At 40.8% G+C, this 58,297-nt stretch overlaps 1 protein-coding gene and 1 long non-coding RNA gene across 3 annotated transcripts; one reads left to right on the forward strand and one right to left on the reverse strand.

Annotated features, from left to right (window-relative positions):
- Window positions 1-5,289: 5,289 nt before the first annotated feature.
- Window positions 5,290-24,887, reverse strand: COLEC10 (collectin subfamily member 10). Of its 2 annotated transcripts, XM_068182351.1 has the most exons (6): window positions 24,438-24,887; window positions 14,303-14,374; window positions 12,862-12,933; window positions 10,738-10,791; window positions 9,742-9,837; window positions 5,290-8,254 (listed from the first exon to the last, which is right to left on the reverse strand). In XM_068182351.1, exons 1-6 carry the CDS (start codon window positions 24,583-24,585, stop codon window positions 7,863-7,865), a joined length of 834 nt encoding a protein of 277 aa, XP_068038452.1. In that variant the 5' UTR covers window positions 24,586-24,887; the 3' UTR covers window positions 5,290-7,862. The 2 variants fall into 2 exon arrangements, with proteins under 2 accessions (XP_068038452.1, XP_068038463.1); XM_068182362.1 differs by lacking the exon at window positions 14,303-14,374 and having other exon boundaries at window positions 24,438-24,758.
- On the forward strand, window positions 17,016-30,283 carry LOC137469534 (uncharacterized). Its single transcript, XR_010996576.1, has 2 exons — window positions 17,016-17,439; window positions 30,127-30,283. It is a non-coding gene; the product is annotated as an uncharacterized lncRNA (long non-coding RNA).
- The last annotated feature ends 28,014 nt before the right edge of the window (window positions 30,284-58,297 follow it).

Genomic DNA, 58,297 nt, shown 5'->3' on the forward strand with positions numbered 1-58,297 from the left:
TCACTTGTGTCTGCTTTGTCCTTGGTTTTGCAGAAAATGTATTTCTGCTTCAGGTTCTGAGAAAGTTCTCTCTCTCCTGCAAACATGGACTTGCAGAAAGCTCTGGTATTTCTGAGCCATTGAATTGAAATTTCTTGTTGGCCCTACTGACAACATTTTAGATTTCCTCTGACAAACTTTAAAGCCTTTCCAAGACCTAGAAATTAGCTCAGAGTGGGAAATAAATCCATCAGCTCACATGGTAAGCATCTGCTAACTCTGTATTCACATTTTTCTGCAATGTTTCACTTAATCTTCTACTGACTAACTGATCATCATTGTGACTCCTTCCACCCTCCACATAGTAGAGTGTTCCATGCAGTCTGTGAATGTTGTGGGAAACTGGTATAAAGATTTCTGTTGTATGAAGTTGGGAAAATTAGCATCTCTTGCTAGACAATTTACTGCTGAGAAGTTAACAAGACAGCAAAACTTGCAGCATCTAGTAAGAGGAAAAAAAAAGAACAGGGGATTCATCACTGAAATCTGCTTTCAAAAAGATATTACTTATACTTTTCAGGACTCTTTAGGTTTGAACTATGTCAACATCAATAAAACCAAAGCAATGATAGACATCCGGCTACTTTTTAAAAGTTATGTTTGTTTTGCAAAACACATAAGTAAAGAAAAATGTGACAAAAAAGAGCACATATAATGAAATAGCATCATTTGAGTTTGTGGCCCTGCATGCATACTTGATGTACTGCCTCATACTAATGAGAAGCTACAGTTCCTTGACTCCCCCAGCATCTGCAGGTCTGCACTTGATAAAGCACAGGACCTTGGTGGGATTTAAACACAGATATGGCACTGGGGATGCTGGTACAGCACTGAGGGCCTTAGGGATTCAGAACTCAAAATGCACACGTTCACACACAGTGCCCAGGCACTGACAGCTCTGTGTGGTTAGCCGCTGTGCTTCAGCAGGCTGCTGCTGCTGTCTGCAAACGGAGTGATGTGACTTCCTGGTCCCACCCACCTAAAAATCAATTGAAACTTTTTCACCCTATGTTGAAAGATCTGCATGGAGCACCCTTTCCAGGCCAGGAGTGGGTGGGGCCCGAAGCTTTAGCTGGGCACGCTGTACACAGCAGGTAGGCAAAAATTCTTTTACAATTTGCTGTTCTCCCTTGCTACAAAAGCATAAAACAAACACAGATTAAGCCACTACTTTGATCTTGCTCATTCTTTTTTTCCCCATGTTGAGTAGTTTATGTATGACTTTAATAAATAAGAAAAGGAGGAAAAAAAAGAAATAGTAATTTATGGCTTCTGTACACATGAAAACCTATTAAATCAAGACAATCTAGAGCAATGCTTTCCAAATAATGATGTTAATCCCTCCTCTGACACATTTGCTATATTTGTCATCACATGGTGTCAAATTCCATCTCAGCTGAACTACAGTTGCAATGTACTTTTAAAGACTCTATGTAAAACTACATAGAGATGCCTACATATTCTTGTGGCTGTGGTCATGAATCTGGCAATCTATTGCTCTAGGCGCTTTTTTTTTTTTTAAGAGTTATTAAAAGCAGTAAAAGAAGTAGAAAGAAAGAAATCGATCAGCTGAACGCCTATGTGAGACTGTTTGAAATGCTTGAGGAAAATGTATTCTAATGGGATATATTGATTCTGTGATCATTTTTATTAGAGTTAGTTTCTAAAACATCATATTTACCATAAATATCTGTGCCTTATATATGTTATGAGCCTGAGGAGAACAGACTGATAATGCTTGTGCTGAGTGACATTCCTCAGAATACGGAAGATCATAAAATCTTGGTTGTCCAAGAGCAGAAAGCATGCTGAAATATTCTTGCTATCTTAGGCAGCGTTCTTGTTTTCACTGCACATCTACAAGTAGCTTTGTCAGGAGGTTGGTGTGGCTGAACAGGGAGCTTGGTGGAGCTCCAATGTGAAAAGGTAGTATAGAGGAGATGGAAGCAGGGACAGGCTACAATGGACTAATTTGGAATAATTAGAAATATTACCTGAGTTTGTAGGAGTAGCAGTAGACACTGATAAAATGGAGGCACTCTAAGGTTTATTTCCTATCTCTACCACCAAACTATCCCATGCATCATCTGTGCTTAGGGAAAGGGTCCAAAAACTGCTACCAGCAGTGGATGAGTGTTTAGCTGGGGGTGACTTGAGAGAGTTTGACCAGAAAACACCATGGGAGCAGACAGACCACATCCAAGGTGCCAAAAAACCCCAAGATTAGATGTCTCTGCAAGACCACTCTATCACATCAGAAGGGTTATGGAAATCACGGAAGTTTCCTTAATAACTGGTAATAGGTTAATGTTGCACCATTTCCTCAGGAAGGCCAAAGACAATCTGAGGAGCTATAAACTGATCAGCACTGCATTGGTCCCAGTGGAGCCTAAATGGGACCAATCTTGGATCTTCTTGGAACACATTTCTGGGCATATGAGGAGAAGGTGATCAGAAACAATCAGCATGGATCTACCAAATGTAAATCAGGTCTGACTGCCTGATTGTATTTATGATTCTATGACTGGATTTGTAGATGAGGGGAGAGAAGTGGCTATCATTTTCCTCAAATTTAGCAAGGCTTTTGACATTGTCTCCAACAACATTCTTGTACCCCAGTTGGGATGGATGTTATGGTCTGTATGGCTAAAAATTAATTGATTTGGCTCAGAGGAGAATGGTTGAATGAGTTGTTCTCTACCCAGACATTTTCCTGTTTACCTAGTAGAGTGCCACAGGAATCTAGAGACTGGAACAGTCCTGTTTAACATCTTTACCAGGTGCTTCAAGGAGGTCATAAAATCCACTTTCCTCAGATTTGCAGATGATACCAAATTGGAAGGAACAGTGAATATGCTGTGGGCAGTGCTACCATACAGAAGAACCTAGGCAGGCTGGAGGAATGGACTAAGAGGAACCTGATGAAATTCAGCAAGGACAAATGCAAAGTTCCTGTCACCTGGGAATGCTGAGCCCTTCCATCAATACATGATGGGGGTGACTGTCTTTACTGCAAGGGCTCTGGAGAGTCCTGGCAGACAGCACACAGCCTGTGCATCAGGAGTGTGCCCTGTCAGCAAAGAAGGTAATGGCATCCTGATTGTGCTGGAGAGAGCACAGCCAGGAGCTTGTGGGAAGGGATTATGCTCCTGCTCGGCACCTGTCAGACCACATCTAGCCACTGTGTCCCTTTGAGCCCCTCCAGGAAAGGCAATGAGAAATTGGAGCCAATTTTAGCTGAGATTCCCCAGAATGGCTGGAGTCAGAGCCACTGAGGAGGAGATAAAGGAACTGGATTTATGCAGCCTGGAGAAGAGGTGGCTTCAGCTGAATCTGAGAGCAGCCTGCCAGCACCTATGAGGGTATCTTCAAGAAGACAAAGCCAGTGGTAAGTCAAGTAGTGGGAGGACAAGAAACAGCAAGCATAAATTGAAACAAGAACATTCTAGCCTGGGAATAATGGAAAGAAAATCATGTGAAAAAGTTATACTGGGATTGGGTAAAATGGTTTAGGTGTCATACATTAATGGACCATAAATCGTGAATAGTCAGGCACCATTTCCTATGTTCCTGGCTCCATACACCTAATGTATGAAAGATACTTTACCCACCACAGTGAATTTCCATTGGCTAGCAGTGGGAACCTTTGATGTAGCCCAAATTCTTAATTATAGCAAGCATATTTCTTCTGTAAAACATGGCAATACTATTTCAGTTAGTTAAGGCTCAAGCCTGTGTCCACAAGGCATGGGGCAGGCACCTGCCTGCCAGGTTTCCTCTGTGGTATGGGCTTTTTTATTTGGCCTGGCCTAGGAGTTCAGCTTCTTGGCAGAATTTTTTAACTGGGACTAGTGCTGCAGGAATGGGCTGCACAAGCACCTGCTCACACTTATTCCTGGCTGGCTGGAACATTGGACATCTCCTGTGCTCCTCTGCTGTCCCTCTTCGCTAGTTAGCAAAAGAACAGCCATCCCAAGTCTGCTTGTTTCAGCTGGCATAGCTCTCCCCAGTGTTCCAATAGTACATAGTGGGTAAAAGGGTTGGTTTTGTTTATTTTTTTCTATTTAAGAAAGGATGAAGCTGGTGTGGTAGTAGAGTATGAGGATGGAAGAACTGGGCAGTCCCAGCCTTTCCATTGTAGAAATCCAGCACAAGTTCCTCACTCACTTCATCATTCAGCCATGGAGCCAGAGGCTGTGATAGTCATTCCTTCCTGTACATGGAGCATAGTCCAGGATTACTCATGACTCATAGTCACCTAAAAAAACCCTAAAGTTTCAATTTAGACATGTATTTCCTGATTTTGAATGTCTTGGAGAGCAGCTGGTCTAATCTAAGGCAGAGCTTGATCCTGCAGCAAAGTACTGCTCCACTTTCACCTTCTCCCAGCTCTGAGTTTTCTCCTAAAGAACAGGAAAATGGTCCATCTATGATGGATGTAGCATTAAGGGCACCTCTAAATTTTGTCAGCCAGTGGTCTCAGTATGGCCAGAGGGTTTCAGAATATGGACCTCCAATCTGGGAAGCATGTTTTGGTGGTTTCTTGGGTCAGAAATAAAGATGAAGTGTGGAGAAGTGATTGTGCCTACCCACAGGGATATTACTATGCCACTTCTGCATGACTGGTAGGAACTGACTTGCTGTGAATGAGGCCAGCAGCCTTGGACTTGAACTTCTAAAAGCATTATTTTTTCTCAAGAAGCTTTTTCTTGAATTAATCATTAATTCATTATCATTACCCGTTAATGCTTCTAAAACCAAAGTGTTCAGCTTAATGAGTTTATTACAATAGATCCTAAAAAGTGCAATTCTGCCTAGTTTTGAGGAATATCAATTCCCAGAGAGGGAACAATTCAGGCTGAGTTACATCATGCAAAGTGAACTTGTTTGCCCAAATACTCTCATAGCATAGAAGGGGAGCAATGAAAAGAAATGTGGTCCTACCCCTTTATTCACAGGTCTGAATAGTTTACTGGAGGGTGTGTAGCAACACAGATAATTTACTGCTGGTAGCAACAGGATGTTTCCTGGAGGAACAAGTGTCAGGGAAACCAGATTACAAGAGTGGTTCTGAGTCACAGAGTTACCTGGGATGCTCCTGTGTTGGTCAATGCTCAGAGGTGAACTTGGAGTCAAACAACCAGGCAAATGGTTTGAAGAATTTTCCTGTTCAGAGTGAGGTTGAGGACATATGATTGTTTTGTTGTCTTTGCAGAAGGGAGACTTGGAGCTGATCCTCCATATGATGGCAGCTGATGGCATGTCCAGCTCTTTGTATACCCAGAGGAGGACTGTGTGCACCTGGTGCTTGTGACCTACAGGGAATGTTGCTGTGTGGTGCTGAGCATCTAGCATGCTCCTTAGCTTCCAGATATCTTTCCTTAATTTTTAGTGTTAGGTGGAAAGGAAAACCTACAGACTTGCATTGTAATGACCCTCTGGTTTCTCTTCATCTCCTGCTGTGAGGAAAGGCAAACCATGACTAAGCACTTGCTGTGTCTTAAGAAAAAAAGCTCTGTCAGTATTCTCAAAGATATGAAAATGTGATTCTTTGCAGGCATTCTGACATGGAGATCTAAGTAGCTAGACAGTGACAGCAGAGCCTTCATGTTCAGTGCTCATCATTTTTAGTGAGTCCCTCTGAACTGCATGACTAAGTTGTTCAACCACACCTGGAATCTGGGTTCTTGGGGGATGAAACCTGTTCTATAGCTTCTTCCTGTGTTACAAAGGCATGGGTGATTTTAACATTAAGCATCAAACGTCACTGGTTTCTGAATTAGGGAGTTAATATGTTCCTAGAATCACTTGTTAAACCAGCAATGCACATGGTATAGCTTATATTACATGTACCTGTTTACAGCCTACAGGAATGGTGTTGCTTCCTTTACACTGTTCTCTTTGTGATAGACTTCTGTATGCTTAGCACAGATTTTGGGGACTTCAGACACTAGAACTACTGCATCTGTTTTTAGCTTGCCTACAAGCTGTGCAGGCTTGTGTGCCTATGTACAATTAATTCCTCACATTTCAGGCCAGCCTGATGGCCGGAAACAGAGATAAGCGAGATCTCTTCTGCGTAGAATCATAGAATGGTTTGGGTAGGAAGGAGCCTTAAATACCATCTAGTTCAAATCCCCATACTGTGATCAGGGTCTCTTGCCACTAGACCAGGTTGCTCAGTGCTCCATCCAGCCTGGCCTTGAACACTTCCAGGGATGGGGGATTCACAATTTCTCTGGGTTCACCATCCTCATAGTATGGAATTTATTTCTAATATCTAATCTAAATCAACTTTCCTTCAGTTAAACTCATTCCCCCTTGTCCTATCACTACATGTCCTTGTAAGAAGTCTCTCTCCATCTTTCTTGTAGGCTCCCTTCAGGTACTGGAAGGCTGCAATTAGGTCACCCCAAAGCCTTTTTTTTCCCAGGCTGAACAAAACCAAATCTCTCAGCCTTTCCTCGCAGGAGAGGTGCTTCATCCTGCTAATCATCTTGGTGGCCTCCTCTAGACTTGCTCCAACAGGTCCATAGCCTTTCTCTGACCTCAGAGCTGACAGAGCACTGCAGGTGGGGCCTCACCAGAGTGAAGTAGAGGGGCAGAATCACAGGGCTTTGGATGCAGCCCAGGACTGGTTTGGCTTTCTGGCCTGTGAGTGCACATTGCTGGGTCATGTCCAGCCTCCCATCCACCAGCACCCCCAAGTCCTGCTGGGCAGGGCTGCTCTCAGTCTGTTCATCCCTCACCTGGACTGGTTCCAGGAGGTGCCCCAACTCAAGTGCAGCACATTGCACTTGGTCTTGTTAAAACTCATAATGTTCCCATGGGCCACTTCCCTCATGGCATCCAGATCCCTCTGAATGGCATCCCATCCTTCAGGTGTGTCAATTGCACCACCCAGCTTGGTGCCATCTGTAAATGTGCTGAGGTACTTCATGCCTTTCTCTATATCATTAATGAAGATATTAAACAGTGCTGGTCCCACTGCAGATCCCTGAGGGACATCCCTTGTCACTAATGTCCATTGGGACTCTGAGCCATTGACCCTCTGGATCATCCATCCCTCTGGATGCAACCATCTAACCAATTGTTTATCCACCTAACAGTCCACCCATTGAATCCATCTCTCCAATTTGAAAAGAATGATATTGTAGGGGACTGTGTCAAAAGCTTTACAGAAGACCAGATAAGTGCCTATCGGGCAATATAATTGCACAGACAAATCAAGGAGAGTATAACAACTTCTAAGTTTGAAGTTGGTCCTACTTTGCATGCAAGATTTAACCAAATTACCTCCAGAGATACCTTCCACCTTAAATTAGGATTCTATCAAAAGAAGGATTTTTTTCAAGAGATACTTAAAATCTTTACTATGAGCTCTGAAGTCATAAGGGAAATTACTGGGACTCCCTGTGCAAGTCAGAGATTAATGAAGGTCATGCTCTTTCCATCTGTGGACTTTGCAAACCACATCAGTACTTCATATACCAATGATTTTACTATTTCTGGAACTGGTGAAATTATATTAATTTCTGCATGCTGTAAATTTTCCCCCAAAATTACACATAGAAATGCCAACCCTAAAATGCATGTAGAAATGAAATAAAGATTCACAACTGGCTGGATGTCCCCTGCAGACCTGTGCTGGCTTTATGGTCAATGATGACTAAACAGTAGTTACTCTTGCTTAGCCAAGTGATGGGAAGGCTGGATTGAGCCCTGACCCTGGTTTCCTATCCCTGATTTGCTCTCCTTACCATAAATGAATGAGGATGGGTTACTGTATGTACAGCAGGTGCCAGGCACATTCTCTGACACTTTTATTTCTTCTTCTTGAGGAATTCACAGACAAAGTAGATGGTGACTTGGCACTCAGAGTCGTTCCACTCTCCTGTGCTGAGCATTTCCACACAGTCCTCATGACCAGCTGGGTCATGTGGCTCCCCTTGCTTCCAGTTACTGTAGTTCTGCAGTGGGCTGTTGTCTGCATACACAAACTGTCCTTCTCTTTCCATGTCATTCAGCCCAATGAAGGCTCGGAACAGGCCACTGCTGGAGATGTAGTCAGCAATCAAAGCATTGGTTGCCTCATCTTTAGGCATGGCCAGTGATCCTCCTCTGTCCCTGCAGTGGATCAAAGCTTCTCTGTAATTCTTCTCTTCTTTCACAATGTAATAGAATTTCTCATCTGTCTCCCTGATACCTGCTATAACTTTGAAGAAGAAAAATTGCTTAATGGCATGTCAACAGATGCAGAAGGTTATTCTATTCCAATATGACAATGAGATGATTTTTACATTAGAATTAATAAAAGGGAAGGAGGAAAAGTATTCCCACTACTGTATTTATGATGAATGATAAGGACATGATCAGAGATTGATGTGACTAATGGGATTGTCAAGCACTTAGCACACATTAGGACAAGAACTATTCAGTCCTGATTGGCGTGTCTCCTGTGACAGTTCAGTTTTGTTTCCTGGATGTCTAGTATTAATCAACTTAAGGCATGCTAAATTGTCAAATGGCAATGTCTAATTCTGGATCATCCTATTGCTTTGTATGCTCTTGAATATAGATTGTGAAAGAGTGCCCAGGGGTAGAAACACAGGGGTATAGATAGCTTTTCAGGCCCTTTCCATGTAGATGAAAATGAATGTGACTGCTAAGATAAGACATTTTAGATATGGCCTGATATTCAGAGCTGCTGTAGCACTGTGGCATTGACTCGAAAGAAAACTGTGGTTGCTCAGCAACTTTTAAAGGCAGACCTCTCAACCAGTGAGTTTATAGCCTAGTGAATTAAGCAGTGCCAAGGAGCATGCCTGGGTTGCTGGAAATTGATTGTCTCTGCTAATGGATTGCTGGAGTGGTCCTGAGCAGAGTTTGGCCCAGGAAAATTAATACTCTCCCAAACAATTCAAGAGTTACCCCAGGCACAGCTTAGAATGTAGTAGAGGGACACCCTTTGATAATACATCATTCAGTTTTGTAGTATTTTTGAAATGGATGGGTGTTGTTCTGTGCTGGATGCCCACAGTGACAAAGACTAGTCTCAAATTCATTTAATTTACTGAGACAACACTAGTCCTGGAAGCAGTGGTAGAGCTGTCTCAAAATCACTTTTATGCCAGGAATCTCCCTTCCTTTCAGTGGGGCAGTTTGCACTGCCCACCCAACAGCACTGCCTGCAAACGTGCCTTCTTATAACCCATATCCTCGAGTGCTGCTCCCTCCTTACAGGAGAATTGTGTGTGCACTGAGGGGAGCACTAGGAGTACTGAGTCTGCAGCCTTCCTGGGCAGCAGAAAGATCAAGAGGTTCTTATTGCTCTTCCTGCCTCTCTGGAGCAGACTGGCACAAACTTCTGCCTTATATTGCCTGACTGGCCACCAAACCTGAGCAGAATGACAGTGCAGAGGTGGTTAGCAAATAATTCCTTTTGCTTTTCATTATGTGTTCTCTTGTGCTGTTGATAACTTCTGTATATTTTTTTTTTTTTTTTGCTTTAGTCATCTTGTCCTTTTATCCTTATAGATGTAAAGACTGTCTCTCCTTTTAGGTTTTCAGAGTGCCTGAAACAGAGGACCCTCTCTCTGGGTCATCTGTGGACACTTCCATAGAGCAACAATGGTAGAAGAATAGCAATGATAACTGTTATTGGAGTCAAATAAATCCCATCAAATACATAAGGATCCTTACCATTTTTCACAAACTTGATGGATGTGTTAAGACGAGCAACATTGATATTCAGTTGTCCAACAAATCTGCGGTACCTTCCACAGTCACAGACCGTGCCTGATGCAACACAAAGGATAGATGATTTACCTATTTAGAAGCATTTGGGAGTGTGTGTGCATGGAGAGTCACCTGTAGCCCTTCTGAAGACCTGGGCTCCACTTATGGAGAGCCAGTCTCACCTTACCCCACTGGCTACACTTCTGTTGATCAAAGTGTTTAATGTTTTGACTCTGTACACTCCCTTGCTAACTGGCTTAAGCAAGTTAATACCAACCCAAATAATCAATAGCTTTCAAGCACTGAAGTCTCAGTTAATCATTTTTTTTAAACTGGAATTTGGCTTGCTAGAGGTTTTGTTTGTTCTTTTATTTTTCTCAGAAAGAAAATAAGTTGCTGATGGTTTCCCAATAAGCACCAAATGGTCATTTTATATGCAATCTCTTAAAAATAAACACAAGTATACAAGTTCAAGGTGGGTAGCCATTCAAGGTTACTAGGTTTCTAGTTAGTTCATCAGAATCAAATTCTCCTCCTGTAAGCAAATACATTTCATTAATTTGACAAAAGATTATGTTTCTGTCTAAAATCACTTCCTTTTTCATCCCCATGCACCTATTAGAAAACTGTTAAAGGGCTTAATTCCTTTGATACTAACAAACTTTCTTCTAGTATCCAGTTTAAATGTATACTGCTTGTCTGTGTGTTAGTTTTTATGATACCAAATATTGCCCATGAATTTGGGTGGCTTCATATTTTGTGTATGCTGGTCTATTCATAGGAATCAGTCATGTCCCTACACTATCCTTTATTTTGTTCAACAGAACATTTTCAGTTTCTTCCTTACATTTCATCTATTTTCCTTGGGCCTCAACATTTCATGGAATTCCATACAAACCAACCCTGAAATCAAAGATCCATCAGATTTGACCATTCTGCACAGAAGGATGCATAGCATACCTGCTTTTCCTTTTTTTCCTGAAACCCCTGGTAAGCCTTTGGCTCCTTTGTCACCTGAATAAAGAGGGAAATGTATTCTCAGATCTCAGACAGTGCATATGTCAGGGAAGCATATTCAAAAACCCATTTAATAATATATTAACAGTGTGCTTTTGATAGGAAGCTCTGATGGACTGTACTGGAAGATGTGCCAAGTTAAACAAACCACTATTAATTCTGTTGCATGGAAATGAGAACCCTTTAATAGCTAACTCACTGATAACACAGGCATCTTGTGTGCTGCTGGTTCCTGGTACCACTTACTTTAAATATAAACTGCAAAATTATCCTGAGAGGCTGAAAGCAATCAAGAAATCTTGAAAAGGTGAAGTCTGGGTTCTCTCAGGGGCTGCAGGACAGAGCCCTTCCCCAGGTTCAGTGGCTCCATGGTGAGACGAGGCAGCAGATGTGCTCTAAGCCACTGAATTCATGCATGCAAGAGACTGCATGTGCGGGCAGCAGTTGGCACCTGCATGGAGGGAGGTCATTAAGGAGCAGAATTTCAATTCAGTTTATGGAAATGTGATTTATTTGCATCCAACTGCTTTCCCTCTCTTTTGTAAATTATAAAACTGATAAAAATACTTCTCCAAATGCTCTGCTACTGTATAACTGGAGGTGACCTGTTCTTTAAAAAAATCTCAGCTGTAATTTGGATCAGGATGAGCTGGACTTTATCTGAAATTCATGTCAGCTCTTTCATGAATAAAACCTTCAGAGGTCAAAACATAATAATACTTGCTCTGCCTTACTGATGACTGTGTTTTTATGTACTTTTTACTTTACATGGTTATGTTTTTTTAAAGAATTTAGAAGTTATCTGTCATTTTAATTAGCAGTGTTTGACACTGCACACTTGCAAGCTGGAATTTCAGGCTTGCTTCATTAAGAACTCCAATGTTTAGTCATAGATTTTAATACTGACTTTTGCTTCCACAGATAAAGAAAATGAGAAAAAACTGTAAGGGGGCAATAAACTGTGCATTCAGATTGAGAGCTTGATTTAAAGGCTCAGAATATTGGTTTACTTTCAGATAAAGAAAAGCAACTTGTGAGATAGTTAATTTTTGTCTCCTTTGGGGATTGAAGACATTTTAGGAGATAACTCTGAGTTTTCAGTTTTCTAGGTACTTCTGAAAATTAATCCCTCAGATCAAAATATTTTCTTCTTGCCTGATACTGAGGCTGGCTGGAGGCCATGAAAGGTTTATTAAAAACAGTGGTTTGAGAAGCTCTCCAGAGAGACTGTTCCACCCACTCAACAGTATATCCAAGTTGATGTGCTGGTTTGAGACACCAGAGTTCTCGTGGCAATGGTGGTGTCCCTGATCAGATTTCAAGGCAGGTCTCCTTGTGGCAGAAGTAATATTCCTTCTTAAGTACTTCTTTAGGAATATCAGAAAGGAATGCCTGAGCTTCTTCTCGAGATAAATAGAGCACAATTCTGTGAAATTATTGTCCAGGCGGATTTGGAGTCTACACTGGTTTGCAAGTAGATGCCATCCCTGCTTATGTGAGTGCCTTCTTAAAATTCCTGAATTCGTTCCTTACCAGGGCAGGGATGTCCTGTGCATTGCTTGCCGACGTGACCCACAGCACTGCAGGTGACAAGGTGTGGCATCCTCAGCAGCAGCAGGACATTGACTTAGGCCTTCAGCATCCAAATCAAAGGCAAAAATTTGTCTCAGAGTGTTTAGAGGATTTTCTTCACAGGAACTGGATTTCTCCCATTCTCTTTTACCACAGAATCATAGAATAGTTTGGGGTGAAAGTGACCTTTAAAGGTCATCTAGTCAAGCCCCCATGCAATGAGCAGAATCACTTTCAACTAGATCCATCAAAGAGGATTGATGTCTTAAGTCATAAAAGAAATTATTTTACCCAAATTACTTGGATATATTGCATGAAGAAAATAAAACTAGGGTATTTCAGTTCACTCTCATCACCAATCTTTATGCATAACTTTATTTGGAGAGCATTGGTCATACCAGTATCTAATATTGCTCCATATCTGGAGCTCTCACAAAGCACATATTTACCTTGAGGGAAAAAAAATCCCAAGAAAATTCCCAGACCAGAACTTACCCTTTCCACCAATTGGACCAATTTTACCAAGCATTCCCTGGTCACCAACATCACCCACCAGTCCTTTGTTTCCTAAGAGAAGAAATGAAGAGGAAATGAGTATGGATGGTTGCTGTAATTTCTTTTCTGAGGCACCATGTACGTCTCTACTGCTACTGTTTTTCATGAGTGTGGCCAGTCTGCCTGTGTAGCAAAGTGAAGTGAGCACAGCCCTGAGGATATTTGGAAGAGTACAGCCAGATCTCTGCTCCTGTAGGGTATGACAGTAGGACATTGCACAGAACCTTCATAAAATTGCCTGTTCAAACATCATATTGTCTTAGAGAAAATAGAAACTAAAACTGCTAGTGATGTATTTCACAGTCAAACCCAGCTGATGCCTTTTAGTTTTCTCCATCCCAGGCAAAACACTTTCCTAAGTCCTTACGGCTTTGCTGGCAGTCTTTCTCAAAGCAGGACTGCAAGTAGGGAGCTACTAATTTTGCTGTATGTGTTTTCCCAGTCTTCAGAGCATCAAAAAAACAGGTGTCCTTTTTAATTGATTAATAAATAGTGTAAGTTCTGAAATAGCTGTCTAATGATGACAGGCCAATCTAGGGAATCTCAATTTGCAAAAGGACTTTAACATCAATAGGATGCTTTTTAAATGGTTGATTCCCTGAATTCCTTGTATCTTAGCTGATGTTCATTTTAAGGTAAGAATCAAAATCATAAGAATATATTTATAAACAGAAGAAATTTTTTATTATAACAATAAAACCAGAGTGATTTTAAAGTTTCTATAAAGGTAAAAACTTTACTGATTAGTCTGAAGCTACAGTCAAGGAAGGAAGGTCTTGGATATGCATTGTCATTAAACTCTAAAGATAAATTAAGCTTTCAAATTAGAGTATGGAAACAAGGCTGACATGGTCACATCTGGTGCCTCCAAATGATATGCCCAGGTCACACTGTGGATATGGGACATATTTAATTGAGCCAAGTCCTGAAACATCTGCAACTACTTGTTCTCATCTTGGATGCTGTTTGATTAGAGGAACTTTTTATTTGTGTGTGTATGGCTTTGTTTGCTTTGTCTGCAGAATACAGCCAACTGAAACCAAATTTTATTGAGCACCCTGATGTATTGCTAGGCAATAATGCCCAAAATTCAATTTCAACTAAAGGCTAATTTCAGTAAGAGTAATCTTTCTGATTATGTATATGATCTAGGTTTTCTGAATCACACTCATGACAGCCATATATATTTGTCTTAAGTATCAGTAGGAATTGAACCAAGCTGTCTAAGTATTGTTATGTTTACCAATCAATGTTTGACAGGATTGTGAAATCCACTGGTCAAACAGGAATGAAAAGCATTAAACACCAATTATATGCATCAGTACAGTTGTGTATAATGATATTGATATGCCAGCAATAGCCAAAAAAACATCATAAATACCTTTTGGTCCTTTTGGTCCAACCTTTCCTTGTTTGCCTACTTCTCCTCTGTCTCCTTTTTCACCTTCATCCCCTTCCAAAAAAAAAACCAAAAAAATAAAACATCTTGGTCTTTTTTCTCAGTCCAGTAAGTGCAACTATTCATACAGAAAGAAAAATTTGTTTATTTTTCCCCTACTGACTTCTTTTTATTTCACATTGAAGGCACAGTAGCCATGGGATAAGTTTTCAGAAAAGAGATCAGGAATCTGACCATCATCAGGTAAAACCAAAAACTTTCAGAGAGGCTGTTACAACATTAAGATTATACAACAGCAATTTCTACTACACTTTAAGCATTATTAGCTATAAAGCAGATAAATAAACCAGTCTTTTGGTATTGGGAAACTTGAGCACACAGGGGCAAACTGCCAAGGGAGGCAACAGGTGTTTATTAATTGTTCCTAGTGATTCCATTCCTAATGACTCTGTGTTCAGGGTATGCAGATGCGTTCGGAATGAGAGGAATGTAAATATGTTGAAATAGATCTTGACATAGACCTTGGCACTTAATATGACACAATTCTTGCCTTCATTTTTTGACAGATGGCATTTGTATGTTGATACAAGAAACTTGTTTTGCAATTACTCCAACACTTGATTTTGAAAGGTCATACGCAAAGTATCTGTAAGAGGCAAAATCATTGCATTTATTATGGTAGTGCAGAGATTTCTCTAAATGCAATTGAGACCCTCTTACACAGGTTCCTGTATAGTTCTGTATAAGCACTTTCCCTGTTGGAAGACAGTCTCTCACTGTGCAGCATATAGTGTAAAAGGTGCAAGGCAGCAATTAGTCAGAAATGTTACTTCCTTCCACAAGTAGCCTACAATGTTGCTGTGTATGGAAGGTAGGAAGGAAGGACTAAAGATGATTTTGTCATCTCCTTAGTTTGGAGCCAAATCATAAGAGGAAGATTTTTTTTCTCCCCCCAGCTGAGGTGGCGAGGAGACACACAACTCGCCTGCACCAAAGGGTCATCCCTGAACATGGGCAGCCTTCCAGAGCCTCTCCCATTGTTCCCTGGCCGTGCTGGCAATGAGCCTTGCTGTGCAGTGGGAAGCAGTGCCACAGCCTCTTGGCTCAGCCAGGATCTCACGTGGTAGTGGCAGCCAGTTGTGTCTGTGCCTGCTGCCCAGAAGGGGAGAAGGCTGTCGTTCAGGGTATGGAGAGCCAAGGGAGGGAAGTGTGTCTGGATGTCAGCCAGAGAGGTGAGGACAGAACAGCAGTATGTGACAAGACCAATAACCTGTCTCACCAAGGGTGGTGCCTGCAGCCCCAGCAGAAAGTGTGCAGGGAACTGAGGTGTACTAAGGGTGACTACGACCCAGCCAGCCACTTCCAGCCTCTCATAGCAATGGTTTCAGTGCTTACCTGAGCCAAGCACTGCATCCCCTCCCCTCGTGAACAGCCACTAGTGATTCTTCCCTCCACCAATTAACCTTGTGCCTTTTAAACCAATTTATACCTTTGGCCCTCATAATAAATATCCTGTGGCAAATAGATCAATGACTTTTTTAATGTGTTGGGGAGAAAGTACCTTCCCATGGTTGCTTTAAGACTGATCATTATGTTGGTCTCATTTTTTTCTGAAAAATACTGCCCACTCATTCCTGATTTGCCTCGCCTCTCCTCTCCTCTCCTCTCCTCTCCTCTCCTCTCCTCTCCTCTCCTCTCCTCTCCTCTCCTCTCCTCTCCTCTCCTCTCCTCTCCTCTCCTCTCCTCTCCTCTCCTCGCCCTCGCCCTCGCCCTCGCCCTCGCCCTCGCCCTCTCTTCTAATTTCTGAAACAGTTAATCCTAAAAATAGAACCCAGGAAAGAAAGTCAATATACAAGTCGAGTAGCTGTGATTACTTTCTAAAGATGTGTTATTCCTGTCTCAGTTTCAACATTCTGAGCCACTGAAAGATCCAGTGACTTTTCCTGAGGGACTTTGGAACAAGATTTTCCAACCTAGGGCTGCTGGAGTTGAAGCTACCTTATCCTGTATGGACCATCAGCCTGAGAGCTGACAGGTGAGAGGAGTGAAAGGTGCAGCACAGTTTGTTCCGGAGATTTCCAGAGGCCAGGGAGCGCCTCAACTTTTATTAAAACCTTATGTGATCCAAATTTTTGCTTAAGACCTCTAAAAATCTAAGGCAGAGGGAAATAAGTTAAGTTCCATCACCTGTTTTATCTTGGTGTAAAGAAGCCTGCCACACTCGCTCTTACTTTTCATATCCAGGAAAATGGAAAGGACCATAATTTTTAAGAGAGGGTAATCCTGCTTTTCTCCCCAGCTGTCATCTGAGAATAGGTAGGCCATTACAAAACAAAGGCAGAAACAAACGGTATTAGTTAGTGATACCATTTTATTGTTAATTCGGGACTAGATTAAGCCCAGTGCCTGCTCATATGGTACGTGCTGTGTCCTCCTTTAGCTGCTGTGTGCTGCGATCTCAAATTTTGGCATGGAATGTGAACTCTTGGGTTATGCTTCCCTCTTGTGGTCCTGCTGTGATTTGCAACCAGGTAGGAGAGCCTGTGAGAGGTTGGCTGACTGTTTTGGGCAGAGGTTGAGTTGGCTTTATTTCTAGTTTACCATAAGCATCCTTCCCTTTCCTCTGAGACGTCATGAGGACTAGCCATGCCACTGCATTAGCCACCTTTTTTTTTAAATCTTCCAGGACAAAAATCTGTCCTGCTAGTACTACGGACTGGGTTTTTGGGTTCTGCAGTAGTGTGCTTTGTGCAACATGAATTTTCTGATCCCCGACCTCAAATGCTTGTTTTCTCTGCCTAGAGGTTAACCTCTCCTTTGTGCTGCTTTGCACCTGGGGCAGTGTCAGGTTAAATTTTAACCTAATTAGCAGACTGTGGTCTCAGGGATGTCAGATAATATACTGCACTGGCATTTGAAGCATGGGTGAAGAAGCACTTGGAGTCATTAACTGAAGGAAGACTTTTTCTCAGCCTTGTTATTATTTCCTCAAATTGATTGGCTTCTTGTGTGTCACAGATATGAAATACCAGATTGCTAAAAGAAACATCTGAAATAGTAAATTACTAGACTCTTCCAGCTTGAAACTGTGCAAGGCAGAAGAGCAGAAGCCATAAGAAGTAAGTAAATTTTGCAGCCATTAGAGAATTTTAATTGTAATTGAGAGGGAACCACAGACCTTCTGTAAACAAGCTCAGGAAAATGCTGAAGATCTAATTACCAGCAGGATTTTTAGGCAGTTGAAAGGGACTCTGTCTTTTTTGGAGTTTGACTAAAAACCACTAAATAACTAAATGTTGAGAGGTTACCTTTGGTAAGAATTTAATTAGTAAGAATTTACTGACCTTCAAGTGACTTAGATTTCCCTGCTGAATCTTTTGTAGGCAGTTTATCTGGTTTGTATTCTTGAACATAGGATGTTTTCAAGTTCATAAATATTGTTTATAGATATTTAATCACTCTCCAAGTTTTGTAATCAAGGGCTGACCATAGCTCTTGGAGAACCTGGGTGTAATTCCTGGGGGTTTCAGAGCCCATGTTTATCTGCATCAGGCTGAGAGCATGTCTGCAGGCTGTCTGAAGGCTAAAGCTGAGAGGAGACTCTGAACTGAGCTTATGCATGAATACCTCTCAGAACATTTGGAACTGTCCTAAGAGACCCCCTGGGACCACTTTGTCAGGTGTGCTGGTGTGCCAGGGCCACAGGTCAGCTCCAGTTCCCATCTCCTGAGCAAAAATACTACAGAAATGTTAATGCTCTCTCATCCTCTCTTTTGCAGGTATGTCTCCCTCCAGAATCCAGGACATGCCCACCCTTTCAAATGATAGAAACATCACTTATGCTGGGCTACAGCACAGTTGTCCTCCTACACCAGATACTCTAAATTGAAAAAAATCCCACTACCAGCCAAAGACCCTTTGAAAAGCCCTGGGCCTAATGACTAATTTGCTTTACATACAAAGGCTTTGTATGGAATTTGTTACATGTGTGACACAGTTCTGCTGAGCTCCATTTTTCATGCTCTTAGTCCCACCTGAGGTGGCAGATGGACCCTCCCCACCTCCTGAGACTGAATGTGAAGAGTATAGGTGATTTCTGCCTCTCCTGGGTATTCTGCCTCCCCTTATCCAAACTAAATGGATAAGGAGCTGAGCATAATTCTGAAGCCTTGAGAACCCTACAGGAACAACTGAATGCCTGCCCTCCTGGAAGAACCCCACAGCTAGCCACAGGATTAGCTGTGTAGCTTGGGACACTGAGTGACTGAGCAGGAAGAACCTTTGCAGCACTTGGGCATGCACAATACCTACCGAGAGGGTTTGTCACTAGAGGGAGTCACAGACTTTAAGAAATAAGCAACCACAGCCCAGTTTGTATTTCCAATGTATGAGCACGTCACAGTTACGTCAATGGAAAGACTCAAAATTTCCTCTGATTTCACTTTCAGTGTCTTTTAGGTTCTTAGCAAATTTCCCATAAGAGTGTTCATTCTTGCTTTCATGCTGCATTTGGCTAGTGAGGACAGGATTTCTTGACATCAGCTGCCTATCTGATGTGATGCTTCCTTCCCTGTCCTTTCTGCTCCCCTCAGTTCCCAGCACTGTCCTGTATGCCTCCCTTCCCTCTGCCCGATGTTGTTCACCATATTTTGAAGAAATTACTCTCCCTAAACAGAGGAATATCAATGAGGCCGATACACAAATTTACTGAGTGGGCTGAAGCAGCTCAGTGAAGAGCCTGGTTTGGCCAGAGCCCTGTGCCGACAATGCTGAGATGGTGGGTTCAATCCCTAGATGGGCCATTCACGTAAGAGCTGGATTCAGTGATCCTTGTGGGTCCCTTCCAACTCAGAATATTCTGTGAGTCTGTGAAATAGCTGAGCCAGCACAAGGTGAAGTGGGGACCACGTGGTCAGAGTGGAAGAAAAAGAAGATTTTTGGCCTCCCTTTTTTGTCAGAAAACCTGAGAGTTGAGTAGTATGTTCAGCTGCAGTGTGAAACTGCACTCATGGTCACCTTCCCAGGTGTCCTGCAGGAACATGCAGGGCTCTTACATACGCACCATTCTTACGCAGATTATCTTTCTTCACCCAGGTTCAAATTAGAAAATACAAGCCCTTCCCTTGTAAAATAAAAAGAATCTTTGAGAAAAAAAAATTAATTCTCCGATTGCTTTTCTACTTATAAATTTGACTTCATTAGAAATACCCTCCTCTCTTATTGCATTGCATGTGGCATGCCCAAGCTGTCAGTAGGCTCAGTGAACCTCTGCTGACTTGTATTATTTGAAAGTGTGGACTTTTGTGCATGAATGGAATATACATTATTTCTTTAATAACACAGAAATAATTTCAATCATTCTTCATTCTCCTTTTACTTGGCCTGCCTGATTTGATTTTCCCAGCCTCTTGCGCTGCCATTCTGATATGATCTCAGAGACCCATGAATTATGGTGGCTTTAGTGAGGAATCAGACTGCCATAGGTAAGAAATACACACCCACTATCTCTTGAATTTATGTATTTAAGTCCCCTGAGCCTTGTAGCTCAGGCTGATAATTTCCAGAAATTTACTGTCTGCTAAAATGAGGAATTCTAGAAGCCATGAAAAACAGAATTATGTATTGAAATGAAAGGACTCTTTAGATCAAAAACGAGGCACTAAGAGGGAAATTTAGTTCTAGATTTGAACAGCTATAGGATGTGGTAAGGCATTTTATATTTTTGGAAGGCAACGTGGATAGCAGCATATCTGGTTTCTGAAAGAGTGAGATTTTCCAGGAGTGGAACTGCGTAAGCACAATTAAAGCTGAGAGATGGACAGCTATACTGGTGACCACAGTAAATGCTATTTTGAGGTACCAGCCAATGTCACAGAGTTTATAAGCAACATTTGTCAGAAATAATGATAAGGGAACATTTTGCATCTAAACTGCTATGGGAAACTCCCAGTGCTCTTCAGATTTCATCTCATTCCAGTCTATCAACCTGGATCTGATTCAAGACTTTCAAAGTTCTTGTGTCTGGATTTCAAAGAAAATGAACTGGGATCAGGGACAGATAGCAAGATCTAGAGCCAGTCTTCTGAAATGCCGAGATCCCATGAATCCACATGAAACCAGCTTCTGCAGTGCCAGGCCCTGCTCACATATTTAATGGGAGTTCAGAAGTCCGAGTTTTGGGTCATCCCCTGCTTATTTCTACCCTCATGTTGTTGCTTACTGATTTACTCGGAGCAGGTCCACTCCTGTCTCATCTATGTCAACACTTAAAACTTCCTCAGAGCTTGCAGTCTCCAGGGGAGAGCAGGCTGGAGGAAAGGACAGAGCTGAGACACCCCTCAAATGCAGAGTCCAGGGGGGCAGAGCCTGATCCTCCTGATGCTGCCAGGGTGCCTTTGCTCTCACTGTGTTAGCTGCTGCCTCCCCACAGTCCCAGACCCTTTCTCAGCAGCAGCACCAGCCAGCCTGCTTTGCTTCCAGGCTTGGAAGGGTAGAAAGTAAGCAACAGGGCCATGACTGCTTTTGCTAGGCCAATAACCTGGCTGCCCTGGAAAATTCATTGTTTCATTTATGCTTCATTTCTTGGTTCTCTTTGGACTCAAGTCAATGAAGTACAAAACATGGTCATTACTACCCCAGTTACTCAGCTGTGAATCAGTGTTAGCTGATGTAAGATGTAAGATGTAAGTTTTCAGAGTTCCTGTGCCGCAACAGCCCAGATAGGACCAAGTTGTTCCTAACATCTCAGGTCAAACATCAAAAATCACTAGTTACGAACACTGAAAATCTCTACTTTTTTTTCTTTTTTTTTTCTTTTTTTTTTTCTTTTTTTTTTTTTGGTGGGGGGGTGGGGGGAGGGCAGGTGATAAGAGGGGTAGGGGTGCTCCTAGGTATTTCAATAAGAATCCTAGAAAATGCCTCACACATTTCTGTTCTTAACTGCCATATAAGCCAGCTGGCTGTAACTCAAATATTTTTTCAGGAAGGCAGTGGGCTCTTTTCATTGAAAATAATCCCCTCCCCTCTTTTTGAGAAGAGACCTGAGTGTTGCTTAGAAAAGGAAATGGAGAAGAGTGCCAACTTTTGCCTCTTCTTTTTAATTTTCCATTTTTCTGGAGTGCCCATTTTGCAAATTTCTTCACATAATTCTTGATAAACAGTCTTCAGGTTTTATTTGCTTGCCCCAGTGAGGGGAATCAGCAGCTGGTGGGTACAGCAGCACCTGGTGAGCACTGTGTGAGCCACCAGAGGTGGGGCTGGAACCCACGGGGTTCGCTGCACCGGGCACTGGAGCTCAGACACACTGCTGTCCTTGCAGCACAACCTACAAACCTGACAGGACATTCACTGCATTCCTTCTCTTCCTGGGAGACTGCAGTCTTCCAGAGTATTTTCTAGCTCTTACTGTTGTACACAATGGCCTCTGGTTTTGTCTCAGGCTTTCTGGAAGTTGGTGGGGCTGTCACAGGCGGTTTGAAGACTTTTCTGGTAATCAGCCTGCCACTATCCTTTTTCTTTTTTCCTTCCACTGCTCTTGTCATACTTCTATTGTGACATCTCAGGTTTGAGCATAACAAAGAGATGTTTTTGAAGGGGAAGAATATGGCATACACAAAGTAACTTGGACAAGTTACATGTGGATTGTGTTAGTGGCCTATCTTCACAACTGTTCTTGAACAGGTGATTTTCAGGGTGAGCATGTGAAGAGGTTGAGAGCTTGCTCCTGTAGCAACTGTGAATGCCTAGAGGATTGAGTCATGCAGCCTCCACTAGTGCAGGCAATAAAGGGTTATAAATTCTGAACTCTCCAAACCCCCCCACTTCTCCCTCAGTGCTCTCCTCTCCGCTGTACTGTGTGATGGAAACAGCAGTATCTATCTCTGCTGCATGGGACCAGGGTCCATCCCACTCGTAGCACACAGATTGGATCTAGACTATAGGAGAATTTATGCCTTGCAGTGGGGTAGGCGAGGTTGGACAGTGTAGGAAGTCTTACGGCTATTGAATACCTTTTAATTCCTTGCACTTCTGGTTGCTTTGGCCCATTAGACCACTTCCATGTTCTCATGGAAGGAGGAAGTTGTCACAAGAGGAATGTAGCCTGTGGTGGTAGAAACAGCTGGTCAACATAGTGTGTGAGATCAGCACCTCTGTCTTCTGCGAGCACCACCGTGTTTTACCATAGCTAAGATGCTGAGCAGGTGGAGCATAGCAGGAGATGCTGAGGGGGTAAAACTTGTTCAGGATGAGTCAAAACCCATTTTTAAGAGAACAGCAAACAAAGGGACACGAGAGATGTAGCGCAGGGAATAAAAACTACAGCAGCAAAAGTCAGAGGCTTGTCTGTTATCACACTTAGAGTTTAAACAGCAAAGTTCTGCCTGTGGCTGTGGTCATGAGCTTGGGATCATGTGCTCTGAGTCATAGACATAAGAGGGATGAAGGAAAACTGACAGAAGGACAGACTTTCTTCAGGCATATTAGGTAAGCATGTTTCATCCTTGGCTACAAGGGATGCCTGAGAAGTAACAGAATAGTTCATACACTCATCCTGCTTGGTCTTTAATTGCCCAGATGACTGGAAGTTAAAACAACCAGTGCCATTAAGGACTACTTGTAACTGTCCTGGATGAGCTCAGCTCTGGTAGGAACTGAAATTAGTCTTATAGGATCATATAACATAGTCTCCAAAATGTATTTGATGACCTGCAGTGGATATGAGCTAGTAATTTGGAGGTGATTTATACTCAATACTCCTTCTACCAATCATAGATCTCGGGGATGGTGATCTAAAGCAGTAGATTGGGCTGTGCCAATAAACTGCTGGTCTTGTCTTGATGTCAGCCAGGAAGCATAGGACTGGTAATGATTAAATCCTGATTTTCTCAGTACTGCACTTACACAGAATAATAATATCTACCCTTCAAATGCTCCCTATACAAGGTAGACCACAAAAACCAGCTGGCATCCCAGCTACTCTGTGTTGTCACGAGACCCCCTCATTAGCCTTGTGACTTGTTAAACACAATTCTGTCAAACTTTGTTCTCCAGCCTGCCATTACTTAGATACTAACTAAACCAACACCCACTAGTTCCTTTGGGGATCATTACATCTCTGCATATATGATGTGGCAGCAAAAATTTAAGCTTGGATTGTAATCATAAAGAAATTAATTTCCTGATTAAAAATGGTCCTTTAAGCAACATGCATTTGAATAATCCATCATAAAAACAAATGAGTCTCTAGCAGTGCTCTTGACTTGATAATATTTTTCTGCTTTAAATTTAAATCAGCTGCATTTTTTTCCTCTCAGTCTGTAGCCTATAGAAAAACACAATGAATTACTAAAAATAAAGCAATAGTTTGAAACTGCAATAGCCATGGTGTGGAATATATATTTTAGATCCGTCACTGCAAAATAGATTTGTATGTCATGGACCTAAGAAGATACCCTTCAGGCAATTCCACTGACGTTAGTTGTCTTACAGAAAAAAAGTAAGTTAATGCAGAAAATTTGGTTTCAGATACTTGCAAAGTGTTTTGAAGATAAAAGACCTGTATATGCCAGAGTTGATCTAATTCTTGTTGAAATCTGTAGCAAAGGTCCTGTTTAATTCAACAAAAGCTACTGGATCAGGTCTGATGAATGTAGCAGAGATGTATTTACAAATAAACATTTGAAAATAATGGCAGTTTGGTAATTTTAAATATTGTATATTTCTCCCTATCTATAGATGCAAAGCAGACCATTAACAGTTCACAATAGGTAATTTTAAACAAGTCCCTCAGTTTGTATCTGTTAGCTGTTTCATTGTGTGATGAGCATAAGAATTAACAGATTTGTGTATCTGAAGAAAGATGCAAAAAGACACCTCTAACTTATATGAAAACATGAGACACTGTTCCTGAAACTAAAGAAATGAAAATTTAAATCTCCTTGCTTCTTCATTTTCCCCCATTACAGTTACAGTTACAGTTTACTAGTTGTTTGCACGATCTGAAATATTTCACTTCTTTCATGCCCAGCCCATGCCACAAGCCCTCCAAGTCTCTATTGATAAAAAATCAGCCTTTATCTGTACTGGTCTCAGCATTAGCAACCTGATAATTCCTCACCTTTTGGTCCAGGTAAAATTGTGTGTGTTGAGCAGACATCTGTTGTAGGTCGATTATCAACATCAAAACCAAAAATCTGAACTTGCAAGATAAAAAACACTACAAGGGTCCCATATTTCGTTAGCTGTTGTTCTTTCTTGCTGCTCATCCTTGCAGTTTCTCAGGAAATGCCTTTCGTTGTTACAGTCTTAAGAAATGCAGCTGACTCAAAAATAAATGCTTCACTAACTGGAGCAGTGGAAAGCTTGGGAGCTACATGCAAGAACAGCTAAATAAAGTGAAGAAAGGAGTTTGACAATGCTGTAGTTATTTCTGTCCTGCACATTATCCAGGATATTTATTTAACACTGACAGCTGTTTATTCCAATTTATCTCTTATCTGAGTGAGACATTTAGCTGCTTTTGCCATGGAAAATTTCTCCAACATATGGGAATATCTCTCTTGTAATTTTTTTTGCCTCTTGGCACTGTTTCTTCATGCCCAGCATTTCACTTACTCAAGGGACAAAAGACTTTAGTATTGTATCCAAGTGTGTACTAATTAGTTATAGGATACATTTGGCTGGTTGTGTGCTGGAAGAGTAATGCAGACTTCATATAACATGTAGAGATACTTTTCCATAAAAGCTTTTCACCAAGGAGACTGTTAGTGACAACAGACAAGCTGCCAGTCCACTGTGGGTGGAAATCCCCGGTGCTATATCTCACCTTTTGGGTGTCAGGTACCCACAGCCCTCAGAGTAGCAAATGAAAAGTTGACATGATCCATGGGTGTTTTAGCCTGAAACCCACAAATGATGGGTTTATGTATACAGATAGCTCCACAATGCTAGCCCCAAAACCAGATCATGTTGGTAGACAGAGTACAGAAGGGACAAGCTTCAGGACGAAAGATGCAGAACAAGATGAGCTTGAATGACTGCATCACCTTCTCCCGTATCACTCTTCCCACGCACTGGGAGAGGCCATACATTGGGATAGTGGTGTAGCATAGATCCCAACAGAACTTTATGTTTGGCTTGTACAGAGGAAACTCCAGCTGGTTTGAATCCTGAGGTAACTTTCAGGTGCTCAGCTGAGTGCTGGGACCCTGAAACTAGTGTAGGAGGCCTCTTGGGTGGAGGAACAGGTTGCATGCATCCTTCCTTTTGGAAGGAGCTATGACAGACACCTACCTGTGTGCTATCCCTTCTAGAAAAAACTCTAGCTTTCTCTTAAGGAGAGCACAGTGACCAGGGATAAGAGGATGTTCAAGGTAGCCTGGCAGAAAAGAAAGGGGACATGACTATTTGTAATATTTCCAGGAATTTTGTTAACTTCTGGTTTCTCACACAATGGAATAGCTACTAAAAAAGCTGAACTAGGCTTTTGAACTATGTAGTGTGTGAGAGGGTGTTTGCTTTCCATCTTAGGAAAAATGTATTTCCTATGTTAATAGCTTTTGGGAGGCTTTCCTCATTATTTAAAAGAGTATTTGGTTCCCTAGTCCCATGTTTCAGCCTTTAGGCTGAGAAATTAGATTTAATGGATCTGAAAACTTGGTAAATACAGAATAAGTAGCAGTACTGATGTAAAAGCAAATGCCTGTACTTAAAGCCTGAAGGAAGGCTCTGACTTCAGGCTTTCATCTGTAATAAAATGTTGGTCAAAGTCCCAAAAAGGGTCAAGATACTCCTCTCCCTTTTTCTTTCTATCCTGCTCACAGACTGTCCCCCTTTCCAAAACATTTTTTTCTTGTTAAATTGTGTACAGTGCTTTTCAGAAATAAATAGTGGTCTCTGTCCATCTAACATACCCCCTCAAATGTGGCCTTGATAATGGGTACAAACAGCTAGAGGGGGAGGAAAGACAAAGCCAGGATTATAGTTGAGTAGAGTCATACCAGAAATAAACTTGTCCCTCTGTGATTTGCATTGGGCACTGTGCCTTTGACTTGTACACTGTTAATCTGTTTTATTTAACTTTTTCTTCTCTTCACTTTCCATTTTGTGAGCAGAAGGTCAATGTAAGAGCAAGAATAGAGAGCATAGGAGTGGGAAGCTAGTGCACTTAGTGTTGGAGGAGGCATTTTGGGAAATGTTGCCAAACTGACATGAATGATGCTATCTGTTCCATGGTACTGAGAGACTTACAGTGGCTTGCTTGTTATTTATCAGGGATAAAGAGGGGTAAAGTGTAAATGAGAGAGGAAATCATTTGTTTAACTACTTCAGTTACTATCTGGGACTAAGCAGGGAACATTTTTCTGACAGTGGTGTGATCATTTACAAATGTTTTCAGTCCACTTTAGAAAATAAATCAAGACTCTACTCTTCCCCAACCCCCACCTCCCACCCCACCTTCCCTGACAGTCACAAGCCCCCTGAAAATACTGTGAGAAATTAGATTTAATGGATCTGGAAACTTGGTAAATGAAAACACTTACTCAAAATGTATGAGATCCAGGTTTTAATTATTTCTCTGCCTAGTTCAAACCAGTGCTTGCAGTAGAGCCTTAAGGTTATATTGCTTTATTACAAGGGTGTGTGCTAATCACTTATGTCTTCCCATGTGTTGGACCAGGAATGCTGTCCTGGAGCTAGAAAACCTGCCTTAACAAGCAATCCATCAAAACTGATGTACTACCACAAAAGCTTGGGTTTTGGCAAATCAATATTTATCAAACCAGTTTCACTGAAAAATCTTCAAGCAGCTTCATTGCTGATGGAGATTTAATGAAGCAGAGTGCCTATTGTGCATGTTAATTTTCATTGAATCAGGCTTAAAGAAATGACTGTAGGCAAGGAAGAAAAACAAACTAGGCTACATCATCCAGACATAAAAGTCACAAAAAAATGCTTCCAAGGGCATGAATGTTCTACAAGGAAACCCTGAAAAGACACAAAAAATATCCAGAAAGATTCTGTTCTTTGAGATGAGCACTAGTCAGGTAACCTTTGTCCTGTGTATTGTCTATTTAGAGTCCAAGTAACTTCCTTGGAGATTTGCATAACCTTCATTTGCTTTCTCTTCAGATGTTAGTAGTTAAATGTAATCAGACTGTAAGGAGCACAGACAACATGCTGAAATACTGTTCATAAAAAGGTGGCCAGACCTACAGCAAATTTTCATCATTAGTAGAGTCATAGATCCTGTGGCTGGACTGCAGGTTAATACGTCCGGCTTGTAAGCATGGGCTGATTCAGCCATAAGTGTTGAGAGTCCACTGGAATGATTTCTGACCCAAATTCAGCATTAAAGAGAACATTCTGTACCTTACTGTACTGAATAAACTTGGGAGAACCTGAATTAAAAAAAAAAAAAAAAAAAAGGTGTAATATTCCTTTGCTTTGGGATCCTAGATGCTTTCTCTTCTTGTGTCAGGGGTCATGATGATTTGGGGTGTTTCATTCTGTCATGCTGAGCTATTTTGTAAAGTGCCGGTTTTGGTTTTGACACCATGCAATGGCTACTCAAGCCTGTAAACACAGTCTCCACCAGTTGTTGTTCTTCTAATTAAGATATAAACAATTACTAGATTTTGATATGCCTGAACATAACTGACAAAACCAACCTAAGGACAAAATTGTCCAAAATCTTATGGCTTATATGTTTAGTAAACAGAGCTTATAGGTCTCTAATGATTATAGATCATCATTCAACATCTTGTTGGATGTTTGAGAGACTTCATCAGCCTCAGCTGTATGGAAATTTATGCCCTACTATCAACTACAATCTCTCTGGTTTCTGGCTGATGAGTTTGGCTCTCTGTTGAGTTGGGTACCTTGAGGGATGGGTGTGAGCTTTTTCTGGTCTGACACAAGGATGGCACTCTTGGAGAACCTTATGTCTGCACTAGAACTTACAACCCCTTCTTGGGATGCTCCTACCTCTCCTTTCCCACTCCTATTCTCCTCAGCTTTTAGCCCTTAAACAGAAAAGCTGACACAGGTTCCAGCTGTATGTATCTGCTGTGAGGCAGGAGAACAGAGCAGCTGGTCAGCACTGAACTCTCATAAGGAGCTCGGGTGGCAGACCACAGGTTCGGAGAGCTGCTGGATGTTTTATGAGGTGCAGCACTGAGCCCTGTACCTCATTTGGTAAACAGACCTCAGTTGTGTGTAACTTCTGCTCACTCAGGTAGCACCACATTACAACTTTTTGTTTCTAACTTTTGCACTTAGCAAGAATGTCCTGGCTCACAGTGAATGTTTTATAAACGCTTCTCTTGTGAACACTTGGATTGAGAATGCTTCTCTGTCTGTTAGCCTGCAGTCTTTCAGTTCTGCTGAAGACACCTTTGACATAATGGCACCAGGCTTTCAGAGAGGCCTAAGAGATACTTATTGCTATTGTTTTCCATGCAATCACTCAGAGAAGCTATCCAAAAATGTAAGGCATTCATATATGTAGTCAGAGATGTGATAGAAATGAAATACTCAGTGTGGCTTGTAATTGTGTTTATTTAAGTGCAGCCTCTTCCTGTGTCAGAACAGATTTTTGCAAACAAGAGGGCAATGATTCAGTTCCAGGGGAAGACTGACAAAATAAACCCCAGCTTCTACTGACCTGATGCAGTGCTGAACAGTGTCCTACCCTGGGAAAATATTTCCTGCTTAATTTTCATAAATATTTATGTAATTCCTTCTGGGAAACATGTCTTCTTCAGAAAACTAAACATGCTGCTCCCTGACATAAATTTAACTGTTTGTTTACACATGAGAGATTATGAGCATGTACCCAGCCTCAGATTTTTACATTCTTATCTCAGGCATTTCTGTCTTAAGAGTTCTTTACTCTCCTCCTAGAGATCACATCATGTCTTGAGCTATGGAGCTCATTTCTGTCTCTGGAATTTGAACAACCCTGATGCTCTTTGGAGAGTTGTTATTTTGGGCTGCAGAAATAGGAACCAAATACAATGTTCTGCCTGGAATCACTCTTCTGTCCTGCCTAGTTATACCCTTCCCATCCTGGTTTGAGGCTCCTTTCTTAAAAAAATAAAAACCATGTAAGCAATTAAACAGAGGATTGCATGGCTAATGAAAGTATTTGAATGAAATAGACCTGGACACACAGCTGTGAACTGAAATAGCACTGGTGTGCAGTCTTTTGTGTTTGCTTTCTAAGTTTATAGTATGGATTAGTGGCAAAGCTGTGCACAAGTTGCCCCAAGAGAATAGATATACTTCCCACCATGACAAAGTGAAAAAGGCTGATTCTGCTCTCTTTAACACTTCTTAAGAGAACAGAAAAGTGGCTGACATTGCAACACAAATGGACACAACCTTGTACAAAGCCTTGGATTATGGCAAAGCTGAGCTTTGCTTTCCAGCATGCTCTGAAACCCTTCCATGAAGTGATGAACTGTGTGGAGTGCTCTGGAAAAAGCAAGCGATGGGGGCAGACATAGTCACAGGAGATGGCAAATGTTAGGCTTGTGTCCAGGAGAAAACCCTAAAAGGACTAAGTGGTACATAGGTGATGTGCTGATCTGTGGATTTTATATGAAACCTGTTTATCATGCAGAGCAACAACAAAACTTCAAACCTCAAGCTCTACCAGTCCTACTTGATCTTACTCTCCTGGTCCTAGAATTCAGCTGATGTGTCTTGCATTTCCCATGTTATAGGTTAACCTTATGGGTTCTTATTATACAGATCATCTAGATTTATAATTATTTAGTTTATCTTTTTTTCTTCCTTTTCAGTTAAAACTCTGCTGCATACCTTCTGAAGACAGCTAGAGCCAAATAGCTTTTAGCTCTTCCTTTGGCAGTCTGCAAAATAAACTCCAACAAACCAGGAGGCAGCTACCTGCCCTGCAAGATCCAGCTAAAAGGGACGGCAAGGATGTGAGGAAAATGAGAGAGCAGAAAAACAGAGAAAGCTTGAAACCTCCCTCCAAGGCCAGAGGCTCGTGGCCTTGGTCATTGCCTGAACTCTGCTACCAAATGTGTCTCAAGACATCTGTCCTGCCCAGTGAACTCTATCTTATGTCCTAAGTTGTTTCCCTGCTGTTTGGGGACGCACAGTGTTGTGTAATGTGTTGTAACATTGGTTTTATGTCTGTGTGGGTGTCTTTCTGGCAAGAAAAAGAAAGTTTTGAGTCTCCCATCTTCCTAGTTATTGTCTGCCAGACTGTTTGCTAGTGTAAAGGAGGCAGGGTGATGGTGGTGGCTTATTTTCCACATGACAGCATAACAAATCTAAAGGAAAAAATACTCCTTCACTCAGTTCATACTCAGAAAGCCCTTTGTTTTGTTGTGGGGTTTTTGTTGTTTGGTTTTTTTTTTTGTTTTTGTTTTTGTTTTTGTTTTTGGTTTTTTTTTAACCTGCTAATGAATAAGTCTTTTTACAAGTTCAAGTTTTGTGTAATGAAGAAAGATTTTTAAAATATAAGGTTTTCCTACTCGGTGATGATTACTGCTGATACCTCTGGAGATTTTGACATGTGATTTGGAAGGCTGGATTCCACTCCCCAATTCATATGCATGTCTCTGAATTGTAGATACTTGCTTAGGTACAATGTGATGTCATTATAGCTGGGTTTTAGTTTACTAGTCCTTTAATACATAAAGTACAGTACTAGCACAGACTGGATAAAAGGACTGCTGTGACTTCCACCAATTTGAAGTAATTCACATAACTTGGAATAACTGCTGAGCCACCTCTGGCAAGGAAAAAAAATGAGCTACAGGGCTTATAAAAAGATTTCTGAATGGTAATGACTTTGATGGAAACTGTTGAGAACCACAGAGTTTTCTGCATTTTTCCCTGAGGCAGGATTCTCCTAGACTTCACATTTTTTGTTTGCCTCATCCCCACATGGGAAGTGACGCCTACTTGGATGCTTTGCTTTTTAATCTACCTGCTCTCTGGCTGCATCAATATAAGTAGAGATATAGAAGAAAGACTCATAAATCACCACAGTAATTCTCATCACCAAAAACTGGGGCATGGTTTTGTTTAATGCATGGAATTTTATGACAGCATTCAAAAGAATTTATGAGTTTACAAGTAAGATTAAATCCATTCCAAAGATGTTGTCAGACTGTGTCCAACAGTATCAGTAAAACATTATGTAGCACTGTCATTTCTCCAAGTGTTTTGGAGATTCCAGCTTTATTCTTTTAGGTTTCAAGGTCACTTTCAGTCTAAGGGACAGGAAATTGCCACAATCTGCTAGGTGCTTGCAATTTGGTCAGAGCAGCACAAGTAGGGAGCAAAGAGTAGATCCTGGCAGGTTCTTGTACTGTTCTGTGGCAAAGAGGTCTTGCTCCTCAGGCAGTTAAAAGCACATCCTTAAGTTCTTACCAGAACCAGTTAAGAATAAACCTGAACTTATGAGCAGTTGGGTTAATGGTAAGAGATTACTTCTCATTAACTGGTCCTTGGCTTTACATCACAGAAGAGGTTTGCCATGCATAGCATCCACAGTGCTGCATCACAGATCAGTTGCTCTCTTTGCAAAGACCAACAACATAATCAAAAGCAAAAAGGCTTTGCAAAGAGCAGGGAGAGCATGAATGTAGAACCTATCACAAAGATCTGACTGCTCTTCTCCTTCTTCACCTCTTTTCTTTTCTGGTGCAGTATATGTCTTGATCCCTTGGCAATGAAAATGACTTCACTCGGAGAAGGAGGCAGTTTGGCTGATATCAGAGGTGATTCCAGCTTCATGCTGTTGATATGGTCCATTTACTGTTGAATCTGTGCTTACACTCCAGCCATGCTGTTGCATCCCCATTCCTGGGCTTGAATTTGTGCCTTCCTGCCCACAGTCAGTGTGTGCACGCCACGGCTTGGCTGCCCACCCTTGTACCCGTGCAGCAGGATGGCGCAGTGCCTGCTCACAGAGGTGGGAAGACAATTTCACAAGGGTACAGATGAGCACTGGAAATAGATTTTGACTTGCATTCTGCTTAATGCTGTCTCAGCCAGTGCCCCAGCTGGAACTGGCTAATTTTCAATTGTAACTTAAAAAAAAAAAAAAAATCTAGGCTGAATCAATCTGAAAGTGAATTACTGCCAATTAGCACTAGGAAAATAGTCACATGTTTTATTTTAAGAAGAATTTGTGGTGGGGAATGAGTCAGCAACTGAATGCTTAGTGACAACTTCCTCAGATGTGATGAGTGTACCTGCTGTCATGCTCTGCCATACAGACGGGCACATGTCCAGTGAGTGCTGCTCCATGGAGGGGCGGGCAGGCAATGGAGTCAGAAACTGAATGCTGAGCTGCCCTTTTTCAAGGAAACAAAAGGCAAGAGATGAGATTTTTTGACTAGAGGCCCTGAACATCAGAGCAAACATTATGGCTTTATACCTCCAAAGATTTGCATCAATCAGCACTTAATAAATAGTAAGTAACAGGGACCCACAATAATAGAACAAGGAAAGAAGGAAATTATTGATCTTAAAAAGAAAGCAGGGATGAGACAGTGAGAAGTTATGCTTTATCTGTTTTTCTAACTACATGAGATTAGAACCAGACTAGAAACATCTGCTGCTTTGATCTTGCTGCTCCTGGTATTCCTCAGTCCTTTCCTCGTAAGTGGAAGACTTCAAGTGAACAGGATCTGGCCTGAAGAAATCCATCAAGCTGTATTCATTACTTAGGTTTTCTGTTTTTGCTGATTTAAAGATTTTGCCATTTTGATTTTCTTTGGGTTGGATGAGCTCAAGGGAGCTCTCCAAAAGAATGTGTCATTGGTTTTCTGTTTGTGGTTTTTTATGTGATGCAATTCAATAAACTTCAATGTAGGCAGTCATTAATTGTCAAAACCAAAAATACCTCTAAACTCCTGTCTGCAATTATCCATACTGTGCTATATTCGGGACACGTTATGGTTTCTATCATTAAGAAGGCCTCCTTGTAATTCCCCATCATGGATAAAACATAGCCACAAAAATGATGCATATGCACAAAATATAAAGTGAAATTATGGGTTTCTATACTGAAATGGAACTGGCGATGATGCATATGCCAGACACGAATGACACACAGAACAGAACTGTTGGTAAACAGGGGGAAAACTATAAATATGCTTAAGATGAGACATCACACATTGTTTCAAGTGACAAACTTTGTACTAAAAGAAAGAAAAAGATCACAAATCTAGACAGACAGCTCTGCTAAAAGTTATACAGCTGCATGATTCATTCCCCAAAGAAATCAATGTCAGGATGACATTTTTCTTCAGGCAATACTGGCAACTGCTCGTAATTTGGGTAAACTTTCTCTGCCCTCTAAAAACAAACCATCAAACCAAAAGGTAACCACTGAAACAGCTACCACTCAACCAAAAAAAAAAAAAAAAAGTATTTTGAACTGAGCACAACATAAAACTGCATGAGTCAATCTACCGTAAACTTTCAGCAAATAGGATGTGTCACCAAGATCAACTTCGGTGTTTCCAATGAGCATAGGCTTATACAGCAGGCTTTTTAGAAACAGACTTTGCTCCAAATAGTAATTTCCCTGCTTTCAATAAACCCTGACTGGGTGCAACCAGTTATTTCTTCTGATACACATAGCCAAAATAACTGACACGTAAGCAGAAGCCTATGGAGCTGGATTAATTACAGGGATTATGTATAGTATTCTGAGCTTTTAAAACAGAAGGGATCATTACGGTGGTACAAGCTGGCTTCCTACTGTTGTGGTGGAGGTGATGTGAGAGGCAGAGAACACCTTTATACTGTGTAAGCACTGCCTAGCAGGAACTAAAACATCCCTGTCTTATCAACATTGTTTCCAGCACAAATCCAAAACACAACCTCATTATCAGCTACTGTGAAGAAAATTACCTCTATCTCAGTCAAAACCAGCACACCTATTATTGTGGCTTACCCTAGCCAGCAACTAAGCCTCAGGCAGCTCCTAACTCACTCTCCCACCAGCAGGAGTGGGGAGAGAATCAGCAGAGTAAAAGCCAGAACACTTGTGGGTTGAGATAAAGACAATTTAATAGGGAAAGCGAAAGCTTTATACAAAATTGAAGCAAAACAAGGATCAATTCACTGCTTCCTGTGGGCAGGGAGGTGTTCAGCCTTCTCCAGGAGAGCAGGGCTCAGTCATGTGCAATGGTGACTTGGGACAACAAACATCATCACACCGACATCTCCCCTCTTCTTGCTTTCTCACAGCTTTGTATCCTGATCATGATGTCATATGGTTTGGAATATCTCTTTCATTAGTTTGGGTCACCTGTGCTGGCTGTGTCTCCTCCCAGCCTCCCAGGCACCCCCAATTTCCTTGTCACTGTGGCCATACAAAAAGCAGAAAAGGCCTTGGCTCTCTGCAAGCCCTGCTCAGCAATAACAAAAGCATCTCTATACTATCAACTTTGTGCTCAGCACAAATCCAAAACACAACACCACAGCTGCCACTGTTAAGAAAATGATCTCAACCCCAGCCAAAACCAAGCACATGTACGTAACTTAAGCCTGGGAATTAATTTCACATAATGATTCCTGCTCAGAGCTGCTGGTGGTGATTGGAAGATGTGTCATCTCTATATTATTACTCAAGTGAGTGAAAATACAAGTACCCTGTTCTATTGCCTAGTTAACCATTGTTTTGTAACCTGCTGGATCTTCGGAAATTCATATTTAGTAAAGTATATTTAATATACTCACCTGTTTAAATAAAAAAAATGTATTTGAAGAATTTATAACTTTCTACCAATTTTAGGCCCAAATGCTGACTAGTTTTACATCCTTTTTCCTAAAAGCTGATTTATCTCACGATGTATTACAGTTAGAGAGCAGCTTTCTCCCTGAAGTGTAACCCTTACCAGTGAAGTTTTCCAGCCTACAGCCTACAGCCATGCTCAGTCTGTTTCCATTAGATAATAGTCCCAAGGCCCATTGCCTTAACTTTCTGCAGCATATAGTATTCTTGACAACTCCACAGCTATTTAAGTTAGAGCCTTGTCTTACTTCTGTTTCATTTAGAGAGGTGGCTGAGATGTTGTTCTTATCAACATAGGGTTGATAATATAGAGATGTTTTTTTGTTATTGCTGAGCAGGGCATACACAGAGACAAGTCTTTCCTTGCTTTTCATATGGCCACGGTGGTGAGGAAATCGGGGATGCCTTGCTTTCCCAGTGTCCTTGGTTGTTCTCACATGATGCTTCATTTTGTCCCTCTTTAAAAAAAATGTGAGTCTCAAACCGGGACAGAGTTAAGATATTTGCAAATATCTTTATCTGAGGTTAAAACCTCAATATTTTGCCCAAATAACCTTTTAGATGACACAGACAATTAGCTTGATAAAGGGAAGAGTCATCTTCCATTATGCAGGGGAAGACAGTTTGGTTTGCAGATCAACCAGTGCAGTGGTTACAGAGAGAGCTAAGATGATCCTGTGAGTCAGTCTACATCCAGCAAAGCCAAGACGTTTTGGCACAATGCCACAGTACTGCTTATGCAGTTGTTCCCAAGAACAATTCAGGTCCAGAAGGGGTGCCTGTATGTTTCTTTTGGCTGTATCTCATAACTCCAGAGTGGAGAGTTGATTCTATTAGATTTCCACAAATCATTTGTCTTTGTCCTCTATGTGGGTGAAACAAATTTCACTATGAATGAGAATAAGAAAGCCAGGTAGCTTTTTCAGACACACCTTGTTATACCTGATAGGTGTGTGACAAGGGTTGGGAAGGATGCATGATGCAAATGGAAAAGACATGGGAGCAACCAAGAATATCCCTCTATATATATATATATATATATTTTTTTTTTTTTTTTTTTTTTTTTTTTTTTTTTTTTTTGTGGAAAGAAGAAATAGAGTAAAGAGAAAAAATAAATGGAAGCTACAGAACTGGAATGAAATTCTCCAGCATGTCTTTCAATGCAAATGAATGAAAAACTCCCATCAACTTCCCCGAGTTTTGTACCAAATCCTTTGTGAATATAGAATGGAAAAAGGAGTGTTTGTTTAAATACGACCTCACCTCTTCACCAGGCTAATTTCAATAGAATGATGTAAATTCACAATGGAAACAGGTATATGTAGAAGAACATAAGAATGGACACATCAAAGGTCCTTCCATTCAAAGTGACTGGTTTTCACTTGCTTTGGAAAGTAGAAAAAATGCAGGGTGAAATCACAAGACAAATAATATGATAAAGATAGTGAGACTTATGCAGAAAGGTGCCACTGAAGACAATTTTGTGCTTTTGCCCAACAGTACAACATTTTGTCCATAACAGCTTTTGTTTTGGCATGCCTTAGCAGTTTGTATTGTTTTCTTCAGAAGTTTCAGATGTTTCCAAAAAGGAGAAATCACAAAGAGTTGTTACATTTAATGCAGATGAACAGCTTATCTATTGTCAACATCCCCATGAGGAAGCAAGGTATAGTTTATTTCACCTCTACTGAAACAAAGCAACAGATTAGATTATTCAGTCAATCATGCTGGAGGGCAGTAAAATGGGCCAACATTCTCAGTATTTGGTCAAGTTCACAGAATTTTTCTAATTTGACTTGGGCTTTTTTTTGTAAGACAGAAAATCCAATGAACAATAAAACAGTCTAAATGTCAGATATCAAGTAAAGAATATTTCTGAATGTCAGAAGACTAGAAATTTGGTACTTTTTCTTCAATTAAAAGGTTTATTTTTTTAAAGTCATAGATGTATTTGCTGACCATCAAGGCTTTTCAGCTCTGATGGAAAATTCCTGACTACCTAACTACAAATATTACAGTTGATATCTGCCAGAGAATGTGACAAATGCTACCAATAATTCAAAGAATCACCTAAAAATCAATTGCTGATATGAACTTATGGATACAAATTTTACAAATTATTAGCTTCTAAGCAATTTCACAAAGCTGGGCTGTGTCTTCCCATAGCTTCCTGAGAAAGTCTGCTATCATCTGCATCAGAGACTGAAACTGCATGCTCTTGATAGTCCTTTGGGAATTATTAGCATAACCTCTGTTTTTCTGTCCTTTATTTTTATAATGCTCACTGACTGGAAAATGAATAAACATGTAATTGCAAACGGCCCTTCGGAAAATCCAGAACTTTCACAGAAGAGTCATGTGGATGATCACTTGTTCCCCATGTCTCAACTTTGAGGTGGTCTGGTAGGCAAAAAAAACCTTCCTTTGGCAACCCCCAAAGATAAATAAGTTAGAAAAATAGTTGTGCTTGCATATTTTTTTTCCTGACATCAAAGCGCCTCGAGAGAGACATGAGCTATTATGTGACATTATTCTTTTTTCTTCCTGCAATAGTTGTGGCAGATACTCAGCATTTATTTTGCACATATAAAATTCACATTCATTCAGGAAGACCAGACAAGAAACCTGCTGAGAACTCCTCTCACCCTGTTGACAGTGATAGCACTTCTATTGGGACAGTCTGGACCAGCAACTTGCAAATCATACGTGGGTATGGAGGAAAGGAGGAAATTTTTCTCCCTCCTGTGGTAGGCTGTATCTTGTATTGCTTTAATCATCAGGGTGGCAGCTCTGTGTGCACGCTCTATGGGAGCCCTGACCCATTTCAGCATAAAATGTTCTTGTTACTTCATCCTGAGAAGTTTTAACATCTTTGGTGCTTCAGCAGGGCTTTGACATGTGGTGGAGGAGTGTGCACACATGTATGTGGCAGCACAAAAAGGAGAAGCTCCTACTGTAAAAATAAATGCTAACTTTTGTTTTGCAAAATTGTTTTTCCGGAGTTGTTTCTGCCTCTCCCTATCAGAGCTCAGGGAAGCTGTGGCAGCTTGCCAGCACCACAAGCTGATGCTGGTGTAGCTCCACTGCAGCCAGCACAGCAGAAGAGGTTCCAGAGATGCTGGAGCCGCTCCCTGGGTACTGGGGGCTGGCAAAAGCTCCTTCCTTTGCCCCACTTTAGGAGCCCTCTCCACCCCATTTTCAATCAGTTCTCTCCTCTGGAAATAAGGTGTGTGTGACTAGTAGCTGACTGTATAAATTTTTGCTCAGAGAGCTGGCTTATATGCAGCAATCACGAGCAGTCAGAATCAATGTCCCACTGATGATGAGAGGTGGTTTCATGTGAACAGAGTGGAAAAATAAATTAGCAATATACACTTGAAACTCACACTTTTTTAGGTGTAAAATCAAGTCCTCTGAAGTTGAGAATTACCAGATATTTGCCTATCTGGCCAATCCAAATTCGGTCAGGTTGTTTTTTGCCCTGCTACAATCTTCAGTTGCCTTTTTCATGGACTCTTCCCTCCCTTGGGTCCTGATTCACATGAAGTCAGATCTGGTTACAAAATCAACACTTTGAAATAAGGAAGTACCAAACCTGGGGTTTCCCAAGAATCCTTCATTCTGCAATGGTGCATGCCTGCCATTCCCCATTTAGTCATGCCAGACTGAACACAAAGTGTCACAGTGTATAAAAACCCACTGAATGCAATGACCTGAAAGGATCAATGATGTGCATGGACTGTGATTACCAATACAGCATTGCTGCACTTAATGGATCAGTCACCCATTCATTTGTACCTGTCACTTTTCCAGAGCCTAAACCAGAGGCAAGTATAAGCTCCAAGGCATGGGAAGGAGAAAAGCAAATAATAGGTAGGCTGTAAGCAGAAACTGAGCCTTTGTACTGAACAGTAGAGCGGAATTGTAGGAAAACTGGCAGATACTTAAAATCAATAGGAAGATAACCCATCCAGACTCCAAATCAAATTAAGAAGCTTTAAAAAACAGCTTCAGCCATAAAGAAGGCTAAGTATTATAGTTAGTTCTTTATTTTTAGTTTTGGACTAGGCTTCTGAGCTGAGGCTTAGCAAACCTGCTCCTTGATTTTGGATTTCATAGAAAGTAAATGTTGGAAGCAACCTTAAAGATCATCCAGTCCAGCTGTGAACCCAGCACATCCACTGTATCCCCTAAACCCTAAATCACATCACCCAGTGCCAGATTCAGACACCTCTTTAACATTTCCAGGGTGTCATTTGTCACTGGCTTGCTGCCTGCCACAAGCAGACCCAGACATTTAGTGTTTTGCCTACCAAATAGGCCTTTATGGAAAATTGTCCCTTTCCTATGACTTTCTCTTCATGTGGGTATCTACCCCCAAGGCAATTAATAATAAAAATATATTGTGATTTTCAAACATAATTATTTTTTTCTTTTTCACAAATAATCTTTTTCTGATGTTTTGCATATTGTGGTGCCAGTGGAGTTGAACAGATACATTTGAACTGTCAAGACAAGTATCCTTACACAAAATTTGAGCTGTTAAGAGAGCCCTTCCCAGATGGCTTTTCTTTATTGTAACATACTGACTAAATATGAGAAAGTTTTCTGCATCAGCAGTGCTTTGCTGAGTCTGAGTGTGTTTACTGTTTCTCAGTAAAAGCTTTTTGATGCAAGTGCCCAAAGGCATGTGAGTTCCAGTTGTTTGTAACTATAAACTAATGGTTAAAAGTGAATTGAGTTTCAAAAGATTTTACTGTAAAACATTTTTGTCTGAAGCAGCATGGCACTTGACAAAGTTTTCAGGCCAAAGGACCATTTTGATGGATTTGAATTTTAAAGAAACAGCTTAGTACCTCCACGGGGAAAATTGTTAGGAAGGTTGGTTTGGTTTGGTTTTCTGGATGTTGGCTTGGTGGTTTTTTTTGTTGTTGTTTTTGTTCACCAGATTATCCTTTACTTTACTTCTTTCAGTGAAATAAGTGCACCACTCTGCTGTTTTGGGAATACATCTACTCCTGGGACTTGGTGCAGAGTATGTGAAAAAGATGTGACTTTATCCAGATTCTTCCCTTATCCTTCAAAGCAACTCTTAAAATTATGTCTTTAATCCCTTCAGCAGGCATGTGTGGTACAAGATGAAAGAATAGAGAGGGAATGTTGGATTAGAGATACAGCCTCAGAAGAAGAATCAGTTATCTATGGAAACATCATTCAGTTTCTCTCCATCACACAGTAATCTTCCTTCAATAACTGTAATATATACTAATTTTTCCTACTGTATCTATGCAAAATAGATATTATGAGCAGGTAGAAGGAAGATGCATAAGGATCTCTGCATTATCAAACCTTCAGAAGGTAGGAGACAAACCTCTTTTAACAGCTTAAGTTTCTTACAGTTAAATTTAACAAGAGCAGAGGTAAAAAGCACACTTGAAATTCATTACGTGTGTAAGATGTCACTATTTTCACTATTAAGATTGTAATCTTTGTCCTTTCCTCTATGTGTGTCTATGTCCTTTCTTCTAGACAAATGTGGCTTTTTAAAATGAATATAAGGCATATTTATGGTGTCTATTTATTTGTCTAGTACCTTTCTTAAAAAAATATTAATACTCTGATCCCTGTACTGGCTTATTAACAATGTAAACAAAGCTCTGGAACTCAATAGAATTCTTCAGATGCTTAAACCCAAGTATTTTGCATTCATTTCAGAATCATGTTCTTTGTCATTTTCCTTGTATCCTGCTCTAATACAGCAATTTTTGAAACTTGAATTCAGCTTCCTTCACCAGAGAATTTGTGTGAGTATATATATGCCATGAGCATATTTTTATTGCAGTGATAAATCCCTGAAAGAGGAGTTTGTAATGGAAGCACTGACTAATTTTTAAATGACTACAGAACCAGAAGGCTGGGCAACACTTAAAAAACACAGGGACATATTTTAAAATTAGACTTACCATTCTTACCTTTATAAGGCCTAGAGGAAATGAAAAGAAACCTTCAATCTGGAGGCAAAGCCAGCAGCATCGACTGTATTGCAGTGGGCACAAACTAGTAGTAGTATCAGACAGCCAGGGGAATCCTGGAAATAAAACAAAGCGACACAGGAAGTGGCATCATGATTCAGAAAATGACATTCTTCACCCTGAGTCACTCGTGCCCTGCTGGGGTGCTCTCCTGCAGGTGAATCCCAGCACTGAGGCTCTGAGTCCTGACCACTTCAGGCTGTAAAATACTGGATGACACTTGTCACAAGAATAGCAGCCTTTATCTTGGCTTTGGGCTGTATTACAGGCTGGGTAATTACCTCAAAATTCTGGTTACTTTAATTGCCTATGTTTTTTTCTTCTGTACTTCCTTCGCTTTGTTCTGTGCCAAGTTGCTGGCATTGCCATAACAGTTGCTGTGTTTCTAGGGGTGTCTGGCTTTGCTTAATGCTCAAGGGAACCTGGCTGGATTTTATTAATTGCTGAGTTGCTGCTTCAGTCATGCCTTTTTAGCTTGTGACACCATCAAAACAAAAGCTGCTCTGCCTTTTGTATTTGGAAAGTGCCCAGCCTACTGGAGTTCATATGCAAGAAAGGATACTGCTAGCCTGAGGAAGACTGGAAATTTGTACTATGCCACTAAACAATCTTGACATAGCATCACAGACACCAAAAAGCATGAAGTACAATAGGCAGAAGACACCATTCCCACACAGAAGATATAAAGGACTTAATTAGTTCTTATATTTTATTTCTAGTGCATATCTTAACACTAAGATGTGGTTGTCAGTCACAGGTATCTACATTAGGAACGCAGCACAGTCATAAAGAATGAGCAATTGCTCTACTCTTGTAGGTTACTTTTAAAATAAGAACACTCTTTCTTACAGTTATGGAATAATAAGCATTGCAATTAATGTTAAAGACCAAAGTTTGCTGGGTAACAGAAGTGCAAATATATTTAATTCTCCTAAACTTCAGTTGAATTGTTATCTAGAATGCCAGTTATTATAACTGATTTGATTTCATTCAGTGGAAACTACTTGATCAAATACAAACATTAGAATGAGTCTGAAGCTCAGAAAGCACACATCAAATATCTGGGTTCAGTAGGTTTCTATGGTGGCTTATAACACAAATGCTGATAGAACTTAAGCCATTGCCTTGCTATCAAATGCCTCTGTAATTCCAAATTAGCATGCTTCATGTTATCTGCCACCTCAGCTGCTTGCTTTGCATTCATCACAACATGAGAAATGCTGGTTCCCTGGTAATTTCAGTAATTTTGATGTCTGCAAATGGATGTTTTGGCATTTGTTCTTCTATTCAAAGAATATAGCAGAAAACTGTTTTAGTGATCTGTAAGAAACCTGATTTCAGTAAGTCCTGGCTGTTTCTTCACTTGGTTCTGTTGATTTCAAAGAGCTGAGAGTACACAATGACTCACAAGACACGTCAGCACCTGGCAAAATCATGTCCTAATATATCTGTGAGGTGCTGGGTGGTTTCACTTGGCAAAGAGTCATTCAGACATTGTCTTTCATTGTATTATACATTCCCACCTGAGTGGTTTTGAAAGCCTTGAAATTTTCTTTGAGAACCAGATTCAAGTATTTGTGAAGCATTAATGTAAAAGTCCTTCAAGGTACCACATTTCTTGACTTTCATAATGAAAACATGTTAACTGTATATTTCATAAAATTGTGGTGAAGGAAAATAAGCAGTGTTATTAAGGTTGGTTATTAAGGTTCAATAGCTCTATGAGTCTTAATGGACCTTTCAATACACATGTTGAGAGTTAGGGGTCTACTTCTAAGCCCTAAACACAATGCATTTAATGCAGAAACTAAAAGAAACACAGCGGATACTGCCATAATCATCAGCTATTTCATTCAGTCGTTTAGGAAGTGGCCAGCCTGCCTTTAGCTTTTGCCAAAACTTCCACTAAAGTCAACTGACTGCTTAAACACTCAGCATATCCTATTGCTTTATTTCCTTGGTTATTTTTGAATATATACAGTCTTGTGCTGCAGGTACCTATGCACTTCTACATTATCTTTTTAACACCTTAATTTGAACTGGTTTTATAGTGTCCTTTAGCAACCATAGAACACCTGTCAAGTTGCTTGTTTTGTGCAATTACAAAGGAAGCAGATGAAAGATTTTAATACAAGAACTTAAGAAAAGTCTTAAGAATGTCTTAAGAAATGCCAAACTTTAAATTGAAACCTGAGTTTCAGTTATGTCTTTTCTGGAGATGGAGTTTGCTATCATTGCAGAGCTGATTTCAGTTATCCTTTTATAGATGACTTTAAACCCAAATCTATATATCTCTACATTATGCATGATGGTTCTTTTAACTTGAGATATTGATCTGCCAGAGAGGTTAATCTAAACTTCAACTAACTCAACTTTTCAGTTTTTAACAGGATACAAGCTGTCCCCTCTTCTTTGCTGTTTGTCTTTTACTGTCTGTCCAAAACTTCTCTCTTGCCTCTCAATTTAAGGAGGCAAGGCCTCTCAATTTATACAGGAGCATTTCAGACCCACAGTTCAGCTGTTCAAAAATCAAGAGCAAATGCTGTCCAAAGAAGGGCAACATGTTCAGAGGAGGGCAATGGAAAAGGTGAAGAGTCTGGAGCAGAAATCTGAGGACGAGCGACTAAAGGAGCTGGGGGTGTTTAGCCTGGAGAAAAGGAGGCTCAAGGGAGACCTTATTGTTCTCCACAACTGCCTAAAAGGAGGCTGTAGCCAGGTGGGGATCGATCCCTTCTCCAAAGCAATATGCAACAGGACAAGAGAAAATGGCCTTGAGCGGCACTCAGGGAGGTTTAGATTGGATATTAGGGAAAATTTCTTCACGGAAAGGGTGGTCAGGCATTTGAATGGACTGTGCCAGGAAGTGGTGAAATCACCATCCCTGGAAGTGTTCAAAAGGTGTGTGGATGTGGCACTTGGGTTTAGCAATGGACACAGTGGGGCTGGGTTAACAGTTGGGCCCCATGATTTTAGAGGGCATTTCCAACCTTAACAATCCTGTGGTTCTGTTGCAGCCCCAAAGGACCTCACAACACACACAAGTAACTTCAGTCCAAACTAAGACGTTTAGGTGCACTTCACAGTGTGGCCACCTCTATCAGCATGAGGCTAAATTGAGCCTAGATAACAGAACACTGAAGTAACTTGTTCTCTCATATTCTTGAAAGCGTTACAGAATGTCAGTCAGACTTACATCCTTACATGCTTTTCAGCAGACCTCAGCTCATTTTCTGTATTCATTTGTGCTGGATAAAAATTCAGTGTTTTTCGAAAGCAAGGTCCAAGTGAGGAAGGGACACAGGAAGATATGTATGCCAGGGCCTCTTCTACAGGTTCCATATTAAACAGTTGCTAAATGAAAAGGTTGTTTGCTGTGCTATAAAATAAAGTCATCTTTCTGCAGACCTACAGCCCACCGGAACAAGGGGACAGGATGGAGTGTGCCTTTTCCAGTATTCCCCACCCACTGACCCAGAGCATGAAACCCACAGAGTTCTTGGAACTGCAAACAGTGTTTGAATTCAGACTAAAACTGGAAAACAGAAACTGGCCTTTTCTTTTTTTTTTTTTTTTCTTTTTCTTTTTTTTTTTTTTTGAGTCACATCAGTCAATGCTATTTACAAAATCGGTTTATGGAGACCACAGGTGGACAATCTGACTCATTACACATGAATACTAAATATATCCAAGACAATCTTGGAAAATCCCATAAACAAAGAGGGAATAGCTGTCTGATTTTTATATTTGTAACATTGGGGTTTGGATGCCAGTAATGGAAATTACATTGTTTTCACAAAAAGCAGGTGAGGGACAGTAAGGGACTGAATGATTGCCAGGATGCATGTGGCTGGAAGGAGAAGGCAGCTCAAAGCTGGACACGGAGGTAGGTTTGTCATGCTGCCGTAGGTTGCTGTTTGCACTTGTGGCAGGCTGTGGTGAGGTTAGCAATGCATTCCACAATTGTTGGGAGTTAAGAAAATGTTATGTCCCTTAGCCAGGGTGAAAAGCACACCTGCCCAGGAAGCCAGAATAAAATTCAGTACTGTCTCAGCCCTACTTCATTGCTACATGGAGAATTTGAATAGTACTTGCAGCCTCATATCCTGCCACACATTTTAGTCTCTCTGATCTTGAAAACTAGGAAGCTCCAGGGTCTGTAACATATACAGGAAAGCAGATGATGGATCCCTTTATATTTGTCATCACTGAATTCTGTTTTGATGGATGTTCCAGTGCCAAGCCTTCCCTTATTCTCATTGCTGAAGGAGAGCTATTGCTGGACTCCCTGGAGTCCTTTGCTTAGCCCTGGGAAATATAAGTGTGAAACTGAAATAAGCCACATCAGTTCTAGCATGAAAGCTTGTTTTGTATGTAAACTGAGAAACAACAGACTCTGTTATGAGGAACTAAATGAGGAAGAAGTTAGTGATTTCAATATTTACTCTTTACTGAATGACCAGTAAAGTGAATAAACTTGATGCCAAAATGCATATTTTTAGCTGTAGGTCAACCCAAACATGTATGCCATTTCTCATTGCCAAGATCCCAAGTGACATTATATCTCAGCACTTCAAAACAATTCCTCACTACTCCCCACTTTGAAATATTCCCAAGAACTAGAAAGAATTCTGCCTCTGCTATCTTGTTGGAAATAGCAATGTGGTACTCTGAATATATGCACAATGAGAAACTATTGATGCAAAGTCAAATGAAGTAGTTAAGATTGTTCTGGTCAAAGCTGTATAGCAGAGGTATGACATTTTTGTGAAGGAGTTTGTATCAAGTGGTTTGTTACCTGATTTGATATAATGGAGACTTACTTGACTAATATCTGCTAATTTAGCTTGGCATGCTGATACTTTAGCAAAATAGATATAGCTACAAAAAAGTCACTATTTTGGTAACTTGAATGACTGAAGTTCTGGAGCTGGATGTGGAAATAGCCAACCAGTCTATCTGCTTGGCTTGCTGCAGTCAGTCTCTAATGAGCTCTCCATTTGCTCTGCGCATCTCTCTAATGCTCGTTTCAGCCTGCTGCTAAAGTGCTTCTAATGGCAATTTCTGGTTTTTTCACTGCTTTCAAAGGAGTTGATTCTTCTGCATATTACACCCATTTCCATCCACTCACCTTTAATACTACCTACTTCACTAGACTTAAACCAAAATAAAATATTGCTTTAAATTTCAGGATGTTGTTGTTGTCGTCTGTTGAATTTAACCCATCACCAATACCAAAGACACAAACAGCACAGCACAAACGGAAAAGTTTATTGCAAAAACAGAGGGATGGCAAAGGAGTATCCATTTTTTTCCCTGTGGAAGAATGAGTGTCTTTGTTTCAACCTTAGGTTCAGCAATTTCTACCAACTTACTGTCTGCAAATCCTGGTTCTGTGTTGATCATCATAGTCATATGAAATTATTTAAAAGGTATTTTGTTGCAAAGGTCACATGAAATCATTTAATAAAAACTTAAAAGTGAATTTGCCAGCTCATCTCTCGTTGAAACACACTTTTGGCTTAAAAGAACCTGCTGAGTTGTAAGAATGAGCAGGACTGGGCATTTTCCCAATAATAAGATGGCAATAACAGGAAGGAATGCTTGGCTATGTTATATGGTAAGGGAACAATGCTTCCATGAATTTTATATGTTTATATTTGTAGATGCTTCATGGTGACTTAGTTCCCTGAGTTTTTTGAAATTACCCAGTGCAGGAAAATCACATAGGTGGTCTGCAGCCATCATCCAACAAGAGTTTTGTAAGTACCCCCAACAAAAAGTAAAAGGAAATGTAAGTCTTTTTGTGGGGATGAGATGGAAACTTTTTGAGAGGAAAGAGTAGTTTTATGAGCCTAACTATGTTTCATTTAAAGCTTTGCAATGGCTCTTCACTTCAATCCAGTTTCACTCAGTGTGCACTTTGGTCTCTCTTACAAAGAAGCAGCACTACTGAAGATTCCCTCTCTTTCATGAAGTAAAAGGTCAAAAGACAACAAAAGTTTGAGTGTGTTGACACTGAATACCTGAAATCTAATCCCTGCCTCAGAAGCAGAGATCACACACTGTTGAGCTACCAGCTCCAGTTCTGATCACTCCTGTCTCTCTGAACTCATGGACCTCAAATTCAAGTTACAGAGTGTCCCAATTTCAGTGAGAAAGAATAGTGTACTCCTCATTCCCAACCTGATGGTTAGGCTCTGTCCTGTGAAACAAAAGCCATAGATTTGGGCTCTGTCACCCTACAAGGTCCATATGCAAGCTCTCCTACTGGAGCAAGTACCATAACCTTGGAGTTGGAGCTATGTAGCTTGCCCCTTCCCACCAGCTTTAAATGAAGGTGGCTGTGGCTTAGGCCTCAGTGCACCCTACTTTGTTGTGAGCACATTCAATTTATCAAACAATTTATGAATTCTGAACAGCCCTAGGAAGGAGAATGTCTTCTGAATGCTAAACTCAGACAAACAGGCTGATGATCAGAGGTAGTAACTGAATGTGCTGATCTAGTCACAGGCACATACTTGGACTAGATGAAGTTTTCCTGCACCATTTGGAATCAAAATCATCCATTTAATTGAATTTTAGGGGTCTTTTTTCATTGAAAAGTATATTTGTCAATGAATGAGTGAATTGTTGTATCATAGAATCACAGAATACGCTCGGTTTGAAGGGACTCATCAGGATCATCAGGTCCAACTCCTGGCCCAGCACAGGACACCCCAAGACTCACACCATGTGCCTCAGAGTGTTGTCCAAACACTTCTTGAGCTCTGTCAGGCTGGTGCTGTTACCACTTCCCTGGCAAGCCTGTTCCAGTGCCCAACCACCATCTGGGTGAGGAACCTTTCCCTGATACTCAATATAAACTTCCTTCAACTCAACTTCAGGCCATTTCCTCAGGTCCTGTCACTGGTCATGAGAGTGAAGAGATCTGTACCTGCCCCTCCACTGCCCATCCTGAAACACCCATTCACCTTCTTTAGCTAATAAATCACAAAACTATGTACAGGACTTCTGAGGCCCAGAATGTTCTGTATTTCAATGAAAAAGGGATGAGGCCTTTTCAAGAAAAAAATCAAACCTGTTGTTGTCTTAAAGGAAATTGCTCTTTGACTGCTCTGGCTGCTCTGCATCCTTCAAAGGAGACCACACTGTGTCAGCTAAATGATTGAAAAAATAGATTTTTTTACCAGACTGTGTAGAGTTGGACTCTCAAAATTGTTTTAAACAAAGTTGAGACACCACAAAACTTCAATTCAGTATGAGTTATTCTTTGTGCTGCTTCCACTAAGGAAAAATGCATAAAGTATTTCCTGTGCTGAACACAAAAATTCTTCTAACTTTTGCTGCAAAGGATTTGTGTTTACTTCAAAGGCTTCACTTTTTAAACCATAAAATTTTCCTGCTAGACACTGTGTATGTGTTTGCTGTGTTTGTATGAGGCAGCAGCTCCTGCTGAGACTGGAATGGCATCCTCCTTTTTTTCTTGTCTCTACTCAGAGCACCGGTTTCAATCCATGGATTAGGGAAAGATATACCAAAAAAAAAACAAAAAAGCAAGGAGAGCATTTACATAACTCATAAGCATTAAATTTCCCTCCGTTCAAATCCTGGGTCCATTGCTAATGACAAGAAACTAGTCCAGCTTAAACTAGCACCTAAGGCCCAGGAAATGAGCTGACCAGACCTCTTGTTCCCTGGTGACCCCCTCAGGCAGCTATTAAATATTGTCAGGTGGAAATTCCCAGGGACAGGGCCTGATGCACTTTCACCCAGAGTATACTGGTATCTCATAAGTGGAATATAATAGCATAATGCTGCTTGTTCTCACAGAATCTACTGAGCACCAGCTTCTTGAGTGTACTGTACACTGAGCTATTTACTCAACTTTATCAATTACACTGGAAAAATGAAGCATCTTTTTTTTTAACCAAATGCAAACCAGTGGGTTTATTTGTTTGCATGTGCCCTAGTCAGTAATGATTAGCAGCTTACGTGTCTCAGCAGTTTTCTTTTTCTTAAAATTTAAATAAAATGCAGTGGAAATTTAAAACTCTGATTTGTATTTTTCCTTTTACCCACATCATTTCTCAGAGCTGTCAGATCTCATTTGCAAGCCTCCCTTCTTCTGTCACTAGAAAATTATATCAATATTCCACACCACCTGATACATCCTCTTGACACTTTATCCAAGATCACAGAAAATATGGGAAAAGTATGAACGAAAGTGTGAACAGTTATAACGGTTGGTCCCAGAAACAATGCATTTTGCAAAACATATTGTGTTTATTATAACTTACAAGGATTGTCTCAAAGTGAAAAGCCTGGGTGTGTGCAGTGATCTCACACACCAGGTATTGGCTCTAAGATATAAACACTGAAGGAGCTTTGGCAATGTCCTGTTCCCCTGAGTACTGCAAAGAGCACAAGCATAACACAGTCCGAATCTAGGACCTCATTAGGGTTTGCTTGTAAGGGGTGTGTTATGGAGAACACTGGGAAAGCTGAGAACATGCATCTGAGGTAATATCTGCACTGATTAAAAAACAGAAAAAAAGTAGAAAAACAAACCTCTTAAAATAGAGTGGAATGCATTGTTTGTGGGTTTTTTTTCTCTCCAGTTCCGTAGTTCCATGGAGTGAAGCTCTAAGCAGTTGATTCACAATTAAGAGAGTCTTCAACTGGAATGATTGAAGGTCTCTTGAGTTTCTTTACAGAAAAACCCTGTCAGCATTCAAAACTTTGCCCAGGAAAGGAAATGCTGTAGTGATTCAAGTGTGAATTCTGCTGTTAATTGAATTTTAATCCACACCAGTTACTAGCAAAATTTAACCTTGGGATTCTTCAATACTTTTGTTGTAGATAACGAATGACTGAAGAGAAACTTTTGATATTATGCAGTGTCAATATCTTTAATACCAAAATCACTATGGTGTGATATATCTGTGGCGAATATTGGAAAAAATGGGAAAAAGGGTCATAATTACCCCCAGGACAAAAGGGTCATAATTACCCCTTCACTTCTTAGTCATGGCCATTGGCAAAATCTTGCAATGGCTACAGAGATAGTGCCAACCATTCTTGGAAGAAACACCACCTCAGAGGACAATTAATACAGCTTGTTTGTTTTCTGGCAGCTAGAAATATTTATTGGGCCACCGAGGGAGAGCCAGAGGCTGCTTTAATCCTCAAGAATTAGCAATAACAAACTGTGGCAGAATTTTAGAGATTGGACTAGATCCATACTAGCTTTATTGCTCTCAAAAACATTGAGACCACATAGAGGCTCATAGTTTCCAGTATAGCCATGAATGCCACTCAGATTCTGACATTAAACTTTTAAAAATTTTATTTTATTTTATTTTATTTTATTTTTCATTTCATTATTTCATATTTTATTGTTTCTCTCCCAGAGCTACTCCCCCTCTACTCAAGCCTGCCCCCTGAATTTCCTGTGACTGAAGAACACATTTTCTTCTATCTTCTGCCTCTGACTGGAAGAAACAGCCTCAAAAGATCAAGAAACAGACCAATGGACTGCTCTTGGTGTTTCTCTCAGGAATGAAGGTTTGATTGCCAGTGGCCTTAGTTTCATTGGAAGAGGCAGCTACAGCCAAACGGGAAGATTAAATTATCTGGGGACAGTGAGTTCACCCAAGAGAGAAGGGGTGAGAAGACAGTATCTTGGCAGACTGAGTCACTTTTGTATTGGGAGAGCAAGTGCCTGGACCAGGCTGTGCTGAGAGGTACAGACTAACCCAGAAATTACTAAAACAAATGATCCTTGAAACATGATTTGGAGCAGAGACTACAGCATGTCTGAAGCACACCAGATAAATCCTAGAAATGGTTGGAAAAGACGTCAGACTGCAACAAAATGCTGAGTCTTGCTTTAAAGTGCTTGGAAAAGGCTCACTAGAAAAATTGACTGGATACAAAAATGACTGACACTCCATGACTTTGGAAAATTTGGTACCTGACAGTGTCTGTGGGATGGGCAAAGGGCATGTCTGGCTTAGATAAAAGTACTGTGGTGTATTTAAAAGCCTCAGCCATCTTTGAACTTGCTTTCTGATTCTCCAGGAGGGAATGGTGTAGACAGGGATTGCTGTTCCAGATATGCATCTGGGTTTCTCTCAAGGCCTCCCCTGGCCAGAGGGTCTCATTAGAAAGTTCTCCCCTGCCATTGCAAAGCTGCTCAGATGAATTAAGCACATTCATTTTATGGTGATAAGAGTCCACAGGTGTATTTCGCTGTGATTCCTCAGCTGTCTGGTGTGAATACCTCCCCCACCTTCTTGTACAGAATAGATCCCAAACTCAGCCCTGCACTTTAAGCTCCTTGAAAATTTGAGCTTTGCTACTTCCTCTATACTTAATCAAACAATTCAGACCTATTCTGTACCTACTTGCTTCTTCTTAGATGTGGTAGTTAAGTTTCATCAGGGAGGCAAGGAAGGTGGCTCTACTAGGAGATACCTTTTTTTTAACTTTTCCTTGAAAAAAGACCTCTGGTCCAGTATTAAGAGAAAGTGATTTTCTGTCTGCAAGCCTTCTTGTTAGTGTTCCTGGCAAAAACAATGGACAGGTTTGGATAGGTCCTGAGCAGATCTTCTTTTGAAACCAACATCCCCAGCTCAAGCTCTCTTGCAGACTCTGTGGCCTCCTGAAGTGCCCTAAATACACAACACTTGCCATGAGTTCCAATAATTTATAGGAGATTTATGGAACTGCAATCAGAGGAAAAGGCACACAGGCTTAGTGGTAGAAGATAGCAATACCTCTTTATAAATACAAAGCTCTTGCCTCATAGCTCTGCCGAGAGTTTGTTAATTTGGTTTCCTGTCTACTTGTATAAACAGAAAATGTCCTTTAAGCACATGGCTTCATCCCTTCACCTCTACTAACGCTCTCTCTCCATGGTGACAGTGGGTGTAATGGGCCTAAAGTCTTCAGGAGTACTTGGAAAGCCTCACACGAAACTTTTCAGAAATGTTGCCTGGTTCTTTCCCGAGGCTTTCATAACTTGCAGCTCTTGTTATTTCAGTGTCAGTAAAAGGGGAGCAGAAGTTGAAGAGTTTATTTAGGACTGTGGCTGTTCCCTTGAAAGGACCCTGAGAAGCCAGTGAAGACCTTCTGCTGGTCTCCAGATAAAATAATTTGTAGCTGACAAAGATTTTTATCACCTCTACTTATACAATCCTAGTGAAACTGAAGCCATGGTTTTTTCACACAACCTCTCCCAGTAATCAAGTCGTCCAACCAGAAGGTATTTGCAGGGTGCAGACTACAGCTCTCTTGCTGTCGTTTAGCTTCATTTCTTTCTTTTCCGTGCTCAGTATGGGTAGAAAATGGCTAATTTTGCTGTTGCTTTTTTAGAAGGTCCCTTTCTTCAGACTGAGTCATCCCAGTTCTTTTAGTTCTTTCTTTGCATAATGCTTAATTCCCTCTGTTTCATTTGTCCATTTGCTTTTTGTTTTGGATAGCTACAAAAATGCTCAAAATTACCCTTGGGAGATTCTGAATAAAAACCTTGTAATCTTTGTAGTTATCAGCTCCTTTATCCATACTAACAAGGCAGGATGAGGTCTGGGTAAAAAACAACCCCAAGGCAGAGCTAATGCGAAACATGTATAAAGCAGAAGGTAAGTCTCTGTTTTGTAGGTCTGGAGCTCTTTTCACTATACAGCTATTTCAATAAGCAGATTTCCACAGAGAAAAACAGCAATTCTGAAATACAATAAGAGTACCTGAATCAGGAAAATTTCTTTGTGGAAAGGGTTCTTAAACATTGCAATGGACTGCCCAGGGAGGTGGTGGAGTTACTGTCCCTGGAGGTGTTCAAGTAATGATTGGATGTGGCATTCAGTGCCATGGTCTAGTTAACAAGGTGGTGATCAGTCAAAGGTTGAACTCAATAATCTTGGAGGTCATTTTCAACCTAAATGATTCTGTGATTCTGTAATTCTCTCTGGCACTTGACTACGCTCAACAGTGAGGGAAATTTGGGCTCAGTGGACCCAAAGACAACTATGAGTAAATGCCATTTTCCATTCTTCATGCCTTTTATCTCAGATCTTTCATTCATGCGCAGTGGTAGATGTCTCTGTAGCATGTACCCTTCAGCCCCTTCAGGTGGAGCTGTTTCCTGTGGAGCAACAGACTCAAAATTTTATTGGTCTGTGACAATATAAACTGAAAATACCTTCTGGAGCAAGATCATTTATTCTCCTTATCAGCTTGGGCTATGGTAATGGCTGTCATGCCTGGCTACACCTAATCCTGAAAGCTGGAGAGTCTGTAGCCTTGTCCATAAGCCACTTCGCTAAAGCCTCAGGCTACAGAACTTGCTTATCATTTGCTTGGATTGCACAAACTTCTGAAGCTGTTTTCTATAACATTAGGTTTAGCCACTGGCAAAATATACATATTTGGCAAGGTATATTTCTGGTTAAAATACTGAAAATGTATGATATAATTAATTAAGCGCTTTCCAATCCTGAATGTTTAAAATACACCATGCTGTATTTAGCATAGCTGCAGAGAGGAAGAAAGAACATTTACCATTAGACTGGGTGAATCAAAATGGCAGGGTAGTTTTTGACAAACTTTATTTAATTTGCATCATTGCTTATATGCATTTTCAATGGAGTATGATAAATGCAAAGGGGTCACATTTCAATGTAGCCTTCTATTAGGGAAACATTTATGATTTCAGCCCAGAGTACAGGAGTAACAGGATAGCCCTGTTAGCAAGACATGTATTTGAGTAAGACACAAGCCTCTTACACCATAATACGAATTAGACAGACGCAAATCCCTGAGTATTTCACTTTAGATCTGTGGATTTGCTACAAGTGCATCTCCTTCTGTTTTATTTGGTCCATATAGCAATATTAATTGTCATAAGCTTTTCTTCTCCTGTGTTTTTTCTGATGCAATTACTTTGGGAAGAGACAGAGGGATATGTTCAAGTGATTTTTTAATATGATTCTATGTGTAAGCTGACTCTTGAAGCTCAGAAATCTGCTACAGAGAAACAGAGGAGTAAAAACTATTTACAGCATATTTTTATCCTACCTTTATTCTGACATTTTAAAATTTCTTAGCATGACATGAAACATTGGCACCATGGAGAAAGAGATGAGTAACTGGGGAAGCCTGGACTCTGACTTTCTCTAGAACACTCAAGAGAAGTAAAAGCCAGTCTGTGCTCAAAGGGATATATCTGTTTGACTGTGGTAGATATGTGTCATGGTTTGACACTGGCGCGATGCCAGCGCCCCCATGAAAATATACTTTTCTAAATAATTGCTGTGAGATGTGATCAGGAACAGAGCAGAGCAGGCCCATCTTAGTAACAAAGGAAAGAACTTTATTAAACTACTACTACTAGAAAAACTACAAACACTAAATCCTGGATGAAGACTTTCTAAAACACCCCCCCTCCTCCCACCTAATTTCTAAACAAACTTAACAGTGAGACACCACCCAGGATCCTAATCAAGTTGCCACCCTTCAGATATTCAAATACTCAATCTTTCAAGGGAGACAGGAGTCTCTCCTGTGCCACAGACCCCCCCCCCCAGGAAACACAATTGCCACCCTTGTGTTTCCATGTCACACATGGCGACCGTCCGGAGAAAATCTGCCATGGTGACACTCTCCTTTCCATGTCACAGTGCTCTCACCACCGTGCATGGACAGACTGCTCATAGGGCTCCTTTAAGGATGCTTTGCCATGAACCAAAAGAGACAACAGTTCAGTTTCTCATTTTGGGACTACAGTCCCCCCCATTTTCCCCTGGGGCTGAGGGTCCAAGAACAGAGGTCCTCTTCTCCTCTTCTTCTTCCTTGAAGATAGAGGGCTTCTCCACACCTTCTCTCTACTCCTCTGCTGGTAATCACTGAAACAGGTCTCCTGGCACACCAACGCACCACCCTAAGTGCAGCTTCTGTTAGGAGAATTTGGTTCAGTCTATGGCTAACAAGAGAAGTCCAGCCACAAGCCACTCCATCATCTCCTTCCAACTCGAGAATTTCTTCTTCCATCATCTCGGATCCCAGACTGTCTCTCTTCTACTTCAAATCAAGGAGGAGTAATATTTTACAAAGCCTTCGTTTCTCAGGAAAGGGTTAAAAGCTCAGACTCCCTGGACGGCTGATATCTCTGCCCAGCAGCCGATTCCCAAGGCCAAGGCTGGGCGCCTTCCCCCCCCACCCTCTTTCTCCTCCGCGCCGGCAAAGTTACAGGTGCCGTCCGGACTCTCTATCTCTTCCCTCTGGGGGGGGGAATGACAAAGACATCTCCACTTCTCTCCACCCTTCCGTCCACAGGAGCTGGCTCGGTTCCAGTCCTTCTACCCCTCGGCTCACCTCGACCAGGCCTCATGGCTCCCCCTCCCCCACCCAGCCCCATGGCTGGGCAGGGGAGGTCTGCACAGCACCTTGACCGGAACCAAAAAGAGCGAGCTCTTGGGAGTTCTTGCTTTTAACCTCCTGTGTTCTCAGAGGCGTATCCCTATCTTCAGTGGTCACTTCAGGTGCCAATATCCAAACTTGACCACTGATTGGTTTGACCCAACTTCCTGGGAAAAAAAAAAAAATCACTTCCATGTCAAACCACGACAATATGACAGGTTTTCCTCCCTGAGACCAACTGGAAACCAGAATTGCTCTGCTGCCATTCACCCTATTACAGCATCATAACCTGACTAAAAACAAAGTACTTTAAAATGTGTTGAATGGTCGCATTTGGTATCCGAGTAATTTTTAGCCTTAGTATGGCCAGACCAAAATATCCCAGTCCAATTTTGAAAAAAATGGGTAAGCTGTATTAGTCCCAGGGTGAATTCCCCCTTTCAGTGCAATAACTGAATTCTAGGTTTACCACCCCATGTGGGAATAAAAGTTTATTTGACATTGTATTTTCATGACTACACCCAAAACTATTAAAAATACCACTGTGGAGACAAAGACCTTTTTTTTTTTTTTTCAATTAAGACATACTTTGTCAATGAGGCTATAAAATGATGACTGAAAGACAGACAGATATCTTCCAGTGAGAATTGAAGAAGAAATAATCAAACTTCTAAGAATGATAGAGACTTAACCTTCACAAACTGACAAAGGAAGAAAATTATCTTTCTTGACATTTTCACACCAGTGCTTTCCTGGAGTATTTTGTTACAGTCGAACATAACATATTGGCAGTAATTAAGGGAAATTCTTGTTATGCAGGAGACAAGGCTACATGACCTAATGGTCTATTCTGGCCTATGATTTGTTTAAATACAACTAGTTATTTTATGGTCCTCTTTTTTTTCCCCAATTCAACATAGTTTAGCAGTTAGTCAAGATGGAATTTGGTTATTCCTAGTACAGAAGTGATAGAGAAATGTGGGTGATGTTTATTTGAAGATTTCAGTGGTCTGCACATCTTGATGTGGTTTCTTGCATGGTTTTGCACATGAAGGATTCCACAGAATGTGAGATGTGATTGAGCTCATGGTCTGAGGTTATACAGTATGATATTCAGTTCTCACAAAAAAATATAAAGCTGCTTTGAACAGCCCTCAGGAGTCCTTTTCCAGGGAAATCACCACACAGGGTCTTCTTGTTTAATGCCATGTTCTTCATTGCGAATTTCCAGCTGGTCATAAAGACAATAAAGGTCATTATCAGCTGGGCAGGGAATGTGCAGGGAGGGCACAGAAGACCAACACCAGATCTGATCTTGCAGTTTGTTCAGCAGCTGCCCTGGGAGCTGCATGCACTGCGTATGTTGGGTGTGCTGGATGTGCTCCATCTGTTCAATAGCTACCAAGAATGTTTAGGAAGCCACACTTGCTTTCAGTCATTTTGTTCCTGTTTCTATTCCTTTATACATGCTCAGGTAATTACTCATTTGGAGAGGAAAAAGATCCCAGTAATTTGGAACTGTCTTGCTCTTAAACTAGAAAAATACTTTCTGTACCTCTTGCTCAGTGGCACCCAGGACTTCTCCAGCAGGGAAAGCATGGTGTGTGGAACAGTTCACTTGGGAAATGGATGAGCTTAAAAAACTGATAGAAAAAAAGTGATACTAAACTTGCATCTTGCATCACCCTTTCTCCTTGGGCTTTATTACTTCCATGTCTGCAAATAATGGGCTGCATTTTCAGAGCTTTTGTAACATCTTTTTGGGGGGTAGGAGTGATACCTGTTGCAAGTATGCCTTTCAGTGCAATACCTAAAAGAGAACAGATCAGCATGTAATACCTAAAGTATTATTTTTGTATTTTTTATATATTATGAGATCATAGTTATCCATAAAACCATGAGAGGGCAGCATTCTCTCTATCATCCATATTCTTTTTCCACTAGAATATTAAGAGGGACTTTACATTCATCTCATAAGCCATAGAGAAGTGTTATATATAATTCAGAGCTTGGTTCAATATTCTTTGTAATCAATAGGAATATTTCCCTTGATTTAAATAGGTGTTGGACTGAGGCTTCAGTTGTTCAAAAATGACATCAGGAAGAACAGTCTACATAATTTAAATCAGAAGATATCAAAATAAGTAGCAGGGAAATTATTTTGGTGGTGGCTAACCATGAGAACAAAATAGCAAGAATATTGGTGCATTCCCCACTTCTTTGTGTCTTTGAATACAGACAAAGATGTCTCTTTGGAAAACTGGACAAAAGCTGGTAGTCTCAACACTGAGGTAGCAAAGTGGTGTTCTGTGAACTGTATGGCATAAAAGATAGGCTGATGCTCTGTGTAAACAGACAAGATAAACCATGCTCTTTTTTGTGCTGTTTGTAATTAATGAGTGGAACAATTTAAACTTGCAGGGAGTGATCTTACAATCAAAATGGTATGTATTCACAATGAACAAGGATCTACAGCCATAAATTAAAAAAAAACAGAAGTTCCACCTCAATACAAGGAAGAATTTGTTTCCAGTGAGGGTGGCAGAGAACTAGAACAGGCTTCCCAGGGAGGTAATGGAATTTTCCTGTCTGGAGACATTGAAAACCCACCTGGAAAAGTTCCTGTGTCACCTGCTCTAAGTGACCCTGCCTTGGCAGGTTGGACTACATGATCTACAGTGTTCCCTTCCAACCTTAAGCGTTCTGTGATTTCCACATGTGGGGCTAGAACTA

The sequence above is a fragment of the Anomalospiza imberbis genome, chromosome 1, assembly GCF_031753505.1.
Source record: "Anomalospiza imberbis isolate Cuckoo-Finch-1a 21T00152 chromosome 1, ASM3175350v1, whole genome shotgun sequence".
In the NCBI taxonomy this organism is placed as follows: domain Eukaryota; kingdom Metazoa; phylum Chordata; class Aves; order Passeriformes; family Viduidae; genus Anomalospiza; species Anomalospiza imberbis.

Excerpts from the sequence above, each read along its gene's own strand:
- COLEC10 (XM_068182351.1), bottom strand. The coding sequence starts at position 24,585 with ATGAGCAGCAAGAAAGAACAACAGCTAACGAAATATGGGACCCTTGTA. Across the intron at positions 14,375-24,437 it reads AATTTTACCTGGACCAAAAG|GGGATGAAGGTGAAAAAGGA; the intron begins GTGAGGAATTAT and ends TTTTTTTGGAAG. Across the intron at positions 8,255-9,741 it reads CATCAAGTTTGTGAAAAATG|TTATAGCAGGTATCAGGGAG; the intron begins GTAAGGATCCTT and ends TCTTCTTCAAAG.